The sequence below is a fragment of the Protomyctophum parallelum genome (genome assembly GCF_964188405.1).
Source record: "Protomyctophum parallelum genome assembly, chromosome: 3".
In the NCBI taxonomy this organism is placed as follows: Eukaryota; Metazoa; Chordata; class Actinopteri; order Myctophiformes; family Myctophidae; genus Protomyctophum; species Protomyctophum parallelum.
Window position 1 is genome coordinate 13293226 of NC_139698.1, and position 72089 is coordinate 13365314.

Sequence of the window (72089 nt, forward strand, 5' to 3'; positions counted from 1 at the left end):
TGAGGTCCCCCAGGTTTCTCTGATGCTGCATTGCTGCCCCCTCCTGACGGAATCATACACTCCCCCCACCAACCATATAAAAAATACCCCCTCTCTCGATCCTTCACTTTAAAGGAGAATTCCATACTAGAAGGCTTTCTTACCTTTCTTTGTAGTTGTTACGTCCCCACCAAAGAGGTCCAGGTGTTATTTTGTGCAAAAGCTCCTTATTGGCTATTTCCCCTACCATAAGCCCTACATGAATTGCATTGACTTGAATGGGATGTATGGGGTGTTGTGCTAATTCGCTTATTTCCATCGAAAGAAGTAGTAAAGTGTGCCGCTTGGGTTATTATTTACATTATGAAGAGAGGATATATACAAAAAATATATAATTTTGAGCGATGGAAATAAGCGAATTAGCACAACACCCCATACATCCCATTCAATTCAATGCAATTCATTTAGGGCTTATGGTAGGGGAAATAGCCAATAAGGAGCTTTTGCACAAAATAACACCTGGACCTCTTTGATGGGGACGTAACAACTACAAAGAAAGGTAAGAAAGCCTTTTAGTATGGAATTCTCCTTTAAAACCTCACTGAAAAGTGAAAACCTTTAAAACAGCTGTTGTCTTTTTTATTGTTTTTTTTTTCTTAATAAAGTTCGTTCCTTCTTTTTCTTTATGTCAAGCGACTTCTTTGGGTACTTAGCACCATATCAATCTGAGCTATTATTAATATTATTAATACTACAACTACAACAACTATTATTATTATTATTGCAGACTAGTTGTTTGCTCTGATTATTACTTTAGCCCTTTAGCAGACAAGAAGTTGGGCTATCTTGGTAAATTAAGTATCTTTGGTACGAAAAAAACAACAGATCTACAAGCTGTCAACGCGTCACGGTAGCTTGTAGATCTGTTTTTTTAGCCACGCTTGCGCATTGGCGCGTAGGCCAGAGCAATAGATTTCAGATTTGTGTTGTGCAAAATGCATAGTAGTTTTATTATTATATTACGGCAATATGACACGACGTGAGCCAAACAAAACCACATTGGATAGTCAGTTCCAAAGGTGTTTTTTTTCTCTTCACAAAACATAAAATGGAGTATAGATTCATTGAACATTAAAACCTATGCTGATCAGACGTAATCTACAGATTGACGATGTAGTCGACTCGACTGCAGTGGGCCACTGTAGTGAGCACGCACGCACACGTCCACACGCAGCTGTGATGGTTTTAATAACTAATAATAACGTTAGATAATTTAAGATAGAATCAATCAAAATGACAGATTACGCCGAAGAGCAGAGAAATGAGCTGGAGGCTATAGAGTCTATCTATGAAGATTCTTTTACAGGTAAAGACTTCTTTGACAAGTTGGATGGGCTAGCAAGCTAGTAGGCTAACCTTAGCAGACATTATTTTAAGCAAATTAGTTTATTGCTGTCCCAACATAGTGTGTGTGTGTGTGTGTGTGTGTGTTCTAATGGGGTTGTATGTATTCCAGTGCTTGGGTGGATGGTTATTAAGGTTAAACATACAGCACCAAACCAGAGCTGACAGTATACTATATAAAAATGACATGTTAATATTGTGTGAACCTATAGTGAAATGTGTATTACGCAGGTAATATGCTTGTATGCCACATTTGTTTTCACAGTGCTATCAGAGAAGCCCACCAGCTTTACCATCACTGTAATATCGGATGTAGGGGAAAACCACGAAAGTAAGTAATTTGATAAATTGCAGAACTTTACCTGACGAATGTGCTTTGTTGACTGACTTTTAAGCAAGTATTCATCCTGGAACGACGTTCTTTTACATGGAGACGAAACAGGTTTGCAAACACAATCTGTTTTCTCTGCCCAGTGGTGGAGGCAACCTTAAAATTCACCTATGTAGAGAAATACCCAGATGAGGCTCCGCTGTGGGAGATCGACTCACAGGAGAATCTGGAGGATTCTGATCTGGAGGACATTCTCACATTCCTACAGCAACAGGTAGGCCTATTTCTGTTTCCATCTGTCTCCCCCTCCTAGTTTGATTCGTTTGTTCCCTCATCCCGTCTGCTGTTCCTTTACAGAAATCTCAGTGTGGAAGCTGTAGACAATTTATACTTTGTCTCCTTTAGGCAGAGGAAAACCTGGGCATGGTGATGATTTTCACCCTAGTGTCAGCGGTTCAGGAGAAACTGAATGAAATTGTTGATCAGAAGAAAAACAGACGGGAGGCAGAGACGGAGCGGAAAGAAAGGGAGGCAGAGGAAGCGGAAAAGGTACATGTGCAAGGAAAGAGAAATGTACTTAAACCCTCTAGACTAGACTTAATAAAGTGGACACCAGTTGGCCCGAATACTGGAAGACTCACCCCTGTGCGTGCCCGTTTTTCCTCCCGGAATTTTCCCCAGTGAGGGGGATAACTTTGTAATATGCTATTGGCTGTTTGTATTCTTTTTGGAAAAATATAAAAAGATACTCCTGTGGAAAGGCTATATTATATTACTTATATTGATGTTATAAACAATTTAGTATTATTTAGTATATGTAAGGTTTTGCCCCCTCAAATGGTACCTCGTCAGATAATCCCCACATATCCTACAACAACTTCTGTGAACAGACTTCACTGTAGTAGCTTTTCATAAATTATATTTGTACTTAGGCTGTCTGCTGTCATGAAAGTTTATAGTTAGAGAAATTCAAAATCCAGCCGTCTGCTGTCCAGCCTCTCCCACCCCTCACTGGGGATAATTCTGGGAGGAAAACAGAAACGGGGTGAGTCTTCTTGTTACCGTTGGCCCTACCCGATTACGCACCAGTGAGGGGAGGGAGGGGCTAGCCCACACTGTGCCCTCCGCAGTCAGCACCAGAGACGAAATGTTTTTATAATCGTCATGGGGGCGCCCACCCGCCCCCGGGCCCGGACAAAAGAGGTGTTAACGTGCGTTCAGACTTGGATGGTTAGAGCTGCGCGATTACATACAAAGTCAATGCAAAGACGAGAATTGTGCGAACGGGCGCGGCGCGACCTGGCGCGGTACAAACGGGACGAACCGACTAGGCGAATATACTGTACATATTCAGGTCTAATTCATCATGGGGGCTCGAGCCCCGCCGCCCCCACGGAGTCTTCGTCACTGGTCAGCACACACAGAAGTCAAGGCAGACGGCTGTGGAACGTGAAGCACAATGTCCACTTGCTAATTCACAACTACTACTACTTGGTAGTTGGTGTTGAAACTTTGAATTTCTCTAACTATTATAAACTTTAACGACAAAATTATGAAACGGCTAAATTATACTAAATTGGTCAATATAAAATAATATAGCCTTTCCATAGGAGTATATTTTTCCAAGAAGAATACAGATAAAGGCCCAGGCCGTAGCGTAACGGTCTGGGCACCGGACTGGTGATCCAGTCGCGGTGTGCCGCGGGTTCGACTCCCGGACCCGACACGGCCTTTGCCGCATGTCATCCCCCCATCTCTCTCCCGTTTCCTGTCAGCCTACTTTCTATCCCTTAAAAAAAAATCAATAAAAGGCGTAAGCCGCAAAAAAATATCTTAAAAAAAGAAAGAAAAAAGAATACAGATAAAATCATAAAATGATCTATGGTCTACTCTAAATCTAATGGATGATCAAATGCAGGAGTTTTGACGATTCAACTAACTGCAACTAGGGCCCCCCGCCCCTCCCTGAGCTCCCTCCCTAGTGTGAAATCGGGTAGGAACCTTACTAGGGACCTTTTTACCATCTACACCAAATCTCTTCACCAAAAATATCAGATCTACAAGCTCTGCACACAGGGTGTCGCAAGCTGCAACTCAACATGTTGTGAGCTTGCAGATCAGCTATTTTTGGCTAATGTTCCCCCAAGAATATGGATGTTGGCGTTGGTTCAAGTGGTTATGTTATCATCCTGTTGGGTTGCGCATTTTACTGGATACCTGTGCTTTTTGTCTTGAGTTAAATAAACCAGTCAAATATTTACCTCAAACTTTTTTTAGGTGGCTTTCCAAGGCACAGTGGTCACAATTGAAAACTTCCTGGCATGGAAAGCAAAGTTTGAGTGTGAGATGTTTGAGTTGAAGAGGAAAAAACAGAAAGAGGAGGAAGCAAAACAAAACAAACTCACTGGTAAACACCCCAACCATGGGTTTCATACTCGTCTCTATACCGCTGTCATAAACTACAAGTTAGTCATGTGAACTCAATTTATAAGCTGAACTTTTTTTTTCTTTTTCTACAGGGAAACAACTCTTTGAGACAGACCACAACCTTGACACATCTGATATTCAGTTCCTTGAAGATAGTAAGATTTGTGTGTGTGTGTGTGTGTGTGTGTGTGAGATAAAGTGTGCTTTAATAATTCTAAAGTTTCATGTATGTGGCTTGTGCCATACAAATGTACATACATTTTCCATCTGTACATTGAAGACATTTTAAGGAACATGGCTGGAAAGCAAAAGCAGGCTAGCACATGCATAGAACATTTTGTACTCAAGCCCTGATTGTCATAAAGTTGTGCTTTACTGCTTTCCACTGTGCCCCAGCTGGAAACAACGTTGAAGTGGATGAGTCGCTTTTCCAGGACATTGATGATCTGGACTTGGATGAGGATGACCCCGACTTTGACCCGTTAGCGATGGGTAGCGATGAGGACTAAACGAGACAGAGCAGAGAACTGCTGTATTCTGACAGGACATAACCTGCTCATCTCTGTGGCAGACTGATCGCATCAAAAAAGGATAAAATGCCTCCATTTATTTTTCTTAGGATGGACTTTAAACAATGGTGAGCTGTGATTATTCACAAAGTTAGTCTAAGGGAATTTATATACCCTTGGTGGTTAATTTCTACGCTGAAGCAATTAAACCCAACAGATTTATGTTCAACTTGGCTTTGTTATTGATTTCACATGGTGTTCATGACATGACTCAGTGAGTCATCCTTAGAAGTCTTACAGAGGGCAGAAATTAATAATCTCTAATCAACATCACACCACTATATCCACTCTGAATAGTTAAGTAATAGTTAAGTGTGCAGCTATAGGCTACTTCTACTGACTTCTTATAAGCCTTTTTATTTCACGGCAGTTTACTTTAGGCTAAACTAAGGTGGGGGGGGGGCATTGGATCCTAAATTTGAATTCAACCACAAATGAGTCACGCTGGGCAAGACCTACGCAGTGAATTGCTGAAATGTGGCAGAAGTAGTGGGATTTTGGCGGAAGTACCGCTCAAGGAAATTACACTTTACAAATCTGTTTACATTCTCCGTGAATGAAACGAGTGTTGTGATTCGTCCAAAAATATCGTATCCGGGGGATCTGATGGATGTTCCGGACACTTTCAAATATGCTGTCTCTCACTGCCTTATATTGTGACCAGGCTATTCTCTTCGCAGATGAGTAAGGCTGGGACCGAGGCTACAAATGAGTAGTTAGTGGTAAAGCCAAAGGACCACTTTTCAACTTGGAACTCACTAATGTTCATAATAAAATACTGCTTTTGTTTTGTCTGTCTCATAAGAGGGCTGTGGGCAGTTCAGAAACCAGTCCAGGGATATCGTTAAGCAGATTATTTTTGAAAAATTATATAGATTTTTATTATCGTGGCTCCATTATCGCATTGCAACTTTTCAGGAATAGAAAGCCTGATGTCACTGGTGGATGGGTTTCTGAACTACCCACCATGAGACTGTGTGGAATTGTATCATGAACATTAGTGAGAACCAATTATATGAACGTAGGTTGAAAAGTGGTCCTTTAATAAATATTGCATGGCATAGACACAGAAAAATGCTTATTTACCTAAAACAAGATTTAACATTTTTATTTTAAAAATGATTTGCTCAAGATAAATAAAATAAAAGCTGTAAAAATGACAAATATACATATTGCCCTCAGCATCAGCCTGATGACGTCACAGTGTAATTGATATCCCAGATAAAGGTAATAGGAACTTCCTCCATCTTCTCTTGGAAGACCTTATCAAATCGCTCATTTTGGGCAACAGTGAAATGGTTTTTCCAATCACCAATGGTTCCTGGTGTTTGATTAGAGATAGAAGGGATAAAGAAAAAACTTTAACTCAAACAACGGTCAACGTAATGTCCAAAACCAATATTAATTAAGCATAGCTGTGTTGGGCAGTTTTAGTCAGGGGGTATTAAAATAAATTCCTTACCAATACATTTCTTCAATTGTAAAGGGTGTCTAGTAACACACGCACTGAAATTCAGTTTCCCTTCCCAAGGGGATGTGGGACAGCTGCTGAAAATTGGGGTACCATTAACCTATATGCAGGCAACATTTTCAAAATGTAATCCTGCTTTAAGTAGCATGTGAGGGGTCAAACTAGGGGTTTTTCATGATTCTGAATCCATTGCAAGTATTTGTTTAGCACGATCCAGGTCATCACAAACTAGCCCAAGGAGTGTTTTTCATGCAATTGATTCAGTATCATGAAAAAAAACCCTATAGTTTGACCTCTCACACGCTACTTAAAGCAGAATTAAAAATGGTACATTTTGCCTACATATAGGTTTGTGATGGTACCCCAACGTTCAGCAGCTGTCACAGATCCCCCCCCGCTTAGGGAAACTGAATGTCAGTCTTTGTGAGATGTGTTAGTGTTACTAGACACCTTTACAAGAAATGTATTGGCTTTATTCAGAGATTGGACATTTTTCTGATAATATATTCTTTGACTATTTGTTCAGATTAATGTGAAGTAAATTAAGCCACCAAATTACAGGATGAAGGTCACCTTTCCTCATGAACGATCCTTGGTTATGGTTGAGCAATTCTTCTGACACAAACTCATAGTTGGCCTGTGTGTTGAGCCTCATGTTCCTGAACGTGCTGTGCTTAACCACGTTGGCCAGCTGCTCTTCAGTTAACTCCTTATCCATGAACATGCACATCCTCTTCACTGCTGACTCCAAGTCCTGGGTAAAACACATGGGCAAAGGCAAATCAAGTCCCTTTCTTGTACAAAACGATACAGTATATAAGATAATTTCTCCTTATGCACAGCATATAATAGAAATGTACAGATTGCGATCACTGAGTCCCTACTTGAATCATTTCTTCATAAGCGATGAAAAGGATGTTGATATCATCTTTGTGTGAGTACCAAGTCTTTATGTGCTCAAACCAGCAGTTCCCATAGACTGCAATAAACAAAGTAAAATGCCATCATTGCATGATATTCCATAATCATAATGAGCTGCAGTGCAAGGACAACACTGTACTTGTGCTTACTCTCTCCTTTCATGAATTTTTCAAAGAAGCAGTTGAAGTCCTTTGGTGTCTCCAGCATGGCTGCAAATTTGTGGAAGTGGAAATAGGACACAAGAACATCCTTGGGGTTTCTTATTACGTAGATCACCTTCGAGAAGCAGAGTTTGGATTTATTGATAATTTACTCGCAACACTTTGAAACTGACAGAATTTAAAGGAACACTTCGGTAATATTTTTTCACCCATACCATATCAGTCCTTTTTTATGACAACTATTTTAGCAAGTTAAGGTTCCAGCAAGCCAGAGAATCAAATCTGCTCATCAGCAGGTACATTTGTGAGCTACAGCCTGCCTCCTCTGACACAGCGTTAGCGCGACAGAATAGTATCGTCCTGTATATACTATAGTGAGCTATTAGTTAAGATATGGAGATGAGCCTGAAATTTTTTTTATCCATCTCGAACCCGGTGGCCCCATTATGAGCAATAGCAGCTCTACAAGCTCACAACGCATCGCAATGGGACGCGCTGTGAGTACTGTAGATCGGCTATTTTCGTTTGACACTGTCTTGTGACAAAGTTTAAAATAGGGCTTAAGTGGTCAACTGACTTGGCTTTACTTTAACTGCATTTCAAACAGCGTGCCATGGATATAATCTAGCAATGAACTGACCTTGCCTTTCCTCTGGTTAAGAGCAAGCGGCATGAACTTGTACTGTAGATGGGAGACCCGTAGCCTAGGGGGAGGAGCTGCGATGAATTCCTTCCCCGCGCCACTGAGCTCGATCCAGGGGACCTGCTCAGAGTTTGGCTTAGTACTGATGATAGTGATGTCACAGTGATGTCACCCTTGGCCTCTATGAGGAGGAGAATCTGCTGCATCCAGATAGTTCCTGTCAATTAGAGCGTTGGTTCTCAAACATTTTCAATTGCCAAACAATTTGAATATCATAGTAAAGTAACACATTCTGTTATGTGACTGTCATTTAAAAAGTTAAACTTTGAGATTCAAATTTAAAGTAAAATATTTCAAGCCATTTTTTGTTTGTTTTAATCTTGATGACAACATACAGCTCATGAAATAAATCCAGTATCTAATTTTGTTTTTATATTAAAACAAATGTATAATACTGAAGAAGCACTCAATGCTTGGTTGGGGCCCAGGCCCTTTTGAACAAATGACTGCCATCCATGCGGTGTGGCATGGAGGCAATCCGCCTGTGACACTGTTGAGGTGTTACAGGTTGCTTGTTTGAAAGTGGCCCACAGCTCGTCTACATTGTTGGGTTTTTGTGTATCATCTTAATCTTGACAATACCCCATTTTCTCTATACTGGGTTCAGGTTAGGCAAATTGGCTGGCCATTCAATTAGAGTAATACTATGGTCAACAAACCAGTTAGCAGATTTGGCACTGTGGGCAGGTGCCAAATCCTGTTGAAAAAGGAAATCAGAATCTCCATAAAGAAGACAGAAGCATGAAGTGTCTGATGTATCCTGGTAGATGGCTGTGTTGACTCTATACTTGGTTATTCACATTTCAGATGAAAGTCAATTTAGCATTTAATTTGGAGGTCCCAAGGTCTGGAGGAAGAGTGAAGAGGGAAGTTCACCGGGATGTCTGGATGAGTCATTATTATTAGGAAATTATGACTCATAGTAATAGACTATGTGACAACCAGGTATAGTCTGGTGACCACCGGAGAGACGGGTGACAGCCGGAATGTAGACGGCACCCGGGTGAGCAGTATGGGTTAGCGCCCCAGGCTGTGCCTGTGCAAGGAGCAAGCGGAACCGCAGCACCATGACCCTGCGGAACCATTGCCCACCACTCCTGAATGAACCGTCTGGTGCTGGGACTCTGGTGCAACACACAGGTCCTCGCTCTACTCCTGGTGAGAACAGGAGTGGACCTGGTGAGACGTAGGAGGGGCCCGGACAGGAGACAACCCACAAAGCCTAGTCCCTCCATGTGCCAGAAGTGTACCTCCCAGCCCTGGCAGAGTAGTTCTGGAATAGTTCCAACGGATTGTGTGCCCCTGGTTTTTCCCTAGTGGGACTGATTGAGGGTAGCTACTGGGACGTAAGTCGGGACTTCATCACTCCCGGCTGGGTCGCCTGAGTGAGGGGTATGATGTTGAGAGACCCGAAACCCTGTTGACCTCAGGATACATCACTGAGGATACGTCCCAGGTGCATCCATGCAATGTTTTTTAGTTATTAGTCAATGGACCATGGTTGAGATTTGAGACACAGTGGGAAGTTGTATACACATGGGGTGCATAGCAAGTGTTACAAAAGCACTAATCTTAGCCCATATCCCCACCCAACACAACAGTGGTCCCCAGGTTGATTCTAAGTCAGGGTGGCGGTCCCTCATTCACAATCAGTTGAAAACCACTGGCTTATTTTATTGACATGATAAGCCCATTATTGGCAAAAAGTTCAAAGGTAATAACTCTTATTAACTTTGCACTTTTTGGGGGCCCCTAAGCTTGAGCGACAGCAACACGGTCACGCGAAGGCTGAAGCTCAGGGGCCCCCTAGCTCAGAGGCCCCTGGGCCTGGGCCCAACAGGCCCTTTGGATAATCCTCCACTGATGACCATGCAAGCGGATAGGATACAATGCAGGGTGGTGTTAACTTACCTATAACGGAAGAAAAACAAGGCTTGCTGCATTCCTATGTGAAGATTTGCCATTTTTAGCACATCACCACCAACTGTACTAACCACACTGACAATTGCACCCACAAGATATTACTCATAGTGATTCAAAATATCACTGGCAGGCAAACAATAACAACGTGCCTAGTAGCTACCTGACTTTGGATATGTGACAACAAATACATCCGAGTCTTGTATCTTCCAGCTCTGGATCTGGTCCACTTCTTCTGGATTGTGGATATTGCTGATCAAGTAGAAATCTCTGTGTGGTACCAGCCTATAATTGTCACTCTGAATGTCAGTGGAATCCAAGGGAACTAATAGAAAATAAAAGAAAATTATTGTGTTTATGCATCCTCAATCCAGCAGGATTTAGTATTGTTAAATAAGTTTACATGTTGTTTTACTAATTGAACCAAAGAAGGCTTCATTATGAGAATTATTGTAGTGTTGATTTAAAACTAGATAAAGTGCCCTTCGGGGCACAGGTCTCCTCCAGGGCAGGTCAGGTTGTGGCCTCCTGGTGGCGCTATAATAGGCCAATGTGAAAAGGGTGCCATTTCTGGGATATATTCTTCAGCCTAGTAGGAAAGTATGTGAAAGATTTCACGTAAATTGCATGCTGCGTTCATGATTTGAGGCTTTTTGTTCAAACGGGCCAATCCTGCAAACCAAAAATGTTAGCCAATTAGGATGGAATATGAAATATTGGACAGATCCGTCTTGACTATAGAGATAGTGTGTAACCATTTGCGGGTCAGAATCTGGAGTAATATAAACAATTTTTTTTTTCAAAAGTCAGCCTCGTGGTGGGGCTATAACAGGACGTTCTGGAAAATTTGGGGCAGATGTTCATCGTTGGCATCCAGGGAGTGTGCGTGCAAAATTTGGTATGGTTAACATTGCCGGAGATTAGCTGGTAACAGGGTTAACGGTGCCGGAGATTAGCTGCAGGTAACAGACGGACGGACAGACACCCGCACGCACACGCACTGCGGCACACACACGCCCGCCCACACACACACACACACACACACACACACGGACGGAGTGCAAAACATACTCTCTCCATGCCTTCGGACTGGTGGAGACAATAATGCAGCCAGTAATTAATGGCTAGGACTCTACAAATGAAGTTCAACCAAGTGTTTAGCTTGGCTGAACTACTAAGTGATGTGCGTATTCTATTCATTCATGTATGGAGATTTTGGTTCCATTTGTAGGATATACTCCAGTTAAATGTGTAGGCCTGTGTAGGCCTAATAGATAAATCATCAACAAGTAAGATGCGCAAACGCGTGAAGCGAACGCAGCTCGTAAATTGCAATAACAACAATTAGAATAAATGACGTACTTTTTTTTTCTTTTTAGTTAGTAATTTTTTTAAGTTTTCTACTGTGTGTGTGTGTGCGCGTGTGCTACAGCTGCGCCCTCTGGTGGCGTCACAGCGGGACAGACACACAGACGGACAGACAGACATGATCTGCAGGGTCTCATAGTTAGTGCTCAGTGCGTTCGCAATTAAGCACTAATTAAGCACATTAACGGGGTGATGGCTATTCACCTGGGCTGGGGCATTCTCTCCTCCTTACACCAAATCTCTTGAAAATGATGCCCAAAAGCTTTGTGGGCCTGAATATGTTCACATGGTCCTATAGTTACTATAGTAGACCCCTATGAGTAGAACCAATAGTGGGTTCATGTGTTCAGGGCTATAATGATTGCAATAATGCAAATGAGCTCAGTTCACGAACAGCTCGTATTTTGGTTGACACTGGGCACCTCCTCCGACGCCAAGTTATATTTGTCGCCCGCGCTCTGGGAAAAGTTAGTTAAAATATATAAAATATAGGCCCATTAATAGCGAATATTGAACAAATAGATCAGGCTATATTCCATATCTATAGCTGGCTGCACGCATAGTAATTTAAGCGCTATACAAATGATATGTGGACTTTGCTATTATGTCATATGGTTATATAGTGCGCAAATTGCGCAATCTATAGCGCTGCCCACTATGAATGTTCAACTTTACTAAACTTTATTTGTAGGCTGTTGCCAATAGGCCTACCATACAAATAAAGTTGAATTGAACATTTCACCAAAATCATACAGAAACACCCCAACAGAGGCTTAGGCTATTTGTGTGCACTGCCATTTTACCGCTACTGTTAATTTAGTGTGCATTAAGCATAAAAGACAAAGCACACGTTATGGAAATGTTTTCGTAAATTACCAAAAACACAAAGTTAAATATTATTGTCTCTTACCTGCCATCTGCGCGCTCCTTCAACGAAGGTTTGAGTTGAGGGACGACTCAAAAAGGTCCCTGCTTTTTAGCCTATTTGTATATTCTTTCGCTGGGAAATCATTCCTTATACTGTATGTTGAAGATGTCTGCAGATAGACTATAGGCTACTGTACATACAATATAGCCCATAGGCAGCTGGCTATATACGATAAAGGTCCCTCCTTTCTCCGTCACTGCACACGCATGGCGCTTTTACGCAAACGGTGCACAATGAAATGCATCAGTTGTTTACATTACATTTCAGCACCTTTTAAAATCCACTTGCACTTTGAATATGATCCTCCCAGGCTACTGCTGATATAGCCAGACTGACTAGATTAAAAACAAACAATGAGTAACGGTGAGACAGGCGCCTCGCTCTGAACGGTGTTGGGGTAACTTGGGCAATATAGCACCCAGATGTAGCCTCTCGAAAAACACCTCTGCGAGTCTAATCTTAGGCTAACCCAGGTGCACTGATACTATTACGTGACTAATTAGTCAGCACTTTAGACTGCACAAATCAGCCCCCCTGCTGATTTGTTCAGTTACTCTCACACCTGCCTGAGCCAAATTAATTGGTCTCAGAGCTACAGACACCTGTTGTCTAAAGTGCATTTATATTAGTCGTGTCAGAGGATATTAATAAAATCTGGGAATACATTTCTTACCAGGAATTTTCTTCACCAATGTGTTTGCTAAGGTGTCTACTAACTTTAGCCCAAGGAGTGTTTTTCGTGCAAAACTAACTTTCCAAAGGGGGCACTATATTTTTCAAACCCACCTATGCATAACAAATACTGCCTATTAACACAGTGATGCGTTGAAAAAAAGGCTACAATTATGCAGCAGCAGCACCAACAACAAACAAATACAATTATGTTGATCATTATGTCTTCTGCATAATTACCTTGCATTTCTATTAACTATTAAATTAATTAGAAAAAGTATATATTTATAATAATCATGAAGAACTTATAGATTTAACATTTGTAAAATATTAAAATATTGGTAGGCCCAATCTGGACTGGAGGGGCACAAAGATCAATCTGGGTGGGCATTGCCCCCAATGCCCCCCTGTAGTCATGAAGAATTTATAGATTTAACATTTGTAAAATATTGAAATATTGGTAGGCCCAATCTGGACTGGAGGGGCACAAAATTCAATCTGGGTGGGCATTGCCCCCAATGCCCCCCTGTGGAGCCGCCACTGAAGCAGGTACCACCACCCTGATTAAGAATCAACCCGTAGGCCCAGGCCGTAGCGTAACGGTCTGGGCACCGGACTGGTGATCCAGTCGCGGTGTGCCGCGGGTTCGACTCCCGGACCCGACACGGCCTTTACCGCATGTCATCCCCCCATCTCTCTCCCGTTTCCTGTCAGCCTACTGTCTGTCCCTTAAAAAATCAATAAAAGGCGTAAGCCGCAAAAAAATATCTTAAAAAAAAAAAAGAATCAACCCGTTTACCCGGGCTGCTGGTGTAGCCGTCTGGGCACCGTGGCTGGCAATCCAGTCTGGCAGTGTGCCACAGGTTCGACTCCCGATCACGACAGCCTTTACTGCGTGTCACCCTATGGTGTCACCCCCCCATCTCTCTCTCCCCATTTCCTGTCAGCCTACTGTAAAAAGAAAAAAGAAAATAAAGGCGAAAGCCACAAAAAAAATAATCTTTAAGAATCAACCTGTTTAGGGATCACTGTTCGACTGTGTTGCGGCGGATACGTGGACTAAATTACAGTAGTTAAATCTCAAATTCCCTAAAATTTCAATCATAATGTGTCCCATGCTGTGGGATAAGGATTTAAAGCCCCATTGTCCTGGGAGCATCAACAATAACTGAAACTGTATCTACCGGTAATCTAATCTAATAGTACATACTGTACTATTACACATGCTTTCTTTGGGTAAAAGTGCAATATAATTAAGTTTTTCAAAAGCAAAAGAACAGTTGAAATGGACACATTCCAGCCAGTGGCAAGCACATAATCTGGATCACAATGTCTTTGTCAACCACAAAAACATAAAACGTCGTGTTCTCAGGATGTGTCATTTAGCAGGGTATGACGTTTTCCAAACCAATGGTTGTTTGGTTGTTGGCCAGTAGTGCCACACACAATGAATGAATGCGTTTCTCATCTGCAGCTAAAACCCAGATGTGAGAAGACAAGTGTTGAGGACAGACAATTGTCTTTTAGGCCAGAGGTTCCCAACCACTTGAGAGGGGGGCTCAAGTACCACTGGTGGTACTTGAGGTACACTAAGACAGAGGAGTCACCCCAAAAAAGGAGAAAAAAAGACAAAAGTGGAATGAAATATTTGAAATATTTATACTACAGGTAGTTCTTCTGACCAAGTAATTGGTTGAAATAGGCTATTCAGCCGTACTGAAATGAGCACGACAGCACACCTAGCCGACCGTTAATAGAATTCAAATTCAAATATTTTCTGAGATGTTACAGTATAAAATGGTTGGGAACCAATGTTTTAGCCTACTCTTCTGTCTTCTCCCGCTCACATCATAACCACACCAACAATTTCATAGCCCCCCCCCCCCCCCCCCCACACACACACACACACACACACTTTAAAATGTTAAAACATAAATCATTTTATTGAATCAAAATATTACAAATAGCATGATGATAGCATAAAATAAATTTACAATAAGAAAATGAAGACATTCCAGTTTCCAGCATTCCAGTTTCAAGGAATCCTTTCAGCTACCAAGGTTCTCGAGTTCAAGATGCAAATCTTAAAAACAAACAAAACAAAACAAAAAACAAATATTGTTAATACCCACCCATATATTTCAGTTACCACCCAATCACTTACACTTTTTAATGACTTGCCTTCAAATTCTACAATTGGCATGCCATAGGCCAGCATTAACTTAAATGAAGTCAACCCCATGTGGGTTCAAAACATCTTTTTGTCAAGTCTGGAAATTCTAAAATAGCCTTCTTTTTTAAAAAAAGTGATGTTTTTCTCACCCGTTTTTCCTCCGGTGACAATGTGCCCTTTGCTGCCACAACCTGGTATTGTTTGTGCTTCAGGTTGTTGGGAAACTTTCTGATGCGGCGAACGGCTGTGGCAGCGCCGTCTCTGCTGAGTAGCTTCCTGGCTTCTGCAGGCGAGCAGCCCGGGTCAAGGACCAGCAGACACAGACTCCCATTCCTCTTCTGTTCCACTCCTACAATGGTCCGGCTGTGCCCTGGTGAGCATGGAGTACATACAGTCCCCTACTATAGAACAAACATTAAAAATGCCATTGACAATGAACGGAGAATTTACGTCATGTGTCTGAGCAAATCGTCACGTGTATGTCAGTGGGAACCCTTGGCCAATAAGGGACCACCATTCTTGATGATGATGTACAATGAGTCGATGATATACGATGATTAGAGTGCCCCTCACTTCACACAGGTGTGATTTTTTTGCCATAGGAACGACCATTACCTTGGTGCTGCAGGTACAGAGGTGGTTGGGAGGTCTGTATTAAGCGGGGGGGTAATCTGGTGCCCCTGCTAGCAGACATGGAAAAGTACTGCTTCACCCACTCAAAGAGCCTGGGATGGGTGTCTGCTGGGCCAGTGGGCTTGTGGAAGTCTATGATGGTGGCCCTGTGAACAACACGCATTATATTATTATACTGTATATTTCTGGACTGAGAAAAACCGAGCAGTGTGTTTATGCATGTCTTTTAGGTCAATTCTCACATAGCCCCCAGAGTCCCCCAGAGGTCTATTCTAGGCCCCCTTAATTTTGCCAAATCTCTCTGACTACCAGGGAGGTGAGGACAGCGTAGCGAGTCTGACCTGACTCCCAGGGAGGTGAGGACAGCGTAGATCTCCGTGGCGCCGACCCAGGCTCGCGTTCCCTGCAGCCGCTGGTTGAAGTGGGATGCACCTTGTGGATCTAGGCCCACCCGCCACGCCCCCTCGATCAGACTCTGTACCCGAGGGATACTGGGAACAGCCTTTTCTGGAGAATGAGAAAACAAGAAAATGGGAAGAATTCAGCAATGAGTTGCGAAATTGAATCATACAGTTAGAAACACCAATGCATGTCAGTTAGGTGAAGATAAATCATCATGTTAGAGAGGCTGGCAACTTGGTTGGACAGTAGACAATGTTCCAGATTTTTTTGCCCTTCCAAATATCTATCTTAATTCCTGGATGAGAAAAGGTGTCTCATTTTCTTTGTCTTGTGATGGGTTAGTTATAAGCCAATCAAGCCATTATACGTCAATCAGAAGACCACCTTTGGTGGATGCAAGATGTCTTTCTACAGTTTTGCCGACTGCTGATAGAGGGCTCACCTTTGGACCACAAGGTTATGCGTTCGATTACCTACCATAGCTCCCGGTACTTTCCACACATCTTCGTTACCCGAACAGTGCTACTCATACGCAGAGTTGGAAATACCAAAAATAGCAGAACTATGTCGATTATTTTATATATATATATAATATATATATATATATATATAAAATAATCGACATAGTTATATCAATAATCAATATATATATATATATATATATATATGCACGCTTCTCGGTTATATTCGATTATCAAAAAAGGAATCGATAGAATAATCTGTGAGGGAAAGAAATCGATAGTTGCAGCCTTAGCACTTACTGTAGCTATAGAACTCAAAATGTCAAGATCCAATTTTGAGCGCCACATTGTACAAGTGTTCATACCTGGCAGACAGTCAGCAAATGTCTCTATTCTGTGTAGAGCGGATAGAAGCATCTGGAAGTTGCGGTAACCACAGCCCCAGCCTTTGTCCCCCTCTGAGGAGCAGAAGTGGTCTGTCTCAGCACTCAGCCACACATGGACGCAGTCTCTGGCCTCCCTCTGGTAGAACTCAGATAAGGCACCAAGCATACCTACACAACACAGGGATTACACATACGTGGGAAGAATAGATATCAGATAGATAGATAGATATCAGATAGATAGATAGATAGATAGATAGATAGATAGATAGATAGATAGATAGATAGATAGATAGATAGATAGATAGATAGATAGATAGATAGATAGATAGATAGATAGATAGATAGATAGATAGATAGATAGATAGATCTAGTCAAACATCGCAATGTGATGCATTGAGAGTTTGTAGATCTGTGGCAAAGAGATTTAGTGGAGGGAAATACTAGCGTGTACGTCAGTCAACTTCTAAGTATATTGTGTTAGTAAACAAGAGGGAAAGAAGTGTGTGTGAACGAGAAACATTAAACTCATGTTTTATTAGTGATGTGGCTCTTTTTGACAACATATGTTAGGTTCTGAATTCGTTGCCATACGCTACAGCTCGGTTTCAGATACCACAAAGTACTCAGAACCTGAGGTTGTATTAACCTGAGCTAACATGCTGGAACAATCTGAATCACAACACCACATAGTGGAGGAGCTTAGGGATATTTTGCGCTAATGTAGCCCAGGGCATGCTCTAAGGATTTAGCTAGGGTGCCTATGTAAAGGTAAAGTTTTCTAAATGTCTAAATTATGTTAAGTAGCTTGTGACGTGTCAAACTAGGGGGTTTTTCATGATTCTGAATCGATTCCAAGCATTAGTTTTGCATGAAAACACTCCCTTGGGCTAAAAACGGCCATAGCCTTCATCACAAATGTGACGAGGTCATCACATTTGGGCAAGTGGCTATGGCCGAATTAGAGCATTTCCCTAGTCTACATCTGTGCAGAATTTGGCGCTTTTAGGCAAATTAGCACAAAATCACCCTTATCTCTCCTTAAGCTCCTCCTCTAACACACTGACCCTGGGTTCTGGTTCTGCCATCATCAACCCCGGTGGCCACAAGCCTCCATCATATCAGCCCTGCTGTTGTGGAAGTCTGCCGGGTCCATTAGTCCTCTGGACACAGCCTTCTCCATGGTCTGCTCCATCTGCCGGCGATAGCCCCCGCTGCCGTCCAATCCATGCTGCTTCTGCACACACCATTAAAACATATAGCCTTGTGGAAAACACGTGATTTATCAATGCTAGATACCCACACGCACATCAGCATGCATAGTAGGAAGAGAAGAGATCACATAATCATGCCTGTGGACACAACGGGAGAGACCATGTGAGACAGCATGCTGTACATATGTAAACAATATACAGTATAGTCTTACACTGACCTCACACTGTGACTAAATGTTAACCAGTATCAGTTTGCAGCAGCCCCAACATGAATTATAATGTAGTTGTACGATCTAATTAGTTTTGTTGTTAGTTTGGTTTACAATTAATACAAATACTGATACAAATACCCAGCACGAAAAGAATATCTGGTATCTATTTGTCATTATAGGCGGGAAAAATATAATTCAATAAAAAAGAAAATGGGCTATCTTTGTCAAAGTATATGGAGCTAAGTGGTTAAGTATGGCATAGTTCTGATCACGCTAATGATGGTGCCGAGGCCCAGTTGCTTGATCCAACACCTGCAGCTTCTTGAACTCTACTGCCTCCTGTTTGGCCTCGTGCTCCCTTCTCCTCTGGTCGCTCCGCCTCCTGGAGCTGCCTGGCCAGCTTCAGATCTGAGCTCGGACTCACTGGTGTAACCCAAACAAATATATACTTTTTAATAAAACATTGTGTGCCAGAAGATGGTAAGTTGACAGACAGTGAAACTAGACCAGACAGTAACACAGGGAGGGAACAGACATTTCTCTAATGGGACCCGAGTGAATTTGACCCTCAACAGATACAACCCATACCTGCACAGGTGGTGGCCGTGCCATACTCCAAGTGCAGCTCCACGTGCTCTTGCAGCGAGGAGCTGTCTGAACAAACTAAACAACACATGGGACACTCATAGCTCTTCTCACCTGTGGGAAATGATTAAGTTAAAATTAGAGCAAGGCCGTTATAGTTTGGCGCCAATACTGTATGAACTTGAGTTGGTGTCCGTGTTGTGGTGTCAGAACAGGCCAGATCCATATATGGAGATATAGGGTGGTGATCGGGTCCAGATCCCGGGCAGAGGCTTTTGTTCTGGACAACCGGAAATGCATGCCCCACCCAGTTATTATGTATGTGTCCCTTTTATGTCCATATATGGAGTATTTGTCAAGCATGCCAAAATGAGGTTTTTGTGCTGGTTCTGAACAACCGGTAATGCCGAGTAACCTGTTCCACCCATCTGTCTGTGTCCCTTTCATTTCCATATATGGAGATTTCTGTATACTCCTGTCACTCTGTGTCCCTATATTCCTATATAGTTCTGGTGTCAGGCATGCCCAAAAATGGAGTGTTGTGATGGCAGAACAGGCCAGCTTATGGAGTACTGTGTCAGGCATGCCCAAATATGGTGTGATGTCAGAACAGGCCAGCTCAGTACATGGACCCTGGGCAGGGTCCCCTGTCCAGACCCGGGCAGAGGCCTTTTTGGGGCGGTTCTGGACAACCGTGGGTCCGACCGACTCGACACCGGTGGAACACGTGTTGGTGTGTGGAACACGTGTATCGAATATGAAGTCGGTGGAGCGAACGGTTCTCGAGTTACATGGATTACAGACGTACAGACACACACACATTTATAGTTACATAAAGGAGATCTGTGCACCAAAATACTTGATCTTCATTTTGTACCTTTCTCTCTGTTCAGGGAGGATAAAGATCAGTTTAGATCACTTTTTCTAGGCTAAAAATAAAAGGGGAGAGAGCAGAGAGAGAAGGGAAAAAATACAGAATGTGAAGATCGAGAATTTTAGTGCAGCCCCTCTTGATTTATATTTAGAAACCAGGCACCATAGAAGGAACTGAATAATAGTATGCCTTAGACAGATTGAAGAGTGTATCCTATCCAGCGCTTCCTTCCAAACATCAGAAAGTTGTGTCCCTAACTCTCTATCCCATTGATTTTTTTAATGAGGTTGCTTGTTGAAATGTGCTATACATTCCTTCAACAGCTGGAAAGAATTTGGTTATTGAAAAGTGTTTGGTCAGTGTTCTATTTTATCATGGGATAGCTATGACTGAGCTGTATGAATATAGGGTGTCTTGTCTTTTCAGGCGCTTGAATGTACAGTACATGTCAAACCCAGATTAAAATACTTTGATTTATTAGATAAATCAATCTTAGATGACATTTTTACTATCAAATAACAGACAAACCTGTGAAATTGTGCGATGAGGGTGTTATTGAAGCAGACGAAGAGGCCCCTCGGGCTGCACCTGACAACAAAGTTATTAAATGAAGTTCAGTTGACGGGTATATTCACTAGTCCTTACACGTTCATTTTAACTTGTATAATATATTTGTGTTTTTTTAATGAATAAAAACAGCACTATGTAAAGCAGGAAAACGATATGCACATCCCAGTTTCAGAATACGGTGCTGGACCCTCCGGGCTTTCTCAAGTTCTTGAGAAAGCCCGGAGGGGCAAAACGTTGTTGTATTTATAGGTTGAAATAAAAAGGACGGGGAGCAGAATTATATCGTGTGTGGACATTCTTTTTTCTTCATAAAAACAGCACTACAACATGAAAGTATTCGTACAAATGCATGGTAGGGAAATATGTTCATGGCAAGGACCGCAACATTTACACTTATTAGCCCACAGACCCCCATTTGAAAAGTATGAAGGCACCCCAGTTTGACACGCACCGGACAGTCGCACAGGTACTCCCAAATGTATTTTGTGAGTCGCACAGATTAAACTGTAGGTGCATTTGCGGCCACAATGTGCACAATTCTGAGGTTGTGAGCTTGTAGATGAGCTTTTTCGCCGGAGCGTGCGCTTTATCTCACCAAAAGCATGTTTTTGCAACAAACGTTTGAAATTCGTGGCAAATTCGTGGCAGCCCCTATGGCTGAAAATGGAATTGCTTTGGGCTCTCCGTTGATTAAACCGCCCACGACATGTGAATGGATTGGACATTCCGTTGGTTGAAGTGTGATCTTTTGTAAAACAGGCCCCCCCCCACTAACTTTGGACGCCGATTATGAAAATTCTGGCTGTGGCGTTTTCATCGGATAGGTCCAGAGATCATGTGTACCGATTTTTGTGAGATTTTCACAAAAGCTGTAGGTGGAAGAGCAAAAAGTGTTTGGAAGAAAATTCTAAATGGCGGAAAATCTATCCTCACGCAAATGGGCGTGGCCTATATGGGGAGATGCGTCATGACCCAAGGAATCCAGGGAAAGTGATTTTTTTTACAACCTACGGTTCAAGAGTTATAAGGCTAAATGTAAAGTGGGCTGTTATAGCGCCACCATGAGGCCGACTGATGTCATTATTTATTACATTAATTTTAATAATTATTATGAACCTCCCCTCCAAGTGTTGTGACTGTAGCTCCGACGGTTTCTGACAGAGAAATACTTGATGTGAGTTTTCGCATTTTCCCATGTAAGTGGATGGGTAATTTTAATGCACTAATAAATTAATTAATAATCAATAATTTGTTAAATTGAAAAAAGGGCTTCGTTAAGACCTCCATATTTTATGGTCAATGACTGTGTGAAAAGTGGGAGTGATTGGTGCAGGCAGTGAGGAACTACGGCAGTGTTTCTGACACACATTCATTCAGACATTGAGTTAATTATGATAATATGATATATGATGATATGATATGATGATATAGTATGATGATGATTATAGTATGATGATGTGCTTTGATATTTCATCTTATAGCAGTGTGCTGAGCTTGCTAGGGACACTGCTGACCATATGCATAGTAAAATATATATACCCAAAACCTACCTTCAGCTATGTTCTGCTCTTGGAGATGCAACTCAACATGCTCCTCTAGCATGAAACAGTTATTGTAGACCTGTGAACACATGGGGCATGGGAACTGCTTCTCTGTAACATAAACAAAACATAATCATATACACATTAAGAAATTTACTCAAAACAACTTTAAAAGGGAAGGAAAATTTATATGAACAAAATAATCTCTTTCTTTCATGGAACAACAAATCCACCTTTTCTTGGAGAAGACAGACGTTTCTGCTTGGCTTTGGAGTGCTCTGAGATTATTCGAATTGCGGCTGTGCCGTCACCACAGTGTCTCACTTGTTCTGAGCTCTGAGATGTTCTAGTAGTCTTTGTAGTCACAGCTGGAGGGGTAATAGACGCTGTCCGTGCAGTTAACAAACCCTCACCAACAACAGGTGAGGTTCCTGCTACATCACTACTTTGTTGCACAGTTGTGCCATAGAGGGAAGTCTCAGGGGACACACCGCCTTTGGTCATGTAACAACTGTCCCCAGATGAGTGTGAAGGGGCTGTCTCACGTTCAGAGTGCCGGGACAAATCTCTGATTTGCTTAAGTTTACGGTTGGCTCCTGTGGGGGAACAGTGTGCCGTGTCCATGTGGAAGTTCAACTCATCATATGAAACCCCAGATAGGGAACAGAGGGGGCAGCTCATCTCGTTCTCAAGGTGGCTCAGCAGGAGGTGTGTCTTCATGTCTTCCTCCAACACTAGCTCCTCCCCGCAGATCTCACAGGTCAGCATGATTTAGTCTCTAGAGACAAGAGACACATCGAAAAAAATCAGTCGCACAGTTTATGTAAACCTTTCAACACCTTTTACCAAAATTGCTTTAATTTTAGGGTACAGTATCTTGTTACTGTGTTTTGGCCTTATTCAATAAACGTTACAATTTGAGTTGAGTTTTATGTTTGTCAAACATAGACTGTAAAAAATATGGACAAAGCGTTCTCCGGGTCTAACATGAACGTAAAATGAAGCCTGTCAGTCCTTGTATTGTAAGTCGCCATCTTTCTAGATCCGTTTGGGCCCAGCTGGCCCATTGGCTGGCCCAGACAACGAGGCGGGACTTCCTCCCTTCTTCTCCATTGGTTTTTATTTTGACTCGAGTGGGAGGGGAATCCCGATCATAGACTGTAACGGTAGCCACGCCCCTCAGAACATACGTGACTTTATGGTAATTTTTTTAATAAATGGGACCATCATTTTCCAAAAAGAATATTATGACATTAGAAATGAGACTTTAAACTAGTGACTGGAAGCAGAAAGTATTCATGACCATGTTTATTAAGGTAATACAGTCTAGGTGAAGTTGGGCCCAAATACATGGACCTCTATGGGTTTTTCTGGGTCCAATGACAGCGCCACAACAGGCCATTATATGAACTTTCAGGAAATCCCGATTTCCTTAGTGGCTTCACAAAATATCTGTCTGACTGCCCCCCTGTTGTCAAATAACATAAAATCACGATGTCATGACATACAGCTTGGTCCTATATGACACAAGCTCTCCTCTACATTGTAGATATGCTCTGATCTTTGGGGCGGCTGTGGCTCAGGAGGTTGTGTTCGAATCCTATCTCCTCCTGTCTACATGTCAAAGTGTCCTTGGGCAAGACACTGAACCCTACATTGCCTCCAATGAGTCGGTCAGTGTGAGCTCGCCACCATTGGTGTGTGAAGTGATGATGCTGGCGTCGACTGTTTGCCGCTTCACCTCCCAATGTATGAATGAATGAACCATTGTAAAGCACTTTGAGCACTTGGAAAAGCATAATAAAAATGCCATTCATTAAAGCGCTTTGGATAAAAGTGAATAAATAAATGCACCATTTACAATTTTAGGTAAAGAAGTACAATTTTCAACATGCATGGCAGTGGATGATGATTTAAAATGTAGGCGTTGTTACGAAGACTTTCACCTTATCTAGTTTATGTGACAAGTCACCTGTTACGAAGCCTTTCCACACATCGATTCTACATTGTTATGATTCACCGTATGAGGAAGACTGCCCATAAGTCAGACCTGCATGGCCGGTTAAGACTCACCTGTGGCTCCGATATGTGTAGCTGGTTAAAACACATGCGTGGCCGGTTAAGACACATGCGTGGCCGGTTAAGACTCATGCGTGGCCAGTTAATAACACAATTTGTGCCCAAGACGTTTCCAGACGTCCTAGGAATTAAGACTGAGGTTAGGGTTTGGGATAGCCTCGGTACCAGGCTTTCATTTTTGTTGGTGCAAAAATTGAAAGCCTGGAGGAACGCATTGGCCGCTCTGGTCTAAAAGTGGGAGTCAACCCTTCCGGGTGGGCGTCGCTCCAAATTATGTGACGTAGCGCTGCACTAGGGGGGAGAGGAGGGGCCGGGGGTGACGGACAGATCGATGAGATCCAATCAGGGCGTGCGCAAATCTGAGCCGCGACCCGCCCCTCTAGACCAGAAACCTAACACGTTAGCTCAGGCTAGGGTTTGGGATAACGTTAGTAATGTCTGACTAACGGGACATCAGACCAATGACATGTTGTTACCTCTCCGTATATGGAGCGGACCAACACCGACATCATCAGCTGGATCTCCATATAGAGAAGACGACATCACTCTGACATCACCAGGGATACTCGACCAGTTCAGTGGAATAGTATAAAATGTGTAGATCTCAAATCCACAGAATCTACAGTCCAAGACCTACATCACTGTACATGACACAGGTCGCAAGACTCAAGACTGAAGAGACAGGAGTCACAGGACACAGACTCTACTTTCAAGACCTTTGACCTTCAGGCTCCTACACTCCAAGGTATCTGGCCTTACAACCCAGGCAGATACCTTCACTAATACCATCTTTCCAATTACACATGTTAAACATCCCGGTTTAAGTTCTTATTGGACACCACTGAGGCGGGTCCTAATTGTAACCTCTGGAAAACAGTACTTTTCTTTAGTAGTATTTTTCAGATATACTAAAGTAGTAGGTACTCCTGAATATCTGAAAGCCTTTTATTTTGTGGTTAGTTGAAGAAGTAGCACTGCATGGCTTCCAGGCCAGCAGCTTCTTGTCTTGTTCCATGTATGGGCCGGGGGTTGAACTTGAACATGCTATCAAATAAAATACCATGGCTGTAAAGCATTGCGTTTTAGGGTGCAGAGTCAAAGAGGACAATGTCCAAAATGTCCTGACTTTGTCACAGAATCACAATCAAATTACAGAATGAATCAATTTGACATAATTGGGTCCACTCCTACATTCCCATGGTTCTATTTCTCAATAAATAGACAGTAGTCAGGACCACAATGGAAATAAGGCCTCAGGGATTTGGGTGTTATCCTTTTAGCATTGATTGATTGATTTCACAGTATGTAGAATGGGTACATTTCAAACGAAAGTACAAGTCAATACAAAAAGAAAAACTCTTACTGTGGACAGCTATAGCCTAAGATTTAGACTCTCGTAGATTTATCGATTCTGACTGATGTCAAGATTGAAAATGTCAGAATCGATAAAAGCATCTACGAGAGTCTACATCTTTAGGATAGACGACACCATAATTAAGCTCACACTAGTTTACAACAGGGTCCACCATTTTCAATTCATCAGATAAGCAGCACACTGTTAATAAAGTAATCAATCAATCAATCAATCATTTCAACACTGTACGATGTACAGTATTGAAATAACGTGTATAACATAATGTGTATAACTTTGTATTTTAATAAAATAAATCTACGAGAGTCTAAATCTTAGGCTAAATTAGCCCCAATATGGGACTGAGGGATTGGGGCTAAAGCTAAATCAATCCCTCCGGTTCATGCAACCTACTCAATAGCCGCCTGTGTATGCTCGCCTTTTACTTCGGGGAAGTCTTGTTGTCGTTGTTGTTGTTGTTGTTGTTGTTGGGCTTTTAGCTAAAACAAAAATGGACTATAATACATTAAAAACAAGTTACACGATTGAAAATTCAAAAGTAAATAAAACACTTGACTTGAGGCCGAACAGGGGGTCGCAGCTGAATGTCGTCAGCTGCCGGATGTAACGTCACCGGTTGTTGTTGCGAGGTGCATCTTGGGGAATAGAGTTCAAGCTGACGGACGCCATAATATCTATCTATCTCCTCTGAGCAAGGCAAAGGAAAGAAGGAAAGTAGCTAGCTACAGCTGATAAACAAAACGCTTTTTGGTGTCTTCGCGGAATATCCATCATATTAAATGGGTAAGAACACGCAGCGTTCTTGATTATTTGCGGAGAATGTTGTACTTTAACCCATTATCTTTGAGGAATATGACGTTATCGTCCATGGGTTATCGGTGATTTGCTAGCAAACGTTAAGGAGAGGTTGTTTGTGTTAAGCTAAGTTAGCTTAGCAGCTCTGGATACACTGTGACTATGCTGCTCTGTGGTTGTAGTGTGTATTTATGTTTACGGTATAGGCACACGTGGATGTTGTGTTGTGTACGTGTAGTAAATATATAAAAGGTTGTTTGTAACTACTTCGATTGGTTTGCAAGGTTTAGCATTTAGCTAAGCTAATGTTGGCTAACGCTAACGTAAGTCGTGACCAAGGTAGCAGCTAACTAGCTGTGCCAGGCCTTGCATACAGAGGAGAAATCCGGCAGGGTTTATTACTGTGTCGTTGGAAGTCTTTAGAGGGTTCACTTCAAGGCAAGTTCAATTAAATGCTTATTAAATGGCGTCAGCTGTGCTTCTTAATCTTACGTCATGCCACTTATGGCGATCCTATTTCGGATTGTAGCATTGGCTGTATGGTTAGGGAAGTCACAACCTGAACTGTAGTTATGAACTGTAATTATGATTGATTGAACATGGTGGACCCTATTGTAAACAAGTGTAATGCTTTATGGTGTCGTCCACGGTTAGTTTTGTATTGAGTTGTGCTTGAAATGTACTGTAATTCTGCAGTCTGTTAATAAATACATCAGTCAGTCATGTAACCGTAATGTTCTTTCCCATTCTATTGCAATTAATGTGCCTGGTTACATTTGTAACTGTATGATAACAGCATCCTAAAGTTAGCAAGGTATATCACCTCAAATTCTAGACATGTTTTGTATGGAGAGTAATAGTATAGATTGCTGCCTTCAGGAAGGAGATATGGTGTTCCAGCATACAATTAAGGTCAGACTGATGAGGTCTTTTGTCCATCAGTCGACTTTGAGGCTTAATCAAGATTTTGGCCAGGACTAGACTGAGCTGTGGACATTGCTCTTGCCTTTATTTTTTTATGTATGTAATTCTCTTTTCTGCATACAAGGCTGCTGGGTCGCAAGACGAATTTCAGTGCAAACTGACAAAGTACTACGTTAATATCCTATCATAACGGACTGTGCTTTTCTTCACATGTACACTTTACAGACACAATGGCTAGTCCAGGGAAGGACAACTGCAGGATGAAGAGCTATAAGAACAAAGCACTGAATCCTCAGGAGATGCGCCGTAGAAGAGAGGAAGAAGGAATTCAACTACGCAAACAGAAGAGAGAAGAGCAGGTAAAATGGTTCTATAGTGATGAGATATACTTTATTGTCCCACAAGGGGAAATTTGTCTTGGGCAAAAGTGCATTAGTACATCAACGCTTTTTAAAACAGACAGACCATACCCAAAAAACAATACACAGTAGCAGCAAAGTACAAGTCACAAGAGTATCACAAATTGCAATAAGAGAAGGTATATAATATAAAAAGTGCTAGAGTATTCACAGTTTATAGTATCACAGTAAAGTGCAATAAATAACTGAAGGTCAAGATGAAGTATCACTGTGTAGTTTCATTTACTACTTAAAAGTAAGGATTTGACTAAAATTACCGATACCTACTGTACATGTACAGTAAATGGAGGTTCCATCAGTGTCTAAAACCTCTGCTCTTCTCTCATCAATACGTTTTGCCTCTGATGCAGATCATTAAGATGACGGAGGCAGGCAGTAGTTCTGAGTCATTGAAATAAACCAACTGAGTGCTTAACGGTGCACATGCTTACATTAACTTTGTCCCTATTCCCACAGCTGTTCAAGAGGAGGAATGTGTGTGTGCCCACAAGTGATGAGTCCATGCTGGAATGTCCTATCCAGGATCCGGATGTCAGCTCAACTGTACCTGTTTCTGGTGTATGTTGTCTTTCCATCATGCAGTTTATCTACAGTACCCTTTTCCCCCTGGTACCCTGGTGACTGAATTTCCCAAGTGGGATCAATGAAGGTTATCCTAGTTTTTGTTCTTGACCATTTATTTAGTGAATTTGCCCCTTATCGTTAAATAAAATCTTTAATACACTTGTGTCACTTGGACATTTTACGTTAGTGTTTCTGACAGTAAAAACCTCGATTGCGATCGGTAATAAATTAATTTGTTTATGTGGCACAATTCTACAGGAGGGGGTTATAACTCCAGATATGATTCAGATGCTCTTCTCAGATGACCCAGACCAGCAGCTACTTGCCACGCAGAAATTCCGGAAGCTTCTTTCCAAAGGTTTGTAGTGTATTTATCTTCACCACCAGTTTGCATTATTTTGTAACATTAATGTGATTTCTGACCACTAGAGGGCAACAACTTGGGGCAAGACATGGGGTCTTTTGTTGGGCACGCTGCCAACAAGCATTTTTTTCCTCATAATTCCACACAGGTGATAATCGCAATATCCCATTGCTTCTGTGTTGTAATCCAAAACCGGCATAATCCTGATGTTGATTAACTGGCTGCAAGTATGTAACTAGTGTGGCCAAATGGAAATGCCAGTCTCTATAAATATTTAACTTGTAAGTGTAAAATATGCGTCACAAGAACAAGTTAGGCATTGTAATGGCAGTTCTTGATGTTACTATAAGTAAGATTAAGTTAAACTGATCAGGAAGATGAAGGACTGCAATGTCAGGAATCAAATGTCATCACAGCAGAGAGATACTAGTGACTCTCTCCAGAGCTCCCCCAGACCCCAACACAAATGTCCCACAAATGTCTCTTTGTGTTTTACAATGATTGGGAGATCATGTCATGTCGTCTTCTTTGTAGAACCCAATCCTCCCATCGATGAAGTAATCTCCACACCTGGTGTCGTGAATCGCTTTGTGGAATTCCTCAAGAGGAGTGAAAACTGCACACTTCAGGTGAGGAGTTAATTTAATACATGGGCTGCATAACTGTTTCTTTGTACCTGCACTTGGAGGCTTATGCTAGCTCACAATGGTATCTGGGTGGTATTCCTATTCCTATCGGCTGGCATGGAAAGCAATCTCTGGTAGGTTTCACTGAGTGCTAGGTGTTAAAAAAACCCCAACATGTCTTATTCTCACCCATGTGACAATTGTGTAACATGACTCCTGTGTTTGTGTTTGTGTGTGTGTGTGTGTGTGTGTGTGTGTGTGTGTGTGTGTGTGTGTGTGTGTGTGTGCGTGTGTGCGTGTGCACATGCATGTATGACTGCAACAGTTCGAGGCAGCCTGGGCCCTAACTAACATTGCCTCAGGTACCTTCCTGCATACCAAGGTAGTCATTGAAACAGGCGCTGTGCCCATCTTCATCGAACTACTGAACTCGGACTACGAGGACGTCCAAGAACAGGTTGGCACCTTTTACCTAATTTAACAGAGCAACAAGGCTTAAGTCTGGAATTAACTGTCTAGTTTAACTATCGGGGTGATGTATGCAAAAATACACTTGGCTAGTGCTGGTGGAAATTTGGAACCCAGGGTGTAAGGTGAACGGAGTGTGATGTGTGCTTGGTGTATTTCAGGCTGTGTGGGCGCTGGGGAACATAGCAGGGGACAATGCAGAGTGCAGAGACTACGTGCTCAACTGTTGCATCCTGCCCTCTCTACAACAGTGCGTGTTTTTCGTTTGTGTGTGTTTGACAGTGTTGTCTCTGCTGAATATACTGATGGTGAGACTGACATTGAATGTTTTCATTTTTAGGCTTCTTGCCAAATCCAACCGTCTCACAACAACCAGGAACGCGGTGTGGGCCCTTTCTAACCTGTGCCGGGGAAAGAACCCGCCACCAGAGTTTGCAAAGGTCAGTCCAGTTGGCATGAACCAGATCATGCTGAGGCCATATATATTTTTGTTCGTACTGTGCAATGATGGGATGGTTCTTATTTCTGACATTTCTATGATCATCTCACCAGCCAACAACTTTGTTTAGAATTTTCTTTTCTTACCAAAAGTGGCTGCTATGGAAGTCAGACTGACGGTATACAGTAGAAGAACCATTTTTACCTCTTAAGCCTTATTTATACTTAGTCGTAGGACGGTGTTTCCTGGCAAAAATTGCAGATCTACAAGCTCAAACATATGGTGAGCTTGTAGACTGGCTATTTCTTTAGTTGCTTTAGCTGTTTCCCACCCTGGTGATGAATGATGTATCTCTATCTCCTGCCCGCCTCGCTCTCTCAGGTGTCTCCCTGTTTGAGTGTGTTGTCCAGGCTTCTCTTCAGCAGTGATCCAGATGTGTTGGCGGATGCCTGCTGGGCCTTGTCCTACCTGTCTGATGGCCCCAATGACAAGATCCAGACTGTCATCGACTCTGGGGTGTGCCGCAGACTGGTGGAGCTGCTCATGTAAGGAGTCCTAACGCAACATCAATAGTAGTAAAGTTATGTCCTGGTTGGAAACGGTACTACATTTATATCGTACCTTTTGTTTTTCTATCATAGGCACAGTGACTATAAGGTGGTCTCGCCTGCACTGCGTGCTGTGGGCAACATTGTGACGGGAGATGATATTCAAACACAGGTAGAATCAAGTTTTTAAACGTTTTGAGTTTTGTCTGCTTCTTCTCCTGTTTGCCTTGTTCTATGTACTCACTTTCCCCCCTGTGTGTCATTTCAGGTGATCTTGAACTGTTCAGCACTGCCCTGCTTGCTGCACCTCCTCAGCAGCCCCAAGGAGTCCATCAAAAAGGAGGCCTGCTGGACTGTATCAAACATCACAGCGGGAAACCGAGCACAGATTCAGGTATAGGCCATTTCTGTATTTGGCAACACGCAGAGCGAGAAGAAGGTCTTATGCACGTGTAAGCTGACATGTTCACCTGTAATGTTTTACCCTCACAGACCGTAATTGATGCCAACATCTTCCCAGTACTCATTGACATCCTTCAGAAAGCAGAGTTTCGCACAAGGAAGGAAGCTGCCTGGGCAATCACAAATGCCACCTCTGGGGGCACCCCTGTGCAGATTAGGTAATTGTGCAAAATGTGAACCCACGACTTGTAATTGCTGTATGAGGCATCTAATGCAAAATAGACGCTCATGTAATGCTCAAAACGGATGTTTTCAAACTAGGGCTGATGTGGCAGTATTATGCTGCCACGTTTTACTTTTGCAACTGCAAGTATATGCTTATTTATTTATTGTAGGGGAATTACGGTATGGTAATTGCACTCATTATGTTGATCAGAACATATAAGGCCAAAGGTAAACAACCTAACAATATAAAATGTAATTATTCTACCATTAATCCACCACAATTGGTAATGGTTGTATTGAAAGTTGGGATAATCTGTTCTTTCTAGGTATGTATTGTACAGTATGTGGTGTCAGTCTCAACAATAAAAGCTGTAATTCTACCATTATTCACCCCACATGTTCTGTTCCATCTAGGTATCTGGTGTCACTCAACACCATCAAGCCAATGTGTGATCTGCTGACGGTGATGGACTCTAAGATTGTGCAGGTGTCTCTCAATGGCCTTGAGAACATCCTGAGACTTGGAGAACAGGAGGCCAAGCAGAATGGAAGTGGCATCAACCCCTACTGTGCACTCATCGAAGAGGCTTACGGTAAGAGCAGCTACACCATGTTATCTGTAGAGATTTGAGAAGCATCTTGTGATCCGTCCGTGGCAAACACTGGGTTAGGGCTTGTTGATTGAATGGGCTTTTAATTGACTTATTTCGAAGATAAAAATGCATACCGGTAAATAAATGAGTATATATACAGTATATCATACACTAACACAGTGACATATTCTAATTGATTATTTTATAATCGGCTAGACCGATTAGTCTGATTAACCACTTATATCCTATTTCATACTATGTCGTACAGTGGTGGCGTGTGAAAGTAGCTGATCTACAAACACAGCGTGTCACAAGCTTGTAGATCTGCAACTTTTGAAAATTGATTGTTTTATAAATATTATTTTTAATAATCAATTCAATTGATTCGTTTGCTGAACTGTGGTAGCCCTGTTTCAATGGGGTGCGCACAAAGATCCGAATCACGGATGCGATGCGAAAATGCAATGGTCCGACATGCGCTGCTCCAGTGCTTGCGGTTATGGTTAGGTTAGGCATTGAGGTTTCGGATCAATAGTATGTCGGAACTAAAGCCTGTACCCGTTTCAATGCTTTATCCGTATTCTCCATTCAGGTCTGGACAAGATTGAGTTCCTGCAAAGCCACGAGAACCAGGAAATCTACCAGAAGGCTTTCGACCTGATTGAACACTACTTTGGCGTCGAGGAGGAAGATGCCAACCTGGCACCGCAGGTGGATCAGAACCAGGGTCAGTACATCTTCCAGCAGCCGGACGGACCCATGGAGGGCTTCCAGCTCTAACCCACACCGACCTCCCACTTCCCCTCCTTATCCAGGAGTCTAACCCTCCCCAGAGAGTGCCTGTTCATGGCACTGATAAACCTGCTGTCCTGCAATGTCCTCCTTGTCTCCTTGCCGATGGGCCTGCTACAGTCCCTGGATTTTCTCTTCTACAAAACTAGCCACAAAAAAAAACTCTCTGTAGTGAGCTCAAGAGAGGCAAAATAGGCAGTCAAGGGGTTTGTGGATAGAAAAACAAATGAAAGAGCCGTTTTTGTTCTGGGTGGCTGATTGTCAGTGTTTGACACTCGTGGGAGCCTGCATGGACTGCTTGGCTTCGCTAGTACCCGTCCTGTGCAGACTTGGAGTCTATGCTGTGGAAAATACGCTCACGTTGGCCGAAGAGTGACATTCTTTTTTTCTCCTACAATACTCTTGATTTACTGTGATATTTTAATCATGATAAATGATTACAGTGATACAAGTATTACCGTATTTCTATTACAAATCGGGGTCTCAAAATTACCTTCCATATCCCTTTTTGAATGTGAAACTACCTCTTCAGTCAAGAAAAAGAACCCCTATGATATGAACATTGTGAAGCATAAGACTCAAGATATGGATTTTGACCAAAAATCCAAGGATGTCTTGACTCATTTCCCTTGTTGGCTCCAGAGTTGAGATTTTGGGGATGTATATACAGTGCTACGTCATGGGTGTTCCAGTGTCATATTTAAGTCTGAGGTAGCTACACATCCTCTCTTGGGTTACATTTCCTCTCTCCTGTTGATGAAAATGAAATTTTTACAGCGACCTGGGGATTGAATCTCTTTATTTATTCTGCGGAAAGGGCTTTTCTGCTCATGGTTTTGAGAAAGGGGCTGATTATTGTCAACTCACAACCGTCTCGGCTCTGACTGCAGTCTCGGTGTACTGCTCACCTGCGTGTTTTATTTAATTGTCTTTAAGCAAGAGTGAGATTTTAATTAATGTTACAGGCTAGTGGCTACTAAGCAGTTGTTTTGCTGTTTATTCAAGCTGCTCTTGTTTCAAAGCAGTATCAGGGCAAGACAGGTGCTGCCTATATTGTGTGATGCTGTGTGTTTTCAGTCTCTTGACATACATGAATGGACTGGGTTTTTTTTCTCCCTTTTTGTATTAGTTTGCTCATCTCACCTAATACTAGCAACGTACACCATGGATATTATTTTTTAATTTAAGTTATCCTTTGTGATACCGTGAATTTGATTGGATGGGAAAATGACTATCTAGATTGAAAAAGAGGGCTTTGTATATTATATATACATATAAGAGAAAGTGTCTAAAGAAAGTATTTTAAGGACGTTGTGTATATAACATCTGTATGGGATGGTGGGATATGCAGCTGTAGTATCTCCCATTGGCTTTCCTTTACTAATGTCCTTGACTGGTTTGGAAATGCTAAGAGCCACAGATTTATTTTTATTTTTATTTTTTTGTTGCTTTTTATCCACACAGACTACATTCTTTGTTTCTCCCTGGAACAATAATTGGTAATCTTTATATTTGACATGTTACATTATATTAAACTATGTATATGGTGTGTCCATTTTGAGAACAGCATAAATTGGTCCAGGATGAGAAATCTATATATTTACGGAAAGTATTTGTAATGCAAAAATTGATGTCAAGCACATTCAATCGTGTATAGTTTTTCTAATATTTCTCATGTTCGTATGATTGTATATCTTTTTAGGTTTTGGTAGGTTGTATATTTCTTTTCTCCTGTTTTGAAAATGTATTTTGCTGTGTTCTCAAATGGCTCCGCCTCCCAACACAGAACTATAATGCCATGGTATGGTCCCTGTCCGGTAAGTGAATACTGTGTCATGCAGCCATTTAGTGTCTGTCTCCTAACGTTGAATGGGTCTCAGAGGGCTGGCAGTGAAGCTGGGTCAGGCCAGGCACATTCTATCTGAATTATATCGGGTTTGTTGATTTAATGTTTGGGGGAAAAAAAGAAAAGAATAAATTGTGTTGTTACAAGCCTGCATACTATTGCTGATATTCTTATTCTCCCCATACACACTGCATTTGTTTAGAACAGCATTGGTATTAATATAGCCTATATGTATGACTACTAAAAAGTATAGTGACTAATGACTATACTGACGATTCTACAGCAAGCTTGGCAACAGCATTACACAAAGCTTACTGTATTGTTCAGCATCTTAGCTCATTAGTGGTGTGTGTAGCCATACCTTTACCTGGCTGGTCCCTCAAACTAAAACACTCCATGTTCTCAGGGGCTATGTGACGACAAGTGTCACAGATGTTTGATATTCCATCCAAATTAGTGGGATCACACAACTGCTTTGCTCTGGCACAGTTGGGTCACAACATTGTCACAAGAACATGACACATTTTGAAGCTGCCATTATCAAATAATTACTATATGCCTATGATAATTACAACATGAAGCATTCAATTTTTCAAAGTGATCATTCAATTAATCAATTCTGTTTTATTTTCTTCTTTCAAAACAATTTTCATAAACCTTTCACCATACCCCAGTGTTTCATTTGTCCACTAGATGGAGTCCTTGTGTCACCCTGCTAGATAATATGAGTTTAAGTAGACTCAGGCATGTTTGTGTGTTTGCCATTCAACAAACTTATATGAACTAAGCAGACACATGGGCGGGGGGGGGGGGGGGGGGGAGTGTATTAGTTATTTTAGCATTGGGATAGGTAAACCATAAAACAGATTTCTTTTTTAAAATAGCAAATTAAAGTAATACATTTACAAGGTATGAACATGTAGGCTACTGTAGTCAGTGGTGGAAAAAGTAGCCTACTACTCACACATGTTTAAAGTAAAAGTAATAAAGTAGCAATACTGCAATGTAGATGTACTAAAATATAAGTCAAAAAAGAGTAAAAGTACAAAAGTATCGGCATCAAAATGTACTTAAAACTACTAAATGTAGCATATTGCAGATTGTCCGTTTCAGACGTTGAAATGTGTAAAACATATTTTGAAAATAGCAGATCTACAAGCTCACAATGTTTGTATAGCTGCTATTTTCAAATGGCTGAAATGTATATTAGGGTTGACATGTTTAATGTATGTTTTCAAATCTAAAAAAGTACAAGTACAATATTTGGATCTGTAATGTAGTGGAGTAGAAGTAAAAGTACTGGAAATTGGAAATACTAAAGTAAAGCACAAATACCTCAGTACTTAAGTAAATGTGTTTTTGATTGATTGAAGTATTTATTAACAGTTTGCAGAATTACAACACATTTCAAGCACAACTCAATACAAAAACTGATAACTGTGAGTGGACGACACCATAAAAGCATTACTCTTGTTTACAATAGGGCCCACCGCTTTCAATTCATCAAAACATTTAGAGACATACAAATATACACTTCTATATAGCCAAAAACAGGAAATCATTGAGGCAAAAAGGCAGAAAAATGCTATAAGAATTGTTAACCAAAGCTACTACCTTACACCAACCAACCCACTTTTCATGAACTCAAAAACTCTTAAATTAAACAATCTAGTGGACTTAAACACTGCAGTAATTATGTATAAGGCACACAACAAATTACTCCCTCCCTGCATGCAGGAGCTGTTCGAACCTAGAGAGTCCCACTCAGGGGGGTGGCCCTATTTAAAAAAATAGGCATTAGGACTAACACTAAAGGTAGATGCCTATCTGTAACGGGGGTCAACCTGTGGAACAATCTAGATAGCGAATTAAAATTGTGCTCAACGATTACTAAATTAAAAAAGTTGTTCAAAAATACGTTACTAAATAAATATAAATTAATATTATGAAATCTAATTGACATCAATATACCTTGTAGTGTATGTTTGTAAATCTACATTTGTGGGGGTATAGATATGTACAACCTAGAACCATGCTCTGCGAGTATAGTTGTAGCTTCAATCATGTTTGTGCCTGTGTACTTCATATCCTGTGATAGATTTCTTAGATTTCTCACAATCAATGGCCAGAACCTTATAGTTTTCTTTTTTTAATGAAATCTATGTCTGACAATATTCTCTGCTTAGTGTAATTTGAGTAATGTTCAAAAAGGGTAAGTGCAATAATTAATAGCCACTTCAGTACCACTAGTAATTAGTTACTGGAAAGTCGGATATCAATAACTTCTACACCATATAGCAAACGTGCCCATATAATCATCATCTGCTGTATGAGTTTATAGAAGGTTAAGAGAACAGAATAAGGGCAACCATGGGAAAGGAATAGAGTTCTCAATCTTTTTTGAGCTCTTCACCACTAGCACATCATATGATTAAAATGAAGACCGTAACAGTCAATATTTCATTTCAAGCTTTTTCACCCCCACACCACGCCCATATCCCCCCACCCCCACCCAACACAACAGTGGTCCCCAGGTTGATTCATAGTCAGGGTGGTGGTCCCTGGTTCATAATCAGTTGAAAACCCCCGCTTTAACCCTCCAACACTTGATTCCATTGTAAATACAGCAACTCATGACACTCATGACTACAGGATTAAAGAAGATGAAATTATAAATGCATTTTGACCTTTTCCAAAGCATAAGTGTAAGAATAGATTGTTGTTTGGCACTATTTGCTCTTGCAATCAGCTAAACCCTTAAACTTTCCAAATGTATCATAATTTTATATTTTGTCAACACAAAGTGAGTCATTTTAAAGCCCTATTTCTTTCTTGGTTGATTGGTAAGGAGATTGTGGAGATCATTCCACAACACAATACGTGGTAAACATGGAGTTAAACTTTAACCAAATGTTATGTACCTGGCCTACGGGGTGCCAAGATACACAACAAAAAACAGGGGAGACGCAGTTTACCAAAGAAATAGAATTGATTGATTAACCAAAAATAAGTAATCAAACGATAAATCATGAATAAACAGATGAAGTGTGGAGATCAGTATTCAGTGGTGTAACTGTAGTGCGTGTATGAATGAGTGAAATGTGTGTGCGTGTTGCATGTATTAACAGAAATGTTGAAAAGTGTGCATGGTGGAAAAGGTGCAGGAGGCAAATTAAAAGAAAAGGACTGGGGAAGCAGGCATTTATAGGGCGTCGACACCCGGGCCCAGGTGCGAGCTGATCATCATTAGTAGCTCTGCTCCCCAATCCTATTGGACAGAGAACATACAAATGATTAGGAGAGCAAGACATATTATACACCTAACCAGACAACCTAAGAGTAACATAACACACAATATAGGGAACCGTCACACAAATCAGATACAGACAGTAATACGTATACTATACACTGGCCACCGGAGACCAGCATTTTATTTTAATTCGTGGACAATGGACTTAGACCGTTCTGGAAATATCAATATTTTGGATATCGTAATATGCTAATATCATCATATGGCATAGCCTAAGTGTTTTCAAACACAGGCAATTCATGCATTCATGAATCATTCAGTTGTAAAAAATAGATGTGCTGAGAATGAATCCAGTCAAACCAGATTCAGAACCTCAGGGGGAAACAATTCATAACACTGCAGCTGCATGCATCGTTTAGTCTTCTGACTAGTTCATGCAACACACCACTATTGTTTATGAGGTATTTAGACACCTCAAGGCTGTAAATTGTTTGCGATTCTGTGGAGGAGCATACCAGACGTCTTTGTAGACAAATGTACGTCATGGAAGTGTCTGAGTGATGATACACAACAATACACAAAACCATAAACTCTGTCAACATTCAGTTTCTTCCGGCTTTACGGTGTTGTGTTCTGTACCAGACAGTCCTTTGCTCATACAAACGAACCCTTAATGCTTCAAGCTCCAGTGTTAAACGTATTAAGGGAACAATAAAGTACAGTCATTTCAGTATATTTCAACAATAGATTGTTTGGATGAAGGTATACAATGCAAATGACCATTAAAGGAATAAACTTAATCTATAAGTTATTTATGTTTTCATCTGTTTTATATTGACATATAACTCTAATGTGAATTAATGCAATTTATGTTTTTTTGTTGTGTTTTGTAATATCGGTATGTGTTTGTGTGGACCCCAATAAGACTAGCTGATTGCCATGGTATAATGGGGATCCTCTTCAAATAGGCCTAAACACAAATGTACAATAATTGGATATCTTAAATTCTCCATTGTACTTCACAAGTTTCAGTTTTTTCAGTTTTTACCAAATATATTGAGTTCATGGCATTTCTAGCCCTCTAAAAAAAACACACTCCCTGGTTCTCCCCAGTCAATGAGGATTATGTCCTTAAGCATTAAGTGACAATAGGCCTCACAAGTGAGACATTCCACTCTACACAGATCCTGTTTCACCATATCTTGCAATAGGTTTGGATTTACATTCCTCCAAAGTGTGCATTACAGGTGGTCTGACCTAGTCACTGCTGGGACCAAAGACAATATGCTGTTTTAATCCCAAAATTTCCCTTGCAATTTGAGTGCATGCACTTTACTTCCCTAGACCATGCACGCACGTAACTTTGATGATGGAGAGGGCCACAAAATTACTAGACTCACTCCAGGGGGTTACATTCAACTGTAGTATACTGAAAATCCCATTACTCAAATAGCTAAATTAATAAAGGGATAGTGGGGAAGTATTATTCAATGTAACAGTTTTATTTAATTTCAAATGCATTTAGTAATACTTAAATTACTATTATTACAGCACTAAGTAAAAGTGGTGGCAGCATGTGGCCCCGGGTGTCACGGTGCAACTCAAGACAAGTAATATAGGACCCAAAATGCTGAACAGAACGTAAAATTAAAGTATTTATTATACTGAAAACACTAGGTGACCATAACGGGAACAGAACACAATAACAACATCTATAGTCAAGCAAGGAACATAAGGAACTGAGGGTTTAAGTAGACACAGGGATCACAACACACAGGTGAACAGAACAAACAATCAACACTGGGATTGGCTAATGGCTAGGAGAATAACAGGACACAGGTGGAGAAAACTAGTAATCACAAGGAGGTAAAACAAGACAGGCAAACACAACTAGGCAGAACAGGAAACACTAGGGCATAACTACATAATAAAAGTACACAGTATACAGATTATAGTTCATGACAATACAGTTCGTGACACCGGGCAGCTGGTTGCCCATGTATGCTATATAGCATACATACGTATACAGTATACATTGGTACATTGCTTACCGGAGCCATGCATCCCCGAGTCCAAGGCGCCATCCTTTTCCCCTCTACACCAAATCTGTTGAGAGTGGTTTTTCAGAAAATGTAAAAGAATTAATAGCACAAGCTCATTCGTGCAGCACTGTGAGCTTGTACATCTGCTATTTTGAATTGTGATGCTGTATTAACAAATTTAGCTAAGGACTCCCTGGTACCAAGGGGATCCCCAGACACCAATTTGAGAACCTACTTTAACCTACTTAGTTTTTTTTCTTCTTCTGAGAAAGCATCTTCTTCCAGAGGTGTAAGAAGAAATGTAACTGATCTAGTCATGTGATATAGGCCTAATCACATGCATACATTTAAATGAAGATCAGAATTTTATTTTATTTTATTAATTTAAAAGTTATAATACGCAAGCACACTGGCAACATGCACGGTGCAGGACACACGCAAAAGCATGAGTATGAATGAAATCTCTTTTATGAGCCTTGTATTATCTGTGAACATTTATATTTTCATAGAATGCTTACCGGTATACACAGTATCCTGAAGTGGGACAAAAGCCAGAAACATGCATCATGTTATGTTATCATTCATCTTTATTATGTAACCAGACTGGCCAGTTCAGAGATGAGTAGGCTACTTTCAGCTTGGGCGAAACTTGATGTAGCCAGCGCTATATGCCCAAGGCGGTTTACCCTCCCGCGCAGTTATATTTAGAATTAGATTCAATGTTTTGACTTCTTATTTAATTGTAAACAATGTAAACTCATACTGTACATATAGCCTTACCAAATATAGTAAAAACTGATTTGTTGGGTATACTATTGACACTTGAATTAACACACGATTTACTTGGAATAGCAATGGGAATAATGGGATATTGAATTGCAAGTGGGAACTGCTCCAGGCAGTTCTTTGTAGTGTATACTGTAATGTCAGCTGATGTCATGTGTGTAATGTATACACATCCACCAGACCTCCATGTTTTTGAAGAGGACATACAGATCATTTAACATCCCCCCCAGCAAGTGTGTCAGAGTTTCTGTGTACATTTTGACATCAGGTAAAATCAAGGAGATCAAGGCAGGAAAAAAGGTTTAAGCAAAGCTTTTACCACAAACTGTACAAGTAAAGGGTTTCCCTGTGTAGCCTCTTAAGTTTTCTCACATCAGATATTGACAATTAAGCCTTTGCTACAAAACTTTACAACTAAAGTTTGTAGTCCAAAAATAAACATTTACATAGTACCTAAGATATATACAGGTGCGTGTGCATTATAGCAGCCGATGTGTACTGTGCATTATATATATTTAAGGACATTAGTCATGATGCTACAGTGGGACAGGACATGGATTGAGGAGCAAAGAGTCAATGCGTGTCAGCCACATAATCCACATAGAACATGGGTTTTCAACAGGTGGTCCGTGGACCACTGGTGGTCCGTGAAGGTGTTGCATGTGGTCCCTGACCATGCATTTAGTAATGTAGGAAAGTGAAGATTCGTATTTGAATTTATTGTATTGACCACAAGTTGAGAAACAATGCAGTAAATGATCTGGTGACAAATTATGTCGATGTCATCGGTTACTGGGAAGTCCACTCTGAACTTCCACAGAAAAGTGAGTTAGAATCTCAAGGGAAACCATACCGGATTGCCTATAAAGAAATGTGCCCATAATCACAAAGTTACAATGAACAGCAACATGAGTTTAATATGGAAGGTTAATTTCTTTCCCCCACACCACGACGGTATCCCCCCTCCCAACACAACAGTGGTCCCCAGGTTAATTCTCAGTCAGGGTGGTGGTCCCTGGTTCATAATCAGTTGAAAACCCCTGACATAGAAGACAGACACTGGGCCTGGGCGGCTGGCGTAGCCGTCTGGGCACCTTGGCTGGTAATCCAGTCTGGCAGTGTGCCAATCCCCACAGCCTTTACGGCGTGTCACCCCCCCCCCTGTCAGCCTACTGTATACCTATCCCTCTATAAAATAATAAAATAAAGGTGAAAGCCACAAAAAATATCTTTAAAACAAAAGACAGACACTGGTATAATCCGCAACACTGGTGTAATCCGCGAGTGGTGTATGAGGGAGAGCAAAAAGAAGAAAGGTCAGGTACCCTGGTATAATCACCACAGGTAGGTTCAGGAAGAGAAAGGTCCAGAACTAATGACATATCGCCTGTCATCAGGCTGCTGAACCATTAAAAGGTTAGTTTAGATGTTTGGATGTTTGTAGAAAGTACTTGCCATTAGTGTTTGCAAAGGTATTAATTGATTGCCTGAGTCCCGTGGTGAGAGTAAGCTGGTCTGGTTTTGGTGAATGTTAAGTAGTTCCCGTCATTTGGTGGGGGGCCATTAAAAAATAAATTAATCCACAAAACTAGTGTAAATTGTATTGTTTACCTATTTCTACCATATAGAGCAACCTTCGTTCAACTTTGACCCCTCTGTCACATGGTTTTGTGTTTGTTTTTACTTTAATAGAGACACCTCTGGTGGCACGGAATGGTCCAGTGGTTAATAATGTTAGACAGTGTATCAATCACAGATTTTCAGGAATCGAGCCGTGTTGGGCACTTCAAAAACATAATTACGTAGAATCTGCAGGAGCTTGTTTACATCTATCGCGTCTATATTTGGTCAATCTAGCTTGCACCTGCCCAGGCCGTGGCGTAACGGTCTGGGCACCTGACTGGTAATCCAGTCGCAGTGTGCCGCGGGTTCGACTCCCGAGCCCGACACGGCCTTTACTGCATGTCATCCCCCCATCTCTCTCCCGTTTCCTGTCAGCCTACTGTCTGTCCCTTCAAAAATCAATAAAAGGCGTAAGCCGCAAAAAAAAATAAAAAATAAAAAAAATCTAGCTTGCACCTTATTGCACATAAGAGTATGACATTGTGAAATGAGAGCAATATGGTTCAGTGATGCACTTTTCAAATAGGGCCCCATGTTTTCAAGCACCTCTACGGTGAGTTTATTACTTTTGTCCAGAGTCTGCTACACATTTCTGAAGATAAAAACTCACTTTCAGCACAACGTCCCACTTAAAAGAAGCAGGGGTGTGTTGAGACGAGTGAGACTGCTTACTATTTCCCAACTTTGTTGACTCATGGTTAACAAAGTGATTGATGTTCTCGACTCTGATGATGGGAGTTAAGACTCCTTTGTGTGTCTTTGTTAGGTAAACTGCTAATAATAGCGGTGGGTATAGAGAATTTCCCATTCATTTTTCTCATAGACGTTTCAGAAAGTATTTATTTAGAGACCTTTAAGCCTCGGACAAATAGTCTAGCCAGCCCATAGAGTCCCATTGTTAACCCGGACGTTGAGTACACCAAGGTTTTATGTTAGAAATGTTGAGTATGGGTCCCCAACAGGTAGAAACTGCCGGATGCTAACTTGCATATGTTGAGCAATTTTCATAATTGGCATAATAATGTGACCATACCATTAACAACCTATAGAAGGCAAAATATTCAACATTTCATCATGCTTTATGTAGCATTGGGCTAAAAACGGCCAATGCCGTCATCACAAATGTGATGATGTCAGCACATTTGGGCATGGCCGTTTTAACGCAACCTACCTGTTTTAAATAGGATAATTAAACATAACAACATCATTTCCAAACAGATGCTTATGCTAGAGAAAATAAATGTATAAACATATCCATACTAGGAATTCATGCAATTCCCATATTCATTTAACTGATGTCTTGCCAAAGACCTTTTACTATAATATTAAGAAATTCACACAGGCTGTTTTAATAATTTCATGACAAGATTTATATCAAATGCCCAAGTTAAATTATTTACATTTGCAATTAAGATTTGTATTGTTATGTCTCTATGTACACATGTATAGACTATATATACACACAAGTATGTTTCTATTGTTTAGGTTCCTCACACATTCTTGCAGAAATTATAAAAATAAGTAAAGTGAAGCGCATGTTGGTCCTAGAAAGCTCCCTGTACCATGTACCTATTAATAATAGAATTGTTTTTTCAATATTTTGATAAAATAAATCTGATGACAAAAAAAGAGTTCATATGCTGGTGCATCTCCGGAGACGGTTTCTTTGATTGGTGGCTGATGTCCTGTATCCACTACAGCAGTCTGTGTGATTAGTCACTTCTGTGGTTCTGTAGGGCAGAATTTGCGACGGAGCGCTGACGATATAGGGCTGACTGGTGTGTTTTTCCCCCGACAGAGAAATATCAGAGACAGAGGCTGCCTTACTGTCTTTACAAGAAAACTCAAACAAGTTCTTCCTGAAAGCACTGCTGGTGTTTTGACTCTTCTTGAAAAGGATCACGTAGCACTTTGGGAGGAAATGACAGGCCAGGATGCCATAGTTGGAGATGAGAATGACGACCATCTCCACGGCGGGGAGGTATATTCCTGACGTGGTGACATGGACAGGAACAAAGATCATCCAGGAGATGAGGTACAGCAGCATGCCAAAGGTAATGAACTTGGCCTCGTTGTACTTCTCGGGCAGCTTGCGACCTTTGAAGGCACAGATGAAGCACACGAGCGCCAGGACAGCTATGTAGCCCAGCATCGCCCCGAACGCCACATACGAGCCCTCGTGACACTCTGCTAGTTGCGTTTTTGGATAAATGACGACGTTGTAAAATGGGCTTTTGAGAAACAACCAGCACGCGCAGATGGCCACCTGCACGGCCATGCAGCCGGCAACGATGACGTAAGGCTGGTAGAGCCTCCGCAGGAGATGCTGCAGCCCGGGGTTGAACTGGAAGGCCAGCAGGATCTTCAGGGACTTGACCAGGATGCAGGAGACGCACAGCGTGAAGCTGAGACCGAAGAGAACCTGCCGGGCCTTGCATCGCAGGGCGTTGGGCTGACCCACGAAGAGCACGGCACTGACGAAGCTGCCCACCAGGGAGAACAGGATGGCCTGGCAGAGGGCTCCCCCGGCAGCCTTCACCACGGGAGTGTGCCGCCGATGCAGGAAGAGAGCCCCCATCACCATGACCAAGAGGATGCCCAGGGCGGAGAACGTCAGCAGGACCACGGCAAAGCCATCGCTCCAGCAGAAGTATTCCAAAGTCTTGGCGTTGCAACTGCTGCTCCCCAGGGTGGACCACTCTGTCTCAGAGTCACAGCTCAGACACTGGTCACTGTCTGGTTGGAGAAGGCAGGGCACAATGAGAAACAATTAGATGTGTAGTGTGTGTGCGCGTGTGCGTGTGCGTGTGTGCGCGCGCGTGTGTGTACTGTTCTGTCTCAGCTATTATGGGCAGTCTGTCTATCTGGAGAAGGCGATGTTTTATTTATCCTTAGGTGGCATAAAGGAATCATTGTGCTATCTTTATTTATTTATTCCCCCCCCCCCCATGTGCAGCAGTTGTATTTGGTTGGACCATATAATCATGTAACCTTGTTCTGATCAGTGTTTGGATCTATTGTATTGCGCCTCTTGTGCAGATCCAAATAAAATAATTCAAATGTGTGTTTGTGTAGTCAGTCATGACTTGCCTGTGCGATCAGAATAGTGGTTCTCTGTGCAGTTGATGCACTCGTAGCAACATGTGTATGGCCCCTCTGCTGTTTTCTTGAACTCTCCAGGTAGACAGCTATCCGAGCATTTAGACACCACACGCTGAGGATGACACGCACACACATGGGCACTTTATTCAACGCACCATGCAAATGTTTCCTATAACAAAAAACACATGGAAGGAGCGCATCTGTTTGGCCGGAGTACAATAAGGTGCTCTTTGGTAGGTTACACCTTGGTGACAGAATTAATGCAAAAAGAATGACACTTAAGGCACTCTGGTAAAAAAGTACTTTTCTACAAGAGTGCCGTAAACGTTTTCATCTTCTTTTTACATTAATATATATATATCTATTCTCAAATAGTTGGTTGTGTCTGACAAGCCTGAATAATGTTCGATTCTGGGTCCAGTTTCATTCATATCATTATCCCATAGTAGGCCTATGTCAGCGCTGTCTGAGTTCTTATTTGTGTTCCAAAATATTTCAAATTGTTTGTTAATTCTGTCAATAGAATCTGAATCGTCTAATAAATAAGTGCCAATCTCGGGTGAGAGGATCGAGTTAACTGATGTTGGTATTGTTGTTCTGATAAAGTTCTAGCTAAATCTTCACAGGGAGTATCATATGTACTTTGCTTTGGATGATGGGACCGGGAGTCCCCGGGAGATTCTGGATTAGCTTCAAGGTTCAAGGTTCTTTATTATTTGTCTCCAGAGGAAGAAATTTTAAGCATGCAAGCGTAGCCCTTATGTCCATGTCGCCGCAGTGCAGCGCCAAATACATCTTTCTTGCATCAAAGAAAAATAAAACGACGCCTTGTTCAGAAGCCAGAAAAAAAGGAATATGAGCCATTGTTTCTTTTTAACTGTGTCTCCTGTTCCACATTCCCCCCTGACATTTCAAGCATTATTTTGAGTAAACAAAACCTTTTGTTTTCTTCTAAGGAGTGTGTACTTGTGTGATTCATTGTGAGTGGGGTTTCCCCTATCATCCGCTACCTACTATACGAATTACACACCATAACCTGTTATAAGCATGCTTATGCTGTTACTAATGTCTGACGAGTGAGCTTGTAGATCGTCTATTTCCAGATTGTAGCGATGGAGCATGAATTACGCATTAGCTTATCGGGTTCTACAACATTGTATTTCTTCTTTTTTTAAGATATGTTTTGGGGCTTTTAGCCTTTATTGATACAGTAGCTTGACAGGAAACGGGGAGAGAGATGGGGGGAAGACACGCAGCAAAGGTCATCGGGAACGGGACTTACGGATTACCAGCCTAGGTGCCCGGACCGCTAGGCCGGCCCGGGCCAACGCTGTATTTTCAATATAGGGTCTGGGGACCCTAAGGGGCCCAAATGGACCCTTACGGATTAAGTTAACACGAGGAAATGTTATCAAATGGCAGGCCACCTATGGCCTAATATGCATGTCAAACTTGGGATCCTATGGTTGAGAATCACAGTATCACAGAAGAGTATTTATGTCTGTGTCAAGGTTTGATGGCCTACCCTCAAGTCCATCAGTTGTCGTCTGTTGCTCTGGCTGGTGTAGGAGAAGCTGCTGTTGACTGGGTGGTACTCAGCCACAACGTTGTGCACACACACGTTCCCGCTCCCCGACCTCCACATGATGACATCGTAGCCTAGGCTAATGTCTCCGTTGACATCAAACTTGTATTTTCTTTCCTCTTGCTCAAACTGGAGGGACCTTAGAGCTTTCAGGACCTACAACATGCATGCAGATGATTCAATGGTTTGTGCACAAACACACACGCACGTGCACACACAAACAATTCAAACATACATACACATACACACACATACGCACATGCACACGCACGCACGTACGCACACACAGACACACACACACACACACACACACACACACACACACACACACACACACACACACACACACACACACACACACACACACACACACACACACACACACACATACGCATGCGCACACATGCACAAAATGTTTTAAGCAAAATATTGTAGTACCTCTTGGGGTTTCAGTGAGCCTGGGATTTTGCAGTCCTTGGAGCTGGAGGCACAGACATGAGCCACAGCTTGAGCGATGGCATTCACAGCCATCTCGACGCTGAAGACAGTGCCTGCGATGGTATTGCCTCTTAACATCTCAAAGGCCTTGGACTTCATCCCAGGTGCTCCTCCACTGACATTCATCTGTGCATAAAACTCCTGCAGAAAATAGTTGTTTCCCACGTGGTCCTCGTCGTCAGACTCCAGCCTTGTTAGATAGCGATTGAGTGACGACAGGTTTCCACTCTTGAAGGTAAAACCCACAATGTGTCCTATGTCCTCCAGTGTCACGTTGTCAAATACAGAGCTCGAAGAGGACCAGCTGTCACTAGCCACCCATATCCTCTTTATAGACTGTGACTTTAGGCCTGTTCTTGGCAACGCAATCAACGCTGTGTACAGGCTCGCCATGTGAGTAGGGTGGACAAATGACACTATGACCTGCACCTTTGGGTGCTTGTGGATGGTCGTGGCAGCTCGATATATTGCAGACTGGGACTCCGGAATGTTCAAAGAGCCAGGGAGGATCTCTTTAAAGGCCACGCAGATCCCCTTCTCTGAAGCCTGGGTGACAAAGCTGTCCAAGGCCGATCGGCCATAGTCTCCATCTGTGGTGACCATTCCCACCCAGTTCCAGCCACTGTCACTCAGCAGCTTGACCATGGCAGCCGTCTGATGGTTGTCATTAGGGACAGTCCTCATGAAGGCAGGAAAGCGGTTCTTGTCACTCAGAATAACAGCCGTGGAGGAATAGCTGATCTGCAGAAAGGCAGAAGATTTATATATTTATATATATATATATTTATATATCTTATAGCTGAAGTTATGTTTTCATTAATTTAAAACCTCTTGAGCCCCAATCCCCCGCCGGCGGGGGCAGAGGCTGTCCACCTCATGAACAGCTCTCAGCGGGTAAACGGGGCTTTAAACGGGGTCAACCTTTTGTGATGTACAATGCTTTATCAAGTCAGTCTTTGTCAGTCTTTTATGAACAACAATTCACCTGCATTAGTCTTAATAATAGACGGTAGGAAGGAAGAAAGAGAACAGCACTAAAAACGGAGTAATCTGTGTAATCTGTATCGAGAGATCACTCCTGGGGCATGTAACACTTTTGCAGCATATCAGTGTTGAGGTGGGCTGGGGCTGTGGGCTGGAGATGAGGACAGGCACCGTTTGTGCTTTTTTTTGTGTTTGTATTCTTTTGTGTTTGTGTTTTTTTGTGTTTTTTCTATTCACTTGGTCAATAAGGTCCACAGAATGACAGGTCTTGTATTAATGATGAATAGAAAAAACACAAATAAAAAGTATGTTTTGGTTGACTGGCTATATGGAATGTGTCTCGATCAGCTGTGTGAACGGAGCCTTGAAAAGGCACATCTGAGACACATTTACACATTCATTATGCCACCTGTTAGCTTTCCCCACACAGACAACAACAAACCTCCAGTGGTGGTTATAACTAGTAAAACTAAAACTACTGTATCTTAAAATTGTATATTATTAATATGAATTGTATAGTTACGAGTTACTTTCCACCTACTTGGGGGATCATGTGGAGGGTTAGTTGCCTGGCAATGGAGATGGACATTTCAGAAGAGGATGCCCCGACAACAGCTGCAACGCCGCCAAAGGACGTGTTTTGTCCTCCCTGATGCGAGAAGTCATCCACAGTCCTCAGTGCTGTGCTGACATCACGGCAGGAGTCGTGTATTCGATATCCCAGAGTGATACCAATGTCAGTTAGCTTGGGGGATCTGTTGATCGTCTCTATTGCGTTGATCATTGCCAGAGCCACAGTGAGCCGTCCCTTGTTGAACCTGCTTGAGTTGGGCCAAAGTACTGCTGTCAGTATCATATGTCAACAATGCACACAATGACACAAGATTGGAAACGTGCAGAAAATGACCACAGGCATAAAGGAAATTGGAGAGAGAGTGAGGGAGGGGGGGTCGAAGGGAAGGGGTGAGGGGGGTGGGTTATCAATCATACTGGCTACAGTGAACGCACCTGACACATCTCCGAACAGCAGGTTCATACATACTACTGCCGACTTTCTCCACAGCTTCATGGATGGGAAAGAGTCCACCAATGATGACATCACCAGGAGCTGTAGCTCCTGCAGTGGCTTGTCCAGTTTCCATCTGGAAAAGCATAATGAGAAGAACAAGTGCAGAAGAACCCATACTGATCATTTCTGCTCTACTGTCTCTCCTGTTAGGTTCTCTCTCTCTCTCTCTCTCTCCCCGACACACACAATTATGACAGTCTTCTCCCTGAGAATCTCTCCTTACTCTGCCTCTGTGACAGCCGCTGGCAGAGTGATACAGCCTCCTTTAAGCATCTTCAGTTAAAACAAGACTTCCCTGTTGCTTCCTTCTACTCAGTCACATCTAGTATTCCTCCCCTCGAGCCCGGCCCACTTTTGTTAAGTGGCAGCTGGATGATATGACTCATATTTCACTGGCAGTTGTAGGTTTTCATGTGTTTTCATGTCTGCCTTTTGTTTTACACAAACATTTGGAATTGCAATTGACATGCAGGTGCACCTGTCGCACCAAGTTGACTGAAAATATGCATGCGATACTTGATGACTCAGAATGCTCATCAGGCCTGTCTTGTGATATTGCTATTGCTACTGTATTTGATACTGGTTGATATTGACATGACATTGCATTAGCTACGATTATCCTTCTAGTGAAAAAATGGCAACAAAGGTAATCAGGAAAGTCAACCAAAGAACAAGATTTTGGGCAGCATTTCCTCATTGGTTTTTAATTGATTTACTACTTTATTTATTAGATATAAATGTAACAGAACAAGGTACAGTCATGACATTTGAGCTAAAAGGATAACACAAAAAGTCCTGGGGACTTGTTTCCATTGTGGTCCTATATTAAATTCATTAACATAGCACAAAATACAATATCATCAACAAATATACTTTTGATTGATTGATTGAAATATTTATTAACAGTTTGCAGAATTACAGTACATTTCAAGCACAAACTCAATACAAAGACTGTTAACTGTGAGTGGACGACCCAATTAAGCATTACACTTGTTTACAACAGGGTCCACATTGTTCAATTCATCAAAACATTTAGAGACATACAAATAGACTATATAGTAAAAGAACAGAACAGGAATTCATCATATAGGAAGCAAAAAGGGAAAAGATACATATACAGATACATATACAGTGAGGCAACAACAATACATAGTATGTATTGTGTTTAGCTCCTCCTTTGGTCCCCTGAGAGATTTTTAGAACGTGCCGTAGAAAGAAAATATACCCATGTTTGTTCTATAGGAGGGTGCACTCAGTGGTACCGGATCGGTGTCGTCGCTCCATTCACTTTGGTGAGGCAGGTCAGTAGGAATACACTGAAGACACTATAGCACTCCATCATTTAGACTGCACGTCATGGTACTACCACAAAGGCATTAAAAACAAAGCTTCAGACCTCTCAAAACAAACTGCTCGGATTACTACTTGGCCTCATACACCTAGAACTCACCTCACCGCACCTCACCTAAGCCCCTTTATGCTATAGGGTGGAATGGCTCAGGCTATAGAGGTCAGGACAGAGTACCAGGGGTGGGAAAATTTGAAGATGGAGAGGGCCACTATATTCCATACTCACTCCAGAGGGCCACAGTTCCACACTCACTCCAGAGGGCCACAGTTCCACACTCACTCCAGAGGGCCACAGTTCCACACTCACTCCAGAGGGCCACAGTTCCACACTCACTCCAGAGGGCCACAGTTCCACACTCACTCCAGTCCAGAGGGCCACCTTGCATATTACTGTCGTAGCAAAAATAGCCAATCTAAGCTCCAAACTCTTTTTTTGCTATATGAATTGGAATCCTTAAAAGTATTTTTTTTATTTAATTTCAAATGCCTTTCAAATGCCTATATAATTATAGTTTATGACTAAATATATTGGACATAAAAAAGACAATAACATTTTAATACTAAGCTACAAATTTAGACTGCAGTAATATAAAGCCAGTTATGTTTGCATGGTCGGAATTGTAACAGCTGAAATAAATGATATATCAGTATTCCAACATTAAGTGAAGGTAGGGCCCCGGGCCGCCAGTTGCCCATGTATGGAGTACAGCTACTTGCAATGGGCCTGGTCTTCAAGATACTCAATTGATCAGGGATGTGCCTGTTCAATAATGTGAGAGACATGCACAGGCACAACACCAGAGGGAGCTCCACCGAACTGTTATGCCACCTAAATCTGAAATGCCCTAATAACAGACATCAAAAACTGTGACTCCTTCAACACCGCACCGGTCTGCAATATGTAACTGGTCCTAGAAAAGTCTTCTAAGCTTAACACCTAATTGTTTTCAGTACATATGAGTTACAGTACATAATAAGCTAGTTGATATAGTGTAGAACTGTACTGTAGATGATGACTTGTATATTAGTGTTGTGGTCTCTAAATGGACCCTCGGTCTGGCTCTGAACAGGCTGGTAGTGTGTGTATCCTGGGTGGTGAGTGAGGATCCAGTTGAAGTACCTCTGTTGGTATTGTTATGACCTGGCTCTTGGGCCATAACAAAGGAGGAAGACACACAGCTGTTTAAAAGTGCACAAAACTATATTTATTTACCATATAAACAAACAATACTACAGTACTAGGGTGGTGTGTGTTAATCAGTAGATCAGTAGTGTAAGTGAGTGGATGTGTGGTGGGTGTAGACATAACGTGTGCGTTCTCGTGTAAAGAGTAAATAAAAATGAGAACGCAACGGGACTTTGCCGTTTTATCTGGAGATGGTCCTCGTTTAAATAGCACCTAGGCCTACCTAACAAACCACACAGGCCCTAGTAGACCAACTAGAGGGGCTGTGACAGTACGCAGTATCACACCATAGATTCACAAAGTTTATTAGACTGACAGGGGATATTTATAGTGCTGGATCATAGAAACGAGACAGTAAGATATGAAGCTGCGTGGCATAGGAACGTGGCATGATGATGTGCAATGTTGACCTCACAATGTACTGTACAAAGCTAGCCTTACAGAGAAACATCCCGCTATCAAGCACAATGCAAGCTGGACTGTAACTTATGAAGTACACTGTATCTCGAGTTCAGTACACAGACTTACTTAGGTACCGGTATGTATGTCTTTAATGGAAACAAGTCCTTAGGGCATTTTGTGTTATCCTTTTATAATTGTACATGAATAGTCATACGTAACATACCACTGTGGTGTCTGAATATACAGTAATACACAAACATGTAGCCTATTTGGGTCCAGGGAGACAAGCACACACAGCCACACACACACACACACACACACACACACACACACACACACACACACACACGCACACACACACACACACACACACACACACACCCTCACACACACACACACACACACACACACACACACACACACACACACACACACACACACACACACACACACACACACACACACACACACACACACACACGCGCGCGCATCAACACATACATTCAGATGACAGGCAGTTGGAGTACATCAACTCCCGGAACCATATGGATACATGCACGGCATTGCACGCACACGCATGACACATACATACATTACAGAGAAGCACATACACGTAATTTGGGAAGGATAATCAGTTAACGGACCCTCTAATGTAATTAGACTAATTATTTCCTGGCCCAGCCACAGACACACTGCAGGAGCTACTGGTTTAAACCGCAGATATGTCGTTTCCGCCTACAAGAAATATTCTCTCTCTCTCTTTCCTGTCAGTCTTCACTTGATACTATCAATAAAGGCAGAAAAGCAACAAAAGAAAAACTAATCTTTAACTTATCTTCATATAATTAGTCCTCACTAATGTTCATGATAAAATACTACAATGTTTTTCTACTTGCAACTTTTCAGGAATAGAAAGCCTGCCGTTTCTATTAGCTTGGGTTCCCCATTGATGATGTCACTGGTGGACGGGTTTCTGAACTACCTACAGCCCTCCCATGAGACAAAGACTGTGTGGAATTTTATCATGAACATTAATTATAGGTTGAAAAGTGGTGACGTGGTCCTTTAACCCTTGAGACCAATAAACAAGGCTCTCCAATGGTCCAGGTGTTACTGCACTGTGTGTGGAAGGCCACGTTTACATGACAGTGCTCCTTTAAGCGGGAGTCCCCCATTTGGACACCCTTACACCATTACAGCTTCAGGCAGCAGTAATTGTTAGACAATTGTCCTACCAAAACCAGGGTCTAATGCTGCGTTCACACGGGCAGATACAAATACAGATAGAGATACAAAAGGTCACAGCATATTTGTCGCTTTGAATCTGTATATGGCCTCCTGCACCTGAACTTCCTGAAGAGTACCAAAGTCCTGACGTCACCCCTACTAAACTATGCCTAAACCTATAAAAACTCATTCCGAACATTAACCTCAGTAAAACTATGCCTAACCCTAAACGTATTCCTAACCTTATAACCTCAGTAAAACTATGCCTAACCCTAAACGTATTCCTAACCTTATAACCTCAGTAAAACTATGCCTAACCTTAAACGTATTCCTAACCTTATAACCTCAGTAAAATTATGCCTAACGATAATGTGTTTTGGGGCAAGCCTTCCGGTTACCCTTTGGACTCTCACCTCATGTTCATGATATTATTTTACTGACAATTGACTGTCATACACACAGTGATAATTTTTTATTGTGGTTTTGGAACATTGGAGGTCAGTCAAAGTAGTATTTTTCCATGAAGATGCTTCCTTGTCCTCTGAAGAGAGGAGAGAAGTTATAGATGAGAGCCTCGTCTTCCTCCAGAGGACTGGAGAACTTGTGATCACTCTTCATGGCTGGGGGGGAGAGAGAGAGAGAGAGAGAGAGAGAGAGAGAGAGAGAAGAGAGATGGAGGTTGGTGGAAGTTTAAGTAGAAATGGGCGAGAAATCTCCTCTTCGGTTAAAGAGAGAGACAGCCAGCACTCCAAATTCCATTAATGGTACATTTATTGCATATTGTGCAGCACGGACAATCACAACACAGACGCGTTTCGGCGTAAAGCCTTCCTCAGCGTGTATAATCGCTTTACGCCGAAACGTGTTGTGATTGTCCGTGCTGCACAATATGCAATAAATGTACCATTAATGGACTTTGAAGTGCTGGCTGTCTCTCTCTTTAACAGTGATTATTCGTGAGCCGTGCACCCGGTAATATAAAAATATATTTTTTGTATTGAGAGTGCTCGTTTTTTCTCCTTCTATGATCTCCTCTTCGGTCCCTGGCACAAAACCTTCTCAGATGTACTGAAATGTAAAGCAGTGAAAAGTATTGACATTTCACATTTCACTCGAGCTGCACCACCTACAGTAGGACTTGTTTCTTTTGTACCTTGACCACAAGTGATCCTAAATGCTTCTGAGCACATGCTGAACTTTAAGGTGCAGCACTGTCTGTGAATATCATCATCTGTCTGTCATCTGGTCTGCAATAAAAAAACACACATACTCCTAGCCATGCCCGTCTCACCTTCTGACACAAAGAACATGGCAGAGTAGAAGGAGATAGTCATGGCAGTGACAGAGTGAACCATGCCAGGCTTGTCAATCCACTCAAAGGGTGCCTTCTCCGGATGCCACTGCAGTCCGTAGAACGGATACCTGTAGGCTAAAAGAGGAGACAAAATAAAAGTAAAATATAATGACCATACAAGTAACAGTAGGCTGCATGGGAGACAGGATAACATACCTAATATTAATAACTTTAATAATAAACTATGGCTCTCCCCAGGCAGCAGGTTGGCAGAGGGAGAGTAGCGCCCAGGATTACAGTTTTAGGCAAATGGCGGTTGTGGGCCACTCAATCTCAAGGTTCAACTTCATTGTCAGCAATACCAATTACGAATAAAAGCATGTGAAATTCATTATGCTTTAAAAGCCCACACAACAGCTACAGTCTAGTGTCAAGTAATCTATGTAAAAAAAAACTAAGTTGCTTAAAAACTATAATCTCTAAAACTACCGAAAGTGAGTAACGTTTGCCTGTCATATGTGAGTGTACATCTTACAGTACTGTGCCTAAAGTGATCACTAAGACTGCAAACAGCTGCTCCACGGCGCCATCATGCCATCAAATAAATCGGGCACGACACCAAAGGCAGAGGTTGTGAGCCACTCTGCTACATACCTTCCATGGTAGAGATGAAGTCTGTGTTGCCATCACTGTTGGTGGTCAAAACCTTAAAGAACGTCTTGATCTTGACGTTATCGTTGTATTCCTGTTGGATCACAGTCATTTCTGTGTTTAACAGTGATGGAAATAGTTCCTAGAAGCTTTGTCTTTGGTCGAAAAAGAAACCTGGTCGAAATGACTAACCAATCAGGAAGTAGACAGGCAAATCAACGAATAACAAAGCTTCTATAGGAAAATCTTTGAATGCAGATTGCATTGTGTGTGTCACAGAGACTACATTTTTTTGGGAGCGTTTCACCCATTGCTGGCTGTCTGAATAAAAAAAAGGAAAAAAATGGTAATTCATTTTGACATATTATTGCTTATAGCAGCTTTAAGGTGGCCTCACAGTACCCGATAATCGGGCATTTTTGAGGCTCGGGGGGTGCCCGACTCGATTAGGAGCAATTCTCGGGCATAAATTATCGTCTAGTGAGTGTATAAAAGATCCAATCGTAACCCTGTAAGATTTCAGATTTTAAAAAGACGGGTAGACCACCTTTAATTAAAAAGTAATTCAATAATGCAATGTAGATATACTCTGTTACAAGAGTATCTTCCTTCACTGTTTTCTCTGAAATTACGAGCGATTTTGGTCATCCATCGGAGGTTCGGATATAATTTTTCATTGCATCGCGATCAAAATATTAACGTTTGCTAATATAAGTCGTTTCTTAAAATGGAGGTCTGGAAAATGGATGTGAAAGTGAGTGAATATGGCCAATTCCTCTTGGCAAGGCTTTCCTACCCTCCGCAGCCACACGGTGGCAGCAAACGTGTTAAGAATAGTGAGTTTGTTTCTTCTCCAAACCCTTTCTGTTCTGCAACATTCTTTCTTAAGTGAACGCATCTGCTCGTGGATCCAGGGTGTTAGTGTATGTTTTGAAATAATTATCTAAATCTCCAAAGTAACAAAAAATTGTAATGTCTTAATTGACTTGAATACACAGGACCTCATTGGAAATAAGCCCTGGGCTTTTTGGGGTTAGAATGAATCAATGAATCAATGAATCAATGAATCAATGAATCAATGAATCAATGAATCAATGAATCAATGAATCAATGAATCAATGAATCAATCAATCAATCAATCAATCAAGTACCTGCATTGAGACACTAAATTTGTGGAAGTGGGGGGCGATGTTCTCCTCAGCCAGAGACTGCATCAGATGTCTGGGAAACCCTCTGAACAAACGGCTGGACTTGGCCTCTGGAAGACATGCGCACGCACACAGGCAGGCAGGCACGCACGCACGCACGCACGCACGCACGCACGCACGCACGCACGCACGCACGCACGCACGCACGCACGCACACACGCACACACACACACACACACACACACACACACACACACACACACACACACACACACACTTTGTAGTTTCAGAGAAGTTACCAGTAAGACGCCCTGAGGGCGAGAAGTGACCTCACCCTTGTGTGCATGCATCCGCCTGGGTGACGGCAGACTGCTGGACGATGGCTGGCGCTTTGGCATCGGGGACAGATGAACATATGGAATGAATTCTGTACTGGCCATATATGGAGTGTGTCTTGAGTTACAGGGTTTGATGAGGTCAGATCAACATATGGAATGTCAAAACAGGTCATCTCCATATATGGAGATCTAAGAGTGGCAGTGGGGGCAGTATATTGAGTGTACAGGGTTTGATGAGGTCAGATCAACATAATTATGGAATGTCAGAACAGGTCAGCTCCATATATGGAAATCTAAGGGTGGCAGCGGGGGCAGTGTTTTGAGTGTACAGAGTTTGATGAGGGCCCGGTAAGGCTGGGCCTTAATTTTCGGGCCTGTTGAGAACTGTAGTTGTCGCCGGCTGCCAGGCGCGCTGCACTAATAATTTTGAGGCGGGCCTGTCTACAGTTTGAATGCACAGGTATCAGTCAAAAGGAAGACATCGAAGAGGAAGAAATCTAGTTAGGACCGGGTGCGGTCTGATTTTATAACCACCGAAAAGGTGAGTATATGCGTGGGCGGCGGGCCTTTAGGGCTTGGGAAACGCTGGCTAATTGTATGATCATTATTACCTTCTGTGAATGTGAGAGGCAGAGCCACAGCCAAGGTATCTGTCAGGACGCGGGTGTTCTGGTCCGTTAGGAGGACAAAGAGCAGCTGGTGACCCAGACAGACCCCCCAGATGGGGAAGTAATCCCCTGCATCGTTGGCCTGAGGACCACACAGGGGACAGGGTGGCACATCGTTTCTCAATTCATTAGTTAGTTATTTAATATTTATATTTATTTATAAGTAAAAACCATCAAGTCAAGTCAATTTTATTCATTATTTATATAGCACCAAATCACAACGATTCTTTTCACATGACACTTTGCATGTGGAACGGGTGGAGACCATACTTTGAGACCCAACCATTCACCAAATGGACAAGTGCTTGTTCACAGCAGAAATAAGGGAAAATATGATTTACACATGCACAGCAACAGCATGGAACCATCATTACCTTCAGAGCCAGTGCAAAGAAGATCCTTGCTGCTCGGGCGTGCTCTGACGTCTGAAGGTCAGCTCCTCCTCCTGGCAGCATCAAACTGATGAAGAAGAGGGAGGAGAAACAACACTAAACCACTTGTGCATTTAGGAACAGAGACTCATAACAGACAGTGTGCTATAGGTCTATTTCTTTATTACACGGCTTGGTTGAATGCTTGATTCTGATGGGTCAATCGCTGAAATTCAGCATTGTGTTATTTCTGTATAATATGACCGCTCCGCTCTATACCTCTGTCTATCTAATCAAAGCCTCAGAGCACTTGCTGCTCTCCTTCACTTTTATTCTTTGTCCAACATGACAAATGACAGCCATACAAACACACAAATGTCATTTACGACTAAATGTTGCTCAAGAATGTTTTTGAAAACATTTGAAGCGAGAAATAGACAATGACAGACATAACTGAAAATGTATTGTATTTGATCAACGCTTCCTTGTTTTCCGAGGTGGCGCGGTAGCTTCCAGCCTTCCACAAAGCATCAAAAAGAGAAGAAGACATGGAGCAACATTGGAGCATGTTCATACAACTCATGCTGCGACGTAAACAATAACAGACGGAGAATGCCGTTCTCCATGTTCACTTGTTGCTGATGGCAGTCGTATACAGTAGGCGTTGCTCACACATGAAAGACACCCTGTCTTCTCGTGTCTCCTGTGTCCTCTGTGTGTCGCACGGCTCGCAATTCATCTTCAATGGGAGTCACGTGGTTTGAACGAGAAGACATTGTGTGGCTGAGGCCATAGGAGCAGCACTGTAAAAGCCCTATGGTGCTCAGTAGCTTCTACAACACAAACATTTTATATACACATTATTAAAAAAAAGAATAGGCTAAATGTAACTCTTGCTAAAATTAATTATGCTTTTTATCATAAGAATTTAAAAGTGAGCTCACCCATTTATGGAATGAAATAACTTTGCATACTCCTCTTCTGTGCTGTTGATTCTGCTTAAACAAAGAGAGAAAGAAAAGCTTGTTCGAGAACCGGGATGACTGGATGGAGGCCTAGTCTGAGTCTGAGGACGACCTAGAGAGAGTCTTGACTGTCACAATACATAGCATAATGTAACTACCCTCTCTCTCACACACATTTTAACCATTTATTTATGTCCACACAAAGGATATGCATACAAGGACACAAATATTATAGGTGCATTTATTTGAGTTACATCTGCAAAATCATGGCACGTGATACAATAGGTATGTCATGTCACTCAGTACTCTATGGGTATAAGTAACAGCGTCTCCGCCATATATGACGGCTGCCAATTATAGCAGAGACACCACATTACTTTTCCAGCCTTTCTGCCTCCTTTTTGGGCATCCCAAGTTGTTGGAACCCTCTAACAACCAGTCTGTGCGTATGCCCTATATAGGCTGCCAAATATAAAGACAAAGCCCAGCTCTGAGATGTTATGTAGAAGTGGTTGGTATTTTATGACCTTGGTCATACGGCTTCCTCTAGGCTATGCTAGAGGAATGCACACACGCACGCACGCACACAACCCACTTTGAAAACGGGCGTGGTAAGTCATGGAATGGAATGGGAAGCAGGACAGTCGCTCCCCTGGCTTCGGTGTGTGTCAGAATGGCCAGACCTAATGGTACGTTCAGAGACGGGCAGATGAAACTCATCACAGCATAATTTGCAGCTTTGCAGCTTCATGCATCATAGCTGCTTCGTAGCTTCACGTCGCTGGCTTCCATTGACAATGAATCGTTTCATCTGTCCGTGTGAACGCAACGTAAATGATATTGTGCTGCTGGGCTGACGTTAGTTACCCTGGAGTGGGAATGGTCTATAACTATTATCCAGTATTATCTGTCACAATTTAAAATGTAGGCATTTAGCAGATGCTCTTAATCCAGAGCGATTTTCAGCAAGCAAGAACAACACAGGGTAAAACATCAAATACATAGAAAATAGGATCATACGCAAGCTAAGAACCTAACATCCATCGAACAGTAGAATATCTGTACAATAAAACTATGAGTATATATAATACACTATAGAGTGCTATGTCTACATAATATGCTATCTAAATGACATAAGTTCAACCTTTGCATATGCCTGTAAGGTCGTCAAGGTTAGTGTAAGTGCTGAGGAAAGTGCCAGGGGCGGCAGTGTCTCAGGGATAGAGTAGGTTCCCAGTTCAATCCCGGGCTCCCCCAGAGTTAGTGTCGAAGTGTCCTCGAGCAATTAAGACGCTAAACCCCGAATTGCTCCCAATGTGCAGGTTGGTGCCTTGCATTGGATTCCTCCGCCATCGGTGTATGAATGTGTGTGTGTGTGTGTGTGTGCATGGGTGAATGTAATGCACAATTTATTTAAATACCTTGGACAAAAGCCCTATATAAAGTGAGTTCTGTTTGCAATAGTTTTGGAGCCAGAAGGGAGAGTGTTGTTCCGGCTGTTTTAGTGAAGGCTCTGCCAGCCTCCCTGTGTTGGCTGATCTGAGCATGCAGGAGGGTTCTAGGGTTTGATCAAACTTTGAAGATATGGGGGTGCCATACCTTTGGTTTCTTTGTAGGCCAGCATCAGTGTTTTGTACTGTGCGGGCAGCAACCGGGAGCCAATGGAAGGAGCGGAGATGGGGGGGGGGGGGGGGGGGGGATTTTGGCTGGTTGAAGACCAAGAGTGCTCCATTCTGGATCAATTGGAGAGGCTTGATCTATGGGCAGTCCCCAAGTGCACATGCCGGTAGGCCAGTAAGGAGAGATATTTGATATGACTGATGTCTGGATAAGGAGCTGGGCTGACTCCTGGGTGAGGAAGAGTTTCATTCTTTGAGTGTTATAGAGGCGTTTCTTTTATCCACGAATTATGTCTGCTGGGTCTGTATGTCAACTATACTGTAGTATATCTAACAATGTTCTGCCGTCTATGCACTTTGTGACTGGCGGTTCTCCTATTGTTTATGTCCTTTGTACAAGGCATCCTTGCGCTTCTGTTTATGTGGAAATGTGTGTGTGTGTGTGTGTGTGTGTGTGTGTGTGCGCGCGTGCGTGCGCGGGTACCTGACGGGCACCACTCTGGCACCAGCAGACTCCAGGAACTTGACGACAGAACCAGCGATCCAGCTGGTGCCCCGCTTGGTAGGGTCCTCCGGAAAGTTCTCCTGAGCCAGTATACCTTTAGAACACACAGAGGAGAGGAGGGATTAGAATCACTAACGGACGGACGGACGGACGGACGGACGGACGAACGGACGGACGGACGGACGGACGGACGGACGGACGGACGGACGGACGGACAGACAGACAGACAGACAGACAGACAGACAGACAGACAGACAGACAGACAGACAGACAGACAGACAGACAGACAGACAGACAGACAGACAGACAGACAGACAGACAGACAGACAGACAGACAGACAGACAGACAGACAGACAGACAGACAGACAGACAGACAGACAGACAGACAGACAGACAGACAGACAGCACCTTTGTGTCCGGGTAGCTCAATCGGTATAGAGCATCTTGACCCATGTGGTCAAAATAAGGAGATCAAGGCAAGAAAGAAAATGTAGTCACAGCCGTTATCTTATTTAGTACAATACACAACTAAGGGGTTTCCAGGTATTTACAAGCTTGTTTCAGGGCATCGCCCTCCATCAGGCCGCTGAGCAAGACTCATGCCTTGCTCAGCAACCTGATGGCAGACTCATACTGCGGTAGGCCCCCTTGCCTAGATGTTCCCTAGAAAATCCACCTCGTAACCAAGAGAGAACGAGCCCTCTGTTCGAGTGCCAAAAATCTGGAATACCCTTCCCAAGAGTATTCGACAAGTGGATATCGTATTTGTTCAGAAAAGCCTGTTGAATTTTTGTATCAATTTTGTCCGTTAAAGACGTCTAAGTTGTTGATTTTCTATGTTGCATAATGAATACTTTAAGTTATTATAATATCGTTGGTGTCAAGTGGAAAGTGCTCCATGTTTCACCTTGTTGTTTTTTCTAAATTAATTACCTACTTCATTGTATGACATTGTTAAGCAAAATAAGTAAAAATAGTAGATGTACAAGCTCACAATAACAAACTGAAATGAATAAATACTTAAACATAGCATTTTCACGCATTTTCACACACACACACACACACACACACACACACACACACACACACACACACACACACACACACACACACACACACACACACACACACACACACACACACACACACACTGACGTTAACACGGGCACGGCCCTGACGACGACAACAACAACAAAAACTATAACAACATGAGGTGTGAAACGTACCAATGATGGGCCGGCAGGTACCTCTAGTCCTCCCTGTAGTAGGCCTTGGGGGCCCCTCCGTTACTGGGCCAGAAATATCCAAGGAGGCCAGAGACCCCAACATAATCCCTGGGTATGAAAACCAACAAAACTAAATGAGCATGTTCAAAGCAGCAGAACAGTCTTGCAAGAGAAACAAGCGACCAAGTCAAAAAGAACCAAGACAGGTCTCTGTCCTCGAAAACCTGTCGTCAAAACCTGTCTATTCTGCATTCTGCATGGACAGTTTTATTTTATTATGCAGTTCCACGAGTTGAGGTTATGGGATTTACGGAATTCCTGAGGACAGGTTTGCTTATTTGAAAGTTACATCAGCAATTTGAAAAGAATGTAGAAGAATTGTCTTTCCTGTTCTCTCCTAATGGTACCAACATCAAATACAGCATAGAATTGTGGACAAAATCTTACATTTTGGTTCTACAATTTACAATTTAGGCATTTAGCAGACGCTCTTGATCCAGAGCGACTTACATTTAAGCAAAAACAAAAGCATAGCATACATCACATAATAAAAAGTAGTTATCATGAATCATGTATAAACTAAGAACGTAACAGTGGAGTATCTATGTCAACTATATACATACTATACTATATTATATATTTATACAATATACATGTGTACTATAAAGTGCTATGATACATAAAATGCAATTCTAGTGCTGTCTACATAACGAGCTATAAGTCTGTCTAAAATACTATCTAAGTCTACATAAAGTGCTATCTAAGGGGCTAGGCTAGGGCAAGTGCTATGGGCCATGGTGGAGTCTGAAGAGGTGGGTTTCAGACTACGGTGGAAAATTGGGAGTGAGGCTGCAGTTCTGACTGAGATGGGAAGTGCATTCCATAGTTTTGGAGCCAGAAGGGAGAAGAGTTTGGGACGTGTGGAGCGTTGTCCCTGCGTTTTGAAAGTACCTTCACTAGCAGCCCAGCTCATCTCTCACTTTGAAACACTGCAAACCATCTCACTGGCCGGTTTAGACATGTGTAACTTGGACATAAAACTTGGACATAAAAAAGACAATATCATTTTAATACTACTCATTGAGCTACTAATTTAGACTGAAGTAATCAAAGCGGGTCATGTTTGAAAATCAATAATACATCAGTATTGTGATATTAACCTGAGGGCTACATTTGAAGGTGGGGGCCGCATGTGGCCCCCACCAGGCCCGCCGGTTGCCCATGTATGATTATAGTATTTGACCACCAGGTTCTGTGAGCAATGCTTCTGACACATTTAGGCGCTCATGTTAACGTCATTCTAGCAGAGCCCCTAGGTCCTAGGACATACTTGGGCAAGATGTGGCCCCCACCTGCCCCACCTTCACTTAATGTGGCCCGCAGGTTATATCACAATACTGATATATTATTAAATTCAGCTGTTACAATTCCAAACATGCAAACAAGACCCGAGAGTGCGTGCTTGCGTGCGTGCGTGAGAGAGAAAGAGTGCGTGTGTGCGTGCGTGCGTGAGAGAGAGAGAAAGATTGCGTGTGTGCGTGTTGTTCCAATGTTCATGGTCAAAATACACAATTATATGAGTAATTGCACATGACAAAATGATCCTGACGGTACGGTACCTTGCTGGTGGCTGCAAGGATTCTGACGTTCCTGACGATCCTGAGGAGAAACCAGTCACACGCCAGAGGCTCTGCACAGATAAACACAGTTCAAAGGGTTAATATTTTACTATAATGCTTCCTATCCATACATTGTGTGAAGTCTGACTCTGAAATGACAACATTAAAACATAGATCACCAGGTCTGTATAGTGACTAACAAATACCAAACACTGCTTTGCAGAACTAAAAACAACATTTAAAATATATACTTAATTCACTCTCTCTTGTCCGTGTGTAGAAAGATGCTTGTTCCTTGTCAGCGTTGCATCCAACACTTCACTGCTGATCACAGAATATAGGCCTATTATACACACTGTGTAGAGACCACTGACTCTGTGATGTCACTTACTCATGTTGTATCTGGTCCATACCATACTGTCAAAACTGAAAGCTGGGAGAGCACCGAAGAAACAAAGTTTGTGAGACACGGCAGACAGAGCAGTACAGCACACAGATTAAAGGCTCACGCCAGCCAGAATGGCCAACGTGCACCACACACAAGGATCACGCCCAACTGACAAAGTGGTTGTGTTCTGGTTAACCTTTTAAGCATTTTACATGGGTGTAGGGTGTCGACAGAAAGATGAATACACTTTAGAGACAAGTCCTTTGATCAACCAGTCTGTTTCTTCATGTCAACAAACTCCTTTGTCATAAACTCCAGGAGTGTAAACAAACCATCACCCTTTTCCACCGGTTGGTTGGGAACTGGTTCAGTTCTTTTTGGTTTTTAGTCCATGAGCCAGACCTCCAGAATTGAAACGTTAATTATGAATTGAGTGTGCAAAACAATACCTATATTAGATTGTTATCACCATTAAACTTCCCCAATTTGTCATGCACCAGAAAGGATAGGACTCAAAAGCAGGCAGCAAAAACCTTTAACGGGTTTTATTAAAGTCAAAGGGAAAAGGCAGAGGCGTAGTAGGTAGGCATAGCGTGGGTCAGGATTCCTGGAAGGCTGTCCGTGGGGCGTCGGTTCGGATTAGGCAAGTCGTGAATCAGAGTTCGGTCCGGGTCCATACACAGTGGTTCTGGGAACAAGGCGTCAGTCAAGGGATAACCAGGGACAGGCTAAGGTCAGATACAATAACAGGCAGGATAACAGGTTCAAGAATAACGGCGTGCTAACCTAGGGTAAACTGGGTTGATCTGCAGGCAGAGAACAATGGGTAGCGGCAGACAATAAATAACCTTGGCTACTCAGCGTGGAACCTGGTGCAGGTGCGCTCACACTGGTGTGGGCGTGACACAATTGAGTACTTACACGAAGACAATGATTTATTGTATTACAAATTTTACATTTGTAAATATGCAAATGAGGCATTATGTAGGAAAATATGAAACATAATAAAAATATGAAAAAGCTACTACTGTGGAAGGGTTATCATGTATTAATTTACTTGTATTGATCTGATCCTATAAACAATTTAATGTAGGGTATAGTTTGCCCACCAATTTTGGAAAAAACGGGTTTTTAGACACCTGGTGGATGGAGAAAATGCTCCACTTCCGCGCCCGCGGACGACTTCCGCGACGGCCAGCTTACATCGCTCTCCTCAGCTTCCATCGTCAGCGGAGGTGGAGCTTAATTCCCATCCACCAGCTGTCTAAAAACAGCTGCGCACACGACGTCACAGCTTTTTCTGTCGGCAGCGCAAAATCTTTTTCCGCTCAGGTCTGGAAGGAGCCATTGGGAACCAACCGGTGGAAAAGGGGTCTAAGTTTCTGTTGAGCTTGAGGTGGTCAGAAGATATCCACTAGAGATAGTGTTCACACTCAGTCACAGTTATCGTTGTAAAAAAAAAAAAAAAAAAGTATCTTTTTACATTTACATTAGATTAAATAATCGAGCAAAAGACAGATTGTTTCATTTGTTCTGAATTATTTAACCCCTTGTACCCATTGATTAGATTGGTAAGATGTTTGGTGGGATGTGGTAGAATAGTTCAGAGCTACACATACGTACAGCCAGCTTCCTCCTGTTTCTGAATATTTTGTAGTTTGTCAAGTAAGTGCCTTACAAAAGAAAGCAAAGCACTGGACATACTGTAAATCCAATGGGGACCACAAAACAAAAATGTTGAACATGGCATCAAAGCTGCAATCTGACTCTAGTATATAATTCAAACAAAGTCTTTATCTGATTGATTGATTAATTGAATAATGTATTAACAGTTTGCACAAAAAAGCACAGTCAGAAAGTAAAGTTTAATACAAATACAATGCTAAAATGATTCAACCCAACAAAGCACAAGTATAGTGGGGTTCCGTCTCCATGTTAAATTTAGTTGTCATTTACAACTCATGTAAAAGTTTCACTTTCAGTACTAATTTGAAGGTGAGGGTCTATAGAACCATTTTGGTTCGAGTGGCAATCACCAAAATAAAATAATTGGCCTATAGGGGGCGTAGTCAGGTGCCAACCCCCATCAGCCCTACCAAAATATGTAAACTGTTGTAACTTTTGATTAAATTATCCAATCTGAACATATGATATATGTATGGATTCACAATCAGGAGTAGCATTTGGTACTTAAACCTTATTAGACATATAATATTTGTTTCCACCCAGTATTGGTGTATATCCACAAAAATAGCAGGAAAAACGAGCTAAAAACTAGTAGTGGGGTCCCTAGACAGACCGTCATTTACAACTCAACAAACGTTTAACTTTCACTTCTAATTTGTAGATAATGACCTATAGAACAATTTTTGTTCGAGTGGCAAGTCTACAAATTAAAAAAAATATTTATTTTTGCCAAATTTCCCAAATGGCCAAAATCGGAATTATGTTTATTTGAAAAATGTCTTAATTTTCTTATATTGCTGTTTTTTCTTTGTTTTTCTTGCTATATCAAGTTAATCCTGTGTGAGGAATCAACTGGATTTCAAATATTAATGTTTTGAATAATCTGATATAGAAACTAAATAAAGATGGCTGCCAATGTACATTGAATACTACATTACGCCTAACTTCTATCCTGTTGAACCTAGAATGGTGATGTTGGTGCCTATACCTATGTTATCATGAATGACTAATTGTATAAAAACAAAATACATATAATGGGACAATATATAATATTTCACACAAATAAGACAATGCAGTACATATGTGGGGAACTAAAGTTAGATATTGGAATATAATACACCACTCTTGTTCAGACTTGGTAGCTTGTTAGTTATAAGACTAAGCATACTGCAGAAGAGCATGAGCTGCACTGATTGCTCTCTTGTGGTATTGATATTTTGAAGGTAAGCAAAAAAGTTAAACATGTCATGAATGATCCTAAAGTGTTTTTTATGAATATGGATAGTCATTGAGTGCCACGATACGGTCTTCTCCCAGCGCAACTGTCGTTTATCTCTTGGGTGAGTTCTACCTTCTGGAACGAATGGTCTGCTGCATATGTTTCTTCACCACAAAAGAGACATTTATTACGATTAACAGGTGCACCAGTCCGGCATGATCTTCTTGCCAATGCCACAGCACCTCCAGAATGCCTTTTTTTTTGCACTGTCAAGTGCTGTTGCCCTATACAGATGCGGACAAGTTGTATGCCAGAATGCACGATTTAGCTTCATGGATTCTACATCTGGAAGTTCAACGTCTGGGTGGGGAGAAGCGTCAATTGCTCTGGACTGGCAGAATGGGTTAATGCCCATTGCCCATGTGGATTAGCCTATGTTGGTAAAACCACCAGACATATAAGTTTAACTTCATTCACTTTGCATAATAGTCATTAATGAACTGGTACTTACTGGGCCTTATACACCTTACAGATGTTGTCCACAGCTGGTGGCAGTGATGAGTGAAGTCACCTGAACAGAAGACACAATTCAATCAATCAATCAATCAATCAATACATCAATCAATAAATCAATCAATCAAAAAGATTAAATCAAGAATTTTAGGACAAAGAAACAAATCAATTAAATAAGATATTCCAGTAAACAATTAGATGATGTAATCACTGTTTGGCAGTTGTAGAACTGCATTATATGGACTATAGGCATATTGCCACTTTAGGCCAATTTAAACAGGATTGGTTGTAATCGAAGACAGGACAGGTACAATATTGCAGTGATTGCAAAGGAGATTGTTTCTTTATACAGCTTTAAGAAAAACGATGATGTCACTAAGCTGCAAGCGAGTGGTAGTAGTTGACAGAATGTGTCTGTGCCATATTATATACTGTATATGTATATATAATGTATGCTCTGTACTGTACTGTACTGTTCATGATACTCTCAGTAAAGCATTCAATATCATATCAACACAAATGTGTGAACATCAGCTCATTACAACCTGCAGGATCCTGGATGGCTTGATTATTCTATAGGCTTAAAATAATGGATATAAATGTGTTTGTACAGGGCCTCAAGGCCTCAATGCCCATTGGCCCAGTGCAAGGGCCTCAATGCCCATTGGCCCAGTGCGAGGGCCTCAATGCCCATTGGCCCAGTGTGAGGACCTCACTGCCCATTGGCCCAGTGTGAGGACCTCACTGCCCATTGGCCCAGTGCAAGGGCCTCAATGCCCATTGGCCCAGTGCGAGGGCCTCAATGCCCATTGGCCCAGTGCGAGGGCCTCAATGCCCATTGGCCCAGTGTGAGGACCTCACTGCCCATTGGCCCAGTGTGAGGGCCTGAATGCCCATTGGCCCAGTGTGAGGACCTCACTGCCCATTGGCCCAGTGTGAGGGCCTCAATGCCCATTGGCCCAGTGTGAGGGCCTGAATGCCCATTGGCCCAGTGTGAGGGCCTCAATGCCCATTGGCCCAGTGTGAGGGCCTCAATGCCCATTGGCCCAGTGTGAGGGCCTGAATGCCCATTGGCCCAGTGTGAGGGCCTCAATGCCCATTGGCCCAGTGTGAGGGCCTGAATGCCCATTGGCCCAGTGTGAGGGCCTCAATGCCCATTGGCCCAGTGTGAGGGCCTCAATGCCCATTGGCCCAGTGTGAGGGCCTGAATGCCCATTGGCCCAGTGTGAGGGCCTGAATGCCCATTGGCCCAGTGCGAGGGCCTCAATGCCCATTGGCCCAGTGTGAGGACCTCACTGCCCATTGGCCCAGTGTGAGGGCCTCAATGCCCATTGGCCCAGTGTGAGGGCCTCAATGCCCATTGGCCCAGTGTGAGGGCCTGAATGCCCATTGGCCCAGTGTGAGGGCCTGAATGCCCATTGGCCCAGTGTGAGGGCCTCAATGCCCATTGGCCCAGTGTGAGGGCCTGAATGCCCATTGGCCCAGTGTGAGGGCCTCAATGCCCATTGGCCCAGTGTGAGGCAGTGTTGTTTTCGTCGACTAAAACTAAGACGAAAATTTTTTGTCGACTACCACTGAAGAAAACTAAATAGAAACTAAATGAAAACTGTGCTATGATGACTAAAACTAAGACTGAATATACTGACAATTTCGTCAACAAATAAAAACTAGACTAAAATGTTAGGAAGGGACTAGTGGACAAGAGATCCAGTATAAGTCATTTTACACTTGGTTGCATGCTGAAAATAGCAGATCTACAAGCTCACAACGCGTCGCGCCACGACACGTTGTGAGATTGTAGATCGGCTATTTTCAGCAAGTGTAAAAACAGTCCTTACGACGGCATCAATGCCCACCAAAATACATTTCAGTCGACTAAGATTTAGTCGACTATAAAATCTCATGACATTAAGTCGACTAAAACTAGACTAACACTAACACATTCCAGGTGACTGAAATGTGACTAAAACTAAATGAAAACTATTCAAAAGACTGTGACTAAAACTAAAATCAAAATTTGCTGCCAAAAACAATATACTGGTATGAGGGCCTCAATGAGGAAACACAACCGAGTTGGGAGCCTGACCTATACCACACTATACCACACTATACCACACTATACCACCCGCACAGCTAAGTCTTCACTTTGTCCACCTCTCCCAGAACACACTCAACATTTGCTCTCAACAGGAAATGACAGTTCCGCAGAAGCACATGACTGCACGCACGCGCACACGCACGCGCACATGCACACACACGCGCACACACGCGCACACACACACACACACACACACACACACACACACACACACACACACACACACACACACACACCTATATTAAATTGTGGGTCAATATAAGTAAATTAATATATGGTAACTCTTCCTCAGGAGTAGCTACCTTGCTGTACCTTGCTGTTGTCCTGGGCAGTCAGCTCTCGTTCAAAACACACATCACAGCTGTCACTCCATCCTGTAGGTTTACACTCTATAACATACGACGAATTAGACCTTTCCTCACCCAGGAGTCAGCCAATCAGACCGTTCCTCACCCAGGAGTCAGCCCAGCTCCTAATCCAGACAACAGTCTTGTCAAAACGTGACTATTGTAACTCTCTCCTTACTGGCCTAGTACCGGCATGTGCACTGAAGCCTCTCTCCCATATCTTAGCAAGTTTGATCGAACCCTAAATACCGTCCCACTCACTCAGATCAGCCAACGCAGGGAAGATGGAAGTACCCTCACTAAAAACACTGGGACAACAACGCTCCACACGTCCCAAACTCTTCTCCCTTCTGGCTCTAAAACTATGGAATGCACTTCCCATTACAATCAGAAAGTTCTGCAATTATACTGCAAAACTACAATATATATACTATACTATACTATAGCCTACTACTAAGTGCTATGACTATACATAAAATGCAATTCTAGTGCTGTCTACGTAACGTGCTAAGAGTGGGACTTCTTAAAAATAAAAATGTGTGATGATTCAAAGCATCATACAAAATGGACCAACAGTTGGACACGAGCGATTCACAAGAGATATTAGATAACAGATGACCTCTGTAATTAGTACAAATCACCAGAGGTTCCAATTAGGGTAATACTAGTCCTGTGCAATTAAATACGGCTACTCTTTCTGCACTAAAAGACAAGTGGTCTCAGGGTCTTACCTGCTGCAGTGTTGAAGTCGTGATGTAGGATCTGGAGAGACGGAGGAAGTATAAAGACAGGCTATGAAGTCTAATCACCGATGCAGTGTTGAAGTGCTGATGGGCAGTAGGTGTAGAGACGGAGGAAGTATAAAGACAGGCTATGAACTTATGAAGTCTAATCACCGATGCAGTGTTGAAGTCGTGATGTAGGATCTGGAGAGACGGAGGAAGTATAAAGTCAGGCTATGAAGTCTAATCACCGATGCAGTGTTGAAGTGCTGATGGACAGTAGGTGTGTAGAGCTCACTAGCTGCTTGTCCCTTTTATATACAGTACAGCGTACAGCAATGCCTTCAGGAGGGGGAGCCAGAGAGCCTGCTGTTCACCAGAAGTCAGACCATTTATTGGAAATACTCACCGTGGGTTAATGATTCAAGGTTCAAGTCATACAGAAAGTATACAGTATGACAGCATTGTCAGGTGCTTCTGATGTATAATTTGATAGCTTATGACTCAACATAGGTCACAGATCATGACCACTCGACCTTTGGTCAGGTTGGGTGTTTCCTGTCTCCATTTCCCTCTCTGTTGAAGGCTCGGAAGGTAATCTCGGATGAATCGAGCCCAAAAGTGGTCAGCTAAGACCTGGCTGTGCCGCCAGCGGCGCTTGCCGATGAGATGGTGGTCTGCATAGATAGCCTGAGGGAGTGAGGCATCCTTTCTGCCCATCAACAGGAGGTTTGGGGTGATTGGATCAGTGTCAGCGATATCTGAGGAGAGGTAACCAAGGGGCTTGGAATTCAGTATTCCCTCCACTTCGATGAGAACTGTTCGCAAGACAGTCTCGCTGCAGGTCTGGTCACCCAAGACGACTCTCAGGGCAGTCTTAACGGATTTGATCTCCCTTTCCCATGTCCCTCCGAAATGCGGCGCACCCGGGGGGTTGAATTTGAAGGAGATCTGGTGGTCAGATAACTGGTCCTGAAGCTGAGGCTCCATCGTTCTGAAAGCTTCCTCTAGCTTTGTTTCTCCTGATCGGAAGTTGGTACCACAATCAGCGAGGACCTCGAAGGGGGTCCCCCGTCTTGAAATGAACCGTCTCAGGGCCATTAAGAAGGCATCCATACTCTCGAGTAGATCCAGATGCACACATCTGGTCGTCAGACACTTGAACAGGATGCCCCATCGCTTCTCCAATCGCCGGCCGATCTTGATGGTGAAGGGCCCGAAGCAATCAACTCCCGTCGACCAGAAAGGA

General features: G+C 42.3%; 4 protein-coding genes and 1 pseudogene across 5 annotated transcripts; 2 read left to right on the forward strand and 3 right to left on the reverse strand.

Annotated features, from left to right (window-relative positions):
• Positions 1 to 1154: 1154 nt before the first annotated feature.
• On the forward strand, positions 1155 to 4879 carry rwdd1 (RWD domain containing 1). The gene is made up of 7 exons (XM_083761536.1): positions 1155 to 1345; positions 1649 to 1714; positions 1858 to 1988; positions 2120 to 2263; positions 3992 to 4121; positions 4234 to 4296; positions 4538 to 4879. Exons 1-7 carry the CDS (start codon positions 1273 to 1275, stop codon positions 4648 to 4650), a joined length of 720 nt encoding a protein of 239 aa, XP_083617662.1. The 5' UTR covers positions 1155 to 1272; the 3' UTR covers positions 4651 to 4879.
• Positions 4880 to 5894: 1015 nt separating this feature from the next.
• Positions 5895 to 12171, reverse strand: LOC310856538 (amine sulfotransferase-like; annotated as a pseudogene). Its single transcript has 7 exons — positions 12165 to 12171; positions 10050 to 10211; positions 7904 to 8123; positions 7252 to 7378; positions 7066 to 7160; positions 6755 to 6935; positions 5895 to 6031 (listed from the first exon to the last, which is right to left on the reverse strand). The product of its transcript is annotated as an amine sulfotransferase-like (transcript).
• A 2613-nt stretch (positions 12172 to 14784) lies between these two features.
• On the reverse strand, positions 14785 to 25920 carry zufsp (zinc finger containing ubiquitin peptidase 1). Its single transcript, XM_083761509.1, is given in 14 exon segments — positions 14785 to 14937; positions 15177 to 15397; positions 15643 to 15806; positions 16002 to 16167; positions 16889 to 17077; positions 17974 to 18013; positions 18015 to 18143; positions 18645 to 18704; positions 18706 to 18755; positions 18921 to 19031; positions 20320 to 20379; positions 21912 to 22013; positions 22136 to 22680; positions 25747 to 25920. Coding segments are annotated over 13 exon segments (1875 nt in total). The 5' UTR covers positions 22671 to 22680; positions 25747 to 25920; the 3' UTR covers positions 14785 to 14889.
• Positions 25921 to 26001: 81 nt separating this feature from the next.
• On the forward strand, positions 26002 to 34511 carry kpna5 (karyopherin alpha 5 (importin alpha 6)). The gene is made up of 14 exons (XM_083761512.1): positions 26002 to 26136; positions 27298 to 27431; positions 27948 to 28049; positions 28314 to 28413; positions 28954 to 29048; positions 29371 to 29502; positions 29675 to 29763; positions 29854 to 29953; positions 30334 to 30497; positions 30594 to 30672; positions 30769 to 30894; positions 30993 to 31120; positions 31542 to 31720; positions 32313 to 34511. The coding sequence occupies exons 1-14, from the start codon at positions 26133 to 26135 to the stop codon at positions 32498 to 32500; spliced, it is 1620 nt and encodes a 539-aa protein (XP_083617638.1). The 5' UTR covers positions 26002 to 26132; the 3' UTR covers positions 32501 to 34511.
• Positions 34512 to 43692: 9181 nt separating this feature from the next.
• gprc6a (G protein-coupled receptor, class C, group 6, member A) lies at positions 43693 to 49382 on the reverse strand (the record flags this gene model as incomplete). The annotated part of the gene is made up of 6 exons (XM_083762011.1): positions 43693 to 44791; positions 45146 to 45273; positions 46687 to 46902; positions 47185 to 47985; positions 48770 to 49046; positions 49237 to 49382. The coding sequence occupies 6 exons, from the start codon at positions 49380 to 49382 to the stop codon at positions 43693 to 43695; spliced, it is 2667 nt and encodes an 888-aa protein (XP_083618137.1).
• Positions 49383 to 72089: the final 22707 nt, after the last annotated feature.

Bases quoted from the DNA above. Each gene is read 5' to 3' on its own strand.
- rwdd1 (XM_083761536.1), top strand. From the start codon at position 1,273: ATGACAGATTACGCCGAAGAGCAGAGAAATGAGCTGGAGGCTATAGAG. The intron at 2,264-3,991 runs GTACATGTGCAA...AACTTTTTTTAG, and splicing joins AGGCAGAGGAAGCGGAAAAG to GTGGCTTTCCAAGGCACAGT. The intron at 4,122-4,233 runs GTAAACACCCCA...CTTTTTCTACAG, and splicing joins AAAACAAAACAAACTCACTG to GGAAACAACTCTTTGAGACA.
- kpna5 (XM_083761512.1), top strand. The intron at 28,050-28,313 runs GTATGTTGTCTT...ACAATTCTACAG, and splicing joins CAACTGTACCTGTTTCTGGT to GAGGGGGTTATAACTCCAGA. The intron at 31,721-32,312 runs GTAAGAGCAGCT...TTCTCCATTCAG, and splicing joins ACTCATCGAAGAGGCTTACG to GTCTGGACAAGATTGAGTTC.